This window comes from Erythrolamprus reginae, chromosome 2 (assembly GCF_031021105.1).
Source record: "Erythrolamprus reginae isolate rEryReg1 chromosome 2, rEryReg1.hap1, whole genome shotgun sequence".
NCBI classification, from domain to species: domain Eukaryota; kingdom Metazoa; phylum Chordata; class Lepidosauria; order Squamata; family Dipsadidae; genus Erythrolamprus; species Erythrolamprus reginae.
The window spans coordinates 158059493-158131581 of NC_091951.1; the positions used below are offsets into that span (position 1 = coordinate 158059493).

The 72089-nt window shown below is 40.5% G+C and overlaps 1 protein-coding gene across 1 annotated transcript; it reads left to right on the forward strand.

The window, feature by feature from the left end:
* The first annotated feature begins 33791 nt into the window (after positions 1 to 33791).
* On the forward strand, positions 33792 to 53345 carry ENPP7 (ectonucleotide pyrophosphatase/phosphodiesterase 7). The gene is made up of 5 exons (XM_070735967.1): positions 33792 to 34096; positions 41367 to 41512; positions 44469 to 45089; positions 47045 to 47270; positions 53152 to 53345. The coding sequence occupies exons 1-5, from the start codon at positions 33844 to 33846 to the stop codon at positions 53157 to 53159; spliced, it is 1254 nt and encodes a 417-aa protein (XP_070592068.1). The 5' UTR covers positions 33792 to 33843; the 3' UTR covers positions 53160 to 53345.
* Positions 53346 to 72089: the final 18744 nt, after the last annotated feature.

Genomic DNA, 72089 nt, shown 5'->3' on the forward strand with positions numbered 1-72089 from the left:
AGAAACCAGAACGCTACACTGTCCCACAATCCCTGGAGCTCTTGATTACCAGGGAGTCCTTGGAACCGTTGGTGCTGTGATTATCCTGAGCTTTATAGTCTCTTCCTCACTCAGGTGTGTTTCAAGTCCCAATCATGCAAACTCCAGCAATTTAGAAGAAAGTAAAATAGACCTTGATGGGATGGGGGTACTTTTAAGAAGGAGGGGGGGAAACCCCTTCCTTTCCCTCCCACTTGAATGTGGAGCTGAAGAGAGGTGGTCCTAACAAGGTAACGCCTTCACGGGAATAAAAAGATAAAGATTTCCCTATCAGTCATGTCCAGCTCTTGGGCGTGGTGCATCTTTCTATTTCTTGGCCGAAGGAGTCGGTGTCATCCAAAGACACTTCTGTGGACATATGGCCAGCATGATTTTATGCCAAAGGTACACAGAATGTAGTGACCTTTCCACTGAAGTGGCACCTAATAGCCTAGTTGCATTTGCATGGTTTTGAACTGTTGGATTTATTTATTTTATTTATCTATTTGATTTTTATGCCGCCCTTCTCCTTAGACTCAGGGCGGCTTAGAACATGTTAGCAATAGCACTTTTTAACAGACCCACAATCCGGGTCCTCATTTTTATTTATTATTTATTTATTTATTTATTCTTTGTCCAATATACAATACATATGAAAGGGAATAGACATTAAGTGATATATAAAAGATAGGAAGTGAAGAGGAAGAGAAGTAGGTGGGAAGGAAAGAATATACAGTGAACCCTCGAGTTTCGCGTCCTCGAGCATCGCGAAAGGGCTATTTCGCGAGTTTTCAACCCGGAAGTAAACTCCACCATCTGCGCATGCGTGCCTTTTTTCTATGGCCACGCATGCGTAGATGGTGGAGTTCCCCAGCTGGGAAGCTGGGCGGCTTCCCTGGGTCTTCCCCCTCTTGCCCCGGTAAGACCCCAGCGGCAGCGCGAGCAATGGCGTGGGCGGGCGGGCGGCACGCGCGGGGACATCCCAGATCCGCTCCCCAGCTGGGAAGCGGCCCCAGCAACGCGCGCGCGCTTGGGGAAACCCCAGCTCCGCTCCCCAGCTGGGAAGCGGCCCCAGCAACAGCGTGGGCGGGCGGGCGGTGCGCGCACGCTTGGGGACACCCCAGCTCTGCTCCCCAGCTGGGAAGCGGCCCCAGCAACGCGCGCGCGCTTGGGGACACCCCAGCTCCGCTCCCCAGCTGGGAAGCGGCCCCAGCAACGCGCGCGCGCTTGGGGAAACCCCAGCTCCGCTCCCCAGCTGGGAAGCGGCCCCAGCAACAGCGTGGGCGGGCGGGCGGCACGCGCGCGGGGAAACCCCAGGCGCGAGCAACGGGGCGGGCGAAGGGCGGGCGGCGGTGGAAGTAAAAACACCATCTGCGCATGCGCAGATGGTGTTTTTACTTCCGCACCGCTACTTCGCGAAAATCGATCATCGCTTGGGGTCCTGGAATGGAACCCTCGCGATGATCGAGGGACCACTGTATATGATAAAATGGAAAGGAAAGACAATTGGACAGGGGACAAAAGGCACATCAGTGCACTTATGTATGCCCCTTACTGGCCTCTTAGGAACCTGGAGAGGTCAATTGAGGAGAGTCTGAGGGAGAAATGTTGGGGGTTGAGGGTTGACACTATTGAGTCAGGTAATGAGTTCCACGCTTCAACGACTCGATTGTTAAAGTCATATTTTTTACAGTCAAGTTTGGAGCGATTTTACCCACCTCAGAAGGATGGAAGGATGAGTCAACCTTGAGCCGGTAATGAGATTTGAACTGCTGACCTGCAGATCTATAGTCAGCTTCAGTGGCTTGCAGTACAGCACTCTATCTGCTGCGGCACCCCGGATGGGCAGGAGTTGGGACAAGGAACGGAAACTCACCCTGTTGCATGGAAATCGGGTGTTCGAATCCAGGCTGTCGGCTCTCCGGTTGGCAAGCTCAACCTCTTTAACCGCGGAGCCATCATGCACCCTTTTCAAGGGAACAGCATGGATTAAGCACACTTGTGAGCTTGTTATGAGTTTATCTCCCGTTTGAAGATATCTGACACATTCAGTTGTGTCCCCTGTGTCCCCAGGGCCTGCAGAAGCTGCCCCTTAAAGCTTCCCCATCCTCTAATGAAAGTGGCGCCTGCATTAGCCTGCCAGAGGCTTTCTGATCTAGCAAAAGCTGGGACTTTAAGGAGGCTGGCATAGAGGAAATTCAAACAGGCACACTTTTCTAATTTCCATGACAACTGTAATAGGGTATTTGCTGGACTCGGGAGTGTGTGTGTGTGTGTGTGTGTGTGTGTGTGTGTGTAGGGGGATCTTTTCACACTGAGTGAGCTTGTCCTCATTTGCGAACTGAAGCAAGAGCTTCTGGAGAGCTATATTGGGAAAGAAATGGTATGTTTATTTGTAGATATTTTGGACTGGAGCATCAACTCATGCTAATAGGATGCCCTACATTGTTTAAAGATGCAGTTTGCATGTGATCTGCTTCTCTTTAGAATGGCATTGCTCTGCTCTGTATGCCTACACATATACACTTATGACTATACTATCGCTTACTGTATGGTAGACTGGAGAAATGGCACTGCAGGGGATCCATTGCTGCAAACATTCCCTTGACTTCCAACTCATCTGACTTATGAATAGCAAGCAATGTATAATATGAATAGCAATACATTCTGAGATCATCATAATGAAATTTAAGTACGTGGATCAAACTGATCACAAAACAGACAATAACTATGAATACAAAGGAGCAAGCTTCACGTGGTTTATAAAATAAAACCGATTCAGATCCAGAGGCAGCATATGGGGAATCCAGCTTCCTATTTATTGCTCTTTGCTTTAGGGGCCACTTAAGCCCAAGTAAATGATAGGGCCTGCTATAGTACTGGACTCACTGATGCTGTGGTAGGAACAAGGAAAGAAAGGAACTAACCCCCTGATGTATTCCATCACAATGTATGCTGACTGCACTCAGTTTGCAAGTAATGATCTAGGAACTAGGGAGTAATAGCTAGCTTCAATGTTATTATACTAATATTCTGGCCAAGTCAGATTCATTCATTCGGGTGGTCTCTGGAATGCATAATCCAGGCTATGATGGACTATCATCTAACACTTAAAAGATGGCTCAACCTCTCAGATAACTGAGTCATGGCTCAAACTGTGGAATTGAAAGGTGGGAAGTCATCAGCAAGCTAATTCAAAGGATAAATTACTCTAACCATCCCTATGAATATAAAATATCTATGCACGTAGTGTGAGTTTGATGTCATAGTCAAGGCACCAGGCTAGAGGCTGGGCGATTGTGAGTTCTACTCAGTGAAGGGCTACCAAAAATTTTACTACCACACTGTGGGCGTGGCTTATGCAGGACACCCTGCATTTTCTTTCAACATCTTTCAGTGCAAATTGGGTGCTCTGGGGTGGAACTCCATTTTCGCTACTCCACTGTGCCCCCCCCCCAGTCCAGGCAATAGCCCACCCCTGGTTCTACTTTTCTACAAAGCTAGCTGGGTGTCTTTGGGCCTGTCACCCTCTTCCAGTTGTAGAAAGGAACTGCAGGGATTTTCTTCAAGAAGTTTCTAGGAGTCAACACTGACTCAAATACACCCCCATAAAAACTTTTGGGCATACTGATCCCTCAGTAATGTAGCCAGCTTAGCATCTATGTTGCTTTGAGACTTATTCTTTTGTGTCTTTGTTTATTGGTTTTATTGTTGATACTGCAACTGATTGGTCTGTTAGAAGATCTGAGTGCAGTTTTTATTGATTGATTGATTGATTTGATTTGTATGCCACCCCTCTCCGTAGACTCGGGGCGGCTAACAACAGTAATAAAAACAGCATATAACAATCCAATATTAAAACAGTTAAAAACCCTTATTATAAAACCAAACATACATACAGCCATACCATGCATAAAATTGTAAAGGCCTAGGGGGAAAGGGTATCTTAGTTCCCCCATGCCTGGTGGCAGGGGTGGGTTTTAAGAAGCTTACGGAAGGCAAGGAGGGTGGGGAATCTAATCTCTGGGGGGAGTTGGTTCCAGCGGGCCGGGGCCGCCACAGAGAAGGCTCTTCCCCTGGGTCCCGCCAAGCGGCATTGTTTAGTTGAAGGGACCCAGAGAAGACCCACTCTGTGGGACCTAACTGGTCGCTGGGATTCGTGCAGCAGAAGGCGGTCCCTGAGATAATCTCTTCTATTTATAGAAAAGCAGGACAAAAAGCAGAGATTACTGATATACACCTTTAAAAAAGGAATAATACTTTGCATAAGTATTAATAACAGTTGACACCAGTTACTCATTTCCAATTAAAAGTCTGTTTTTGACATTTAACACTGAGAGACATTTAGTTCTGGACCTCTCTTAAGTAGGGTGCCACCAGGCTTGGTTGTCTCACACTTCTATATAACATAAAGCAACTGAGTGAAGTCATTTGTGACCTGAGGTAAGATATCACCAGTAAGTTGATGACACCCAGTTGTACATCTCCACCTCAGGCCAGCAAGTGAAGCTGTTCAGGTGCTTACGCAAAGCAAAATATCTGGATGGTGAAGAACCAGCTTCAATTCAATCCCTAAGAAGATGAAATGGCTCTGGGTTTTAGAGAAGGGGGGGGTTACATTTCTATATGGTACACTGGTTGTGCCTATTCCTGGATTGGCCAGTCACTTCCTGATTGAACTTCAGCAGTGCGCCATACACTGAAGACTAGCTGAAAGCTTCAGTTGGTCCAGAATGCAGCAGGCTGTTCAATTCTGGGTGCTCCAGATTTTGCCCATGTTACACTGTTGCTCTGTGAGTTGAAGACTCCCAGTTTCCTTCTTGATACAATTCAAGGTGTTAGTTATCACCCTCCCAGAGACCAATTAGAACACACAGAGTCGTCCTCCTCCAGGTCCCGTCAGCTAAACAATGAAGGTTGGTGGGACCGTGGGGGAGGGCCTTCTCTGTGGCTGCCCCGGCTTTATGGAATCAACTCCCCCCTGAGGTCTGTACGGTCCTCACCCTGCTAGTCTTTCATAAGGCCACAAAGACCTGACAACCACTAGCTTGTCCATGTGCATGAATCGTTATGGATGATTAGGATATTTTCAGCTCTCTTTCCCTCCCTCCCTCCCTCCCTCTCTCTCTCTCTCTTTATCTGCCCATTCCATTACATCGCATAGGATAAGCATGCTCTAGGTCTCCACTATTAAGCAATGTCATCTGGTGGGCCTGGAATATGGGCCTTCTTTGGAAAAATGCCTGCTCTATGGAGTACTTTCCCCTGAGATTTGGAGGTTCCTTATTCTTCAAGCCTCCTGGAAGGCTGTGAAGACCTGGCTGTTCCCCCCAGGTTATCACTGGCCAATATGGGAGCTGTGCACCACATTTGAGTATTTGTTACATGATATCTATGGCATCTTATCTGGAGTATTTGTTGTGGTTTTTAACCCCAGGGAAATCTGGATTTTATTTTTCACATCTTTATCCCAGTTTGAATGTTGTTATCCACCTGAACTTATATTCTTTTACATGAGCAGCCATATAAATCTTGGAAATGAATAAAATGTGTAATGCACTTTTTCCTATTGGTTTGGATTACACCTCCCTTGTAATTTTTGCCATTGTGGATTATGAAATTAATATAATTTATTTGAAGAATGCCAGTTTGGGATAAAATATCATAGACAATTTACAACTGCAATACAAAAAAAATAGTTTTTGTTCTACTGTATATTAGCCTTGCCTGAGTATTATACTGTTGCAGAGAGTGATATCTCTGGTGCTTCTCTAATCATGTATATGAGATGAGTGCAAAATAAAATACAGAGCTTTTTTAGCTCTCTGGTTATAGAATTTCTGCCAAGAACATATGCAACACTATCAATTTTTGAGAAATCATCATCATTACCATAATCATCAATCATCTTATGTTTTACAATGAGTTGGGTGCTTGTGATACATTATGGGTTTTGTTTTGCAATTGTTCTTACATTGTCCCATTTTGTTTGAGTTGATATATAATTATAAGTCATTCCATTTTCTAATATATATATATTCCCTGGTACAGAGCTGAAAGGATTGGATACTGTAGCCTAGAGGTTAATTCTCTGCCTTACAAGGCAAAGGTTGCAGGTTCAAGTCCCAGTGAGGGTATGGCTAGCTGATGAGGCTAAAATAAGGCTGAAATAGATCTATCCTAGTCTCCCTTAATTTTCAAATTCAGCAAAAACATGTGACATATATATATATGATACATTTGCATTTGATACATATATATATATATATATATGAGAGTTATATATATATAACTCTCCACACACCCCACAACTAGAATATCGGGTGATGTTTTTGGATCCTTTATCAGGCATAAGCAGGACCCTTCCTGATTCTTCATCAGACACAAGCACCACTCTTCCTTAGATTCATGAGCTGTGAAATAGGAAAACTGTTTTTTATTGTGTTCAAGTCCAACTACTCTTCTGTGTAGCCCAGCACTGATTGACTTGATTGAGGTCTTCTAAGGTAAAAGAGACTTCCTAGGCCTGCTGGAAAGAGATTTGTTTTAATGTAATCTCCTACAGTACTTTTCACAGTATCCTACTTTGTAACTAAACCTGTATGCACGTATAATTGAAACAATTGCATATTCATTCAGTATTAGCATTTTTTCCTTCATTAAAAGCAGGTACAGTGATCCCTCGATTAGCACGGTCTCGATTAGCGCGAAACGCTGCAACGCGGTTTTTCAAAAAATATTAATTAAAAAAATAAAATATTAAAATAAAATATTAAAAAATAAAAAATAAGTCCACGCTAGTTCTCTCTCTCTTTCTCTCCCTGTTGCCGGCGTGGTATATGAGAGAGAAAGAGAGAGGCAGAGGTCGGGCGCATTACCGGGAGGTGGAGGCGGCGTGGGGAAGCTGGGTGCCGGGGACACCGAGGAGGGGGTGGACGTCAACTGCGGGCGGGAGGAAAGCGAATGCCACGGTGCTGGGCTCGGCTCCCCCCTCGGCTCCCTCCCTTACCAGCCCCGCCGCGGAAGGCTCCATTCTGTTCCCTGAATGGAGACCGCCGGCCGCTCAATCGGGCCGGCAGGGAACAGAATGGAGCCTTCCGTGGCGGGGCTGGTAAGGGGGGGAGCCGAGGGGGGAGCCGAGCCCAGCCCCGTGGCATTCGCTTTCCTCCCGCCCTCAGCCGACTGATCGTGGGCTCCTTCGCAACCTCGGAGAGCTTCCTGGTTTTCGTGAGCTTTCATGCCCTGGAAGCTCTCCGAGGTTGCGAAGGAGCCCACGATCAGTCTCGGCTGCGGGTGGGAGGAAGGCGAATCCCCCGTGGGCTCCGTTACATCTTCCGCTGCCAGCCAGGCCATGCTGGCGGCAGCGGAACAATCACCTTCCTCCCGCCCGCAGCCGACTGACCGTGGGCTCCTTCCCGAGCTCCCTTCCTGAGCCTCCCGTTTTCTCTCCCCCCCCTCGCCCCTTCGCCTCCCTGTGTTCCTAGGAGAAGTGCTGGGGATTGAGGCAAGACAGACCTTCTGCTCCTCACCAGCACTTCTCCTAGGAACACAGGGGGGCGAAGGGGCGAGGGGGCGGAGAGAGAACGGGAAGCTCAGCATTCCGTCAGCCGCAGCGCTGGCTGTCAACTTTTCTTTTTAAAACTGGGCAGGAGCTGACTTGCCTCCCCAGTGCTAAAAAGAAAAGTTGACAGCCAGCGCTGCGACTGACGGAATGCTGAGCCTCCCGTTCTCCCCCCCCCACCTCGCCCCTTCCGGTTTCGGCGTTCGGCAACGGAGTCCGGCGCTGGGGCCATGCGGGGCCACTCATCCAGGGGGGCGTGGACTGGCAAGTCGCCCTCCTTTCTCTTTCTTTCTCTCTCTTATACCACACCGGTAACAGGGAGAGAAAGAGAGAGAGCGGAGGGCACCTTGCCGGTCCACGCCCCCCTAGATGAGCGGCTCCGCATGGCCCCAGCGCCGCCCAGGGGTTTCCCCTTTGCCTGGGCGGCGGGAAGACCAAGGGAAGGTTCCTTCAGCCGCCCAACACCTGATCCGCTCCGCAGCGCGGCAACGGGGAAACCCCATCTTCGGCTCCTCGCTGCTTCCGCGCTGCGGAGCAGATCAGCTGTTGGGCGGCTGAAGGAACCTTCCCTTGGTCTTCCCCGCCGCCCACACGCAAACTCCACCATCTGCGCATGTGCGGCCATGAAAAAATGGCGCACATGCGCAGATGGTGGTTTTTACTTCCGCATCCAGTATAACGCGGAAATCGGTTAGCGCGGGAGGTCTTGGAACGTAACCCCCGCGCTAATCGAGAGATCACTGTAATTCTTTTGCAGTTCCCAGAGCATTCCCAGAATACCTAGAGCGCGTGTGGAGTGTCCAGCCTTTTCTTCTTATTATTTTAATAAATATTTTTATTGATTTTATAATATAAAAAACATACACACAACATATAACAAGTGCTCAGTGATTGTGCCCACCACCAGACAAACATTCGTACCCCACCACCAATCGGGGGTGTTTCTTGTATAGACTATTTTAACACAAGAGCAAAATGTTTATTTACATATTATAAAGTGATTCCAACTTGTTTCTTATGGCTTGATCTTGGATCCTACTCGCCATATATCGTCTTACTTTGTCCCATCGTCCCATCAGTTGTCGCAAATCAGTTTCATTAATCAAATTCATCCTTTTATCCATAATCTCAAATTGAATGTGGTCCACCTTCTACCTATACCAATTTTGCATTTTGTCGCGTCCTTCCAACCCAAGACTATTACCGCCTGAGCGCTTACTATCGCTGCTTCTTTTATTTCTCTGAATTCTCCCATCTCATTACTTTTAACTAATACTGCCATTTCCTTAGTAATTATCCATCTTATATTTAATATCCTATTAAAATCCTCTTGCACTTTTTCTTAAAATTCTGCACTACTGGACATTCCCAAAACATATGCATAAACACTGCTTTATCTTGGCACCCATGCCAACAAATACATTTAACATTCTGCTGAAAGTATGCGAGTTGAACGGGTGTATAATACGAGTGTCCAGCCTTTTCAAATAACCTTTATTAGGTTGGAGTAGGGTTGTGGTATTTGAATTGGAATCCTGAAAATTCGAATGTTAAACTTTGAAATTTGTGCAAAAACACATGAGATATATCCTGGGAATTTTATATTGGACACATAGAAATCTACAGACTAAACAGGGTTTGTTCTGAACTTTACTTCAGCTGTGTGATGTCTAAATATCAGCATGGTCTAAATACTTCATCCATATTTGGACAGAATCAAAATCACAAGTAAGTGCCCAGACAGTGGGGAACATAGTGGGGTAGAAAGATGGTGCTCCACTCCAGAGCACCCAATTTGCACTGAAAGATGTTGAAAGAAAATGCAGGGCGTCCTACATAAGCCAAGTCCACAGTGTGGTAGTAAAAATTTGGTAGCCCTTCACTGTCGATATTGTATAGTTTTGGGACAAAAGAATATCTCATGTACATCTATTCTGTAAAATAACACTCATATACCTTTCAGGGTGTTCTTCTCGGGCTCTCTGGTACACTCCTCCCAAAAATTCACAGGTACAAATTTCAGACACCCACATTTGAAAATTCAAAACAATGTTCTTTATAATAAAAATTCACATAAACTAAGCCCTCTTTTGGTATAGCAAAGAGCACTGGTCTCCAAACAAACTGGTAATTTGTACAAGTCCCTTATCAGTTCTGTGATACTTAGCTTGCAGCTGTGAGGCAATTCACAGTCCTTCTTTTTCACAAAGTGAAACACACTTTGCTCTGGTTTAGTTTCAAAAGGTCAAAGTCAGTAAAGCAATCAGGAAACACAACGATCAGATAATCCTCCACAATGGCCAAACCCACAGGCTGCTCTTTATAGCAGCCTCACTAATTACCACAGCCCCACCCAACCACAGGTGGCCTCATTTTCTTTGATAATAATCTCTCAGTTGTTGTTGCCTATGCATCGCTCTCCGCATACGTGGCTGTATCATTAACTCTTGTTCTGAATCCAAGGAGGAGCTAGATAATTGATCTCCTTCTGAGCTGTCTGCCACACTCTCCTCCTCCCTGTCACTCCTGTCTTCTTGGTCAGAGGAGCCTTCATCAGCAGATTCCACTGGGGGCAAAACAGGCCTGCAGCATGTGGATGTCTCCCCCACATCCACTGTCCTTGGGGCAGGAGCTGGGCCAGAGCTAACCACAACACAGGGCACACATTTAAAGCCTGCAACACTGAAGATGACATTTCAATGTGTAGACAGTTTGAGGGTTTTGAGATCCTTCAGCAACATGAACAAATCCATTAACAGACAGATGCAACTGGTCCAGACACAAGAAGCCATGTGAATAGAATCATGGTATTTCTCTTCTGCCTTAGTTTGTAGAAAGTGGGCCTGCTTTTTGCAGTAAAACAAAAGTTTGGCATGTATTATCATGTTTTCAGACTTTTTACTTTTGATGTACCAGACATATAAAATCCTCAGAGTTAGTGCAACTGTCTAGCCCATGGCTCCTGCCAAAAAAATGGCAAAAAAAGAAGAAAAAAACAAGGATATGTGAAACATATCATGAGATGATAAAACTTCAATTCACTCCATAGCAGTAATCCTTGAATCACCTACACTAATACAACAATGAGCTTTTATTATGAGATAATTAACATAATAGGATAGTCATCCCATCAACCTTCAACCAAAAGCTGCTCTTATTGGTGTGTGAACTATTCTAGGAATTTGTGTGGCTTTTAATGGCAAGAAGCAGAATATTACCATCCTTCTTCCCCTGAAAAAAAATAACTGAACTTATTCTTTTTATTAATAGGAACTGGAACTGAAGGAGGATATGGATAGGTGCATGTAACAGCAGGCTGGGGGATTTAATTCCATGGAGAGAAACGACCATGAAATTATTTTTTTAAATCTATAAAAATCTCAAAAAAAATCAAAGCACTTCATCCATTGGACTATATCTGAACTCTCCTTTGCCAAGAATAAAAAGAACAATAAACAAGCATTAATTCATTTTGCCTATCTTTAAGACATAAATTACTGAGAAAAAGTGATGCATAGAAAGGAACTAGAATTTATGAGGAACCTAAACCTCAGCCCACTGCCTTCTGACTACCTTGTCATTAAGAAATATGATATTTGCAAGAGAGAGATCTGTTGGGGATGCTTGGCTGGCAATTAACCAGGATTCATTAGCTAATGGTTTTTTATCAATAATTTCAGGATCTACCAATCAGAATCATTTAAAAAATAATAATTTTCTAAAGCATGTGCAATGCTGGATCATTTTTCTTCTTTTTAAATTAGATATCTGCCCAATTACTAACATCTGAAATTATAAGTTTAGGAGACAAAAATCAGTTAGCTTTTGGAAGAGACTAATTCAATTAGCCACAGATCTTTTACCAATGACTACCCTGGCACAGAATAAGTGTACAGACTTTTCAGTTTATATCATTGTAGTTGATCTTAATTAAAATATTGTCCAATTGTGGTTTCTTACTATGTTTCTGATGAATTAACATTTGTGCCATTGTTTTTAATTTCCATAGAAGAAATGACCTTCTTTTCAACATCTAGATTTTTTTAGTCCTTGAAGTGACATTCTCTTACTTACAGAGCTTGTAAGAGAAACTGTGGTCTTCATGCATCCACTTTTTGGTCTCTTTGTTTGGAAGCTTCTTTCTGGCCCACTGCCCCCAATGGGCACAGCACAATACATTAATATCATTATACTACTTATGCCTACTTGGGGTGATCACAAACCCCCCACAACATTATAGTACACCATAATCGTCAGGCATGGGGGAATTGAGACTTTCCCTTCCCCCTAGCCTTATAAAATTTATGCATGGTATGTCTGTATGTATGATTGGTTTCTTAAATTGGGGTTTTTAAATTAACTTAAATATTAGATTTGTTTACATTGTATTATTGTTGTTGTTAGCCGCCCCGAGTCTATGGAGAGAGGCGGCATACAAATCTGATAAATAAGTAAGTAAGTAAGTAAGTAAGTAAGTAAGTAAGTAAGTAAGTAAGTAAGTAAGTAAGTAAGTAAGTAAGTAAGTAAGTAAATAAATAAATAAATAAATAAATAAATAAATAAATAAATAAATAATGCCAGGATCAGAGATGAATAGAAAGATACCTCGGTACATGATGCTGTGGGCTTATAAAATCTGAGCACCTGGAGAACTGGTAGTGGAAATTTTGAGTAGTTCAGAGAACCAGCAAATGCCACTTCTGACAGGCCCCAGAGTGGGGAGGGAAGGGGGATTTTGCAGTATTCTTCCTCTGCCATGCTCACCAAGCCACACCCACCAAGCCATACCCACAGAACCAGTAGTAAAAATGCTTACCGGTAATTATTCAGACAGAGTTATTATTTGTGAATGAGCCCAACTTTGAATAAATAACAGAATTATTATCAGGATTAAAACTGTGGGAGAGAAAATGTGACAAAAGGTAATGTGGCCATGACCTACTTGGGTAAGAATATGATAACTGAATAATGATTAGAGACCTGATCTACCAGTGAAAGTGATATTGTGCAAGGAAAAATCATACGGGATAACTATCCTGAGGAAACAGACTCAACATAATAATTTCGCACTTAGAAAAAGCTCCGACAGTATAGGCCTATAGTACTCCTAAAGCTGCTTGTGAACAAAACATCATGTAGACATTTTTGACAAGAGTCTTTAAATTTCCCCCTTTGTTTTTCATGTTTTCTTGTCAAGGTTTAAAGATTTCTTCACATCCAGGACAAGCTACTTCCCAATTCAAAGCTCTCCTTGGCTGTTAAAAAATATTCAACAGGTGGCAGGTTCTTGGCCTATTGCCCCTGTTGGACTGTGGATACAGGAATACTGTATTCATATCAATTGGGAACATTAAGTCAATAGGAATGGTACTACATGCCTGTTAGCCTTTTCTGAAATCTGAAAAAGTACAAACGTGATGGAGGGACACTGTGCAAGATCTACTAATGGACACAGGAAATGTAATCTCCATCTCTGTCTCCAGAAGCTCACCTTGGTGGGGAGGGTAGCTTTCAATTACATAAATTATGCAATGTGATCCCTGCAGCCTCATCTAGAAGGCTTTAGATTGCAGAGGCGAATCTAGTCCCAGACGTTTCAGCACCATGGACAGAGGCAACAGTCTCTGTCATTAAGATTGTGAAATTCATTGAGCAAGCAGCGGGAGCAGGAGGGAAAGTACGGTAGGCTAGAAAATTGCACAGAAAACACCCAAAGTTTTTTTTTAAAAAAATACTGGTTGGAATTGCATTTCCTGCCTGGTGAGAGCATCATGGGCAGCAGTAGTCTGCAAAGTTGGGGATGGCTGAATCATCTAATCCAAAAGACTGCAGATAGTTTCCCCACTCACAAGTACATTTTCCAGGTCTATAGGGGAGATGCCACACTTGTTCCTAACCTAAATCCCTGCCTACTCTTTGTCCCCAAAGTTGCTTTCACGACTGCCTTATACAATATGCAGCTTGGCCTATTTTAGTTTGTATCGGCATTATCCCATTTAATCTCTTACATTATCCTACACAATGCAGGAATTCTGTAAGTTTTCATTCCAATATATATTAAGAAAATGAGGCTAAAGGACATTAATATAATCTGAGCTTTTAAAAGGAAAGAAGACTGGTTCAAATGAGGACAATAATTGACAATAAGCAACATGGCACCCTTCAGATGATTTGAACTACAGTTTCAACAATCTTGCATCATTAGCCTTGTGGCTCAAACTGAGAGTAGCTGAAATGCAAAAAAAATTATAATAATTGAGGTGGCTATCTGCCTATTAATAGGGGCTTTTTTTTCTTTTTCTGGAAATATCTAAACATTGGGATTTTCCATAATCCATGCAGCAATTCAAGTCCACTAAATTTCCAATCCAGTATTCATATGGTAAAAATATGACTTTGTTAGAAGAAAGATCCAACTGGGTTCAGTTCCAACTGAGAAGTCAGACACTGGAAACATGAAGGCTGCTTGGAAAGGATGGTTTAATGGTGAAGCAGAACCACGAAGCAGGTGAGATCCCAGTAGAAGAACACACAGAGTGGAGAGTGAGATATACCCTCTCCTGGGCCTTGCACAAAATTTATCCTATTGATTGCAGTCAGACTCCCATGGAGCTATGCATTCATATCTGAGGTTGTCTGTGTCCCAGGCATGGTTGAACCTTGCTGGGTGGTGATGTAATGAAGATGTTTGTGTTCTCAAAGAGTGTTGGGCAATTCCTATTATGGCTTAATGGTTTTGTCCTGGTTTGGATCTTGAATGAGGGCTAATCCTATCACCCTGGAGCTGAAGACCTTCTGTCTTGTAGATAGGATGGACCAGTCTTTCTGGGGCTATTAATAAAAGTAGGGGCTGCTTTCCAAGAATATGTTTGTCTTTTTTCTCATTCAGGGAGGTATAATATTCTGCCTTTTTAATATTTCCTAGAATATTTCATTCTTCTAGGAGAGGAGTGGGTGCTAACCTCCTACACCTTCTCCCTGTGTTGGCACTGCCAGAAATGTAACTTACCATCGAAAAGAGCTGTCAGCATTGTAGAAAAAACAGCCAGGAGAAGACTGTGAGAGGAGTGGGCAGAAAATAGACAAATAAGAAGTTAAGTTTCAGTGCTACAATCTAAATAGGGCAAGTATTGTCAAAATAGTTGGTTGATATTTTGCAATCTTTGCTACATACGAAAACACCAAGATGTCTTGTGGCCCCCTAGGAACTATAATGCAAGTTTTCATTAATCTACAGTTCCTTTTCTCTGTTGCCATAATAAACTTATTTTCTGGTGATAATAAAAGTCTTTGCTGGGTTTGGGTGTGTTATGCATGGGTTTCTGAATCTTATGCCATAGAAATACAGTATTCTGGTTGAAAATAAGAAGGAATTAAATTGTACAGGGAGTTAACTGCCAAATTATAAACAGGATAGCACTGCTAGGTTTTGAACTAGCTCGGGGATGCATTTTACCCCCTTCTGTTATGGTGCCTAGACTAGTGCTGGGCTAGAAGATCAGAAATCTGAATTCAACTTTCCCTGCCATCAGCTGCATGCTGGCTGATACAAGCTGCCTTGCAGGCCCATTATGAGCTGAACATGTTTGCCTGATCTCCTTCAAGAAAGGGCAGAATACAAGAATTATAAACAGTATAAATAGCTCAGAAGTGATCAAAAATATCCTTTTGAGCTGCAGGGCAACTGGCAGGGAGCTAAAGCAGAACAGCTGCTGAGTCAGGGCCTTCCTATTTGCTATGGCATAACCTTGAGTGAGAGATACCCTCAACCAGCTAACCACAGAGCCTATGGTACCAATATCTGAGCTGAGATCCAGTATCTGGATGTGCAATCACGTATGAAATAAAAATCTGAGAATTAGATCTATGAATAAGGCAAGTGTTTTGTGTTAATATATAGGTCAGTTTCAAGGCCAGTTCTCCTGTAGTACATTGGTTGAAATAAGGATTCAGAAATGCAAATACTGAATCAACTACACATGGCTAATAGTTCTACAGATAAAATCCATTGCATCATAAGGACCTTCCCTTCTAACAGCTTCTATGTGAAAGCAAATAGAAATGGGAAATGAAAGATCCATGGACAAAGACCAAGGCACGTTCAGATATAGTATCCATTCATGAGGCCAGTTTGGTTCTCATAACATTCAATCTAAAGGCTCTTGAACCAATAGGGAGATAGTTATAGTTGTCCATTCTACTCAGGGTTAGGTAATAAAAGATGTATCATGATGTAACAAAATGAAATTCAGTGTAGATAAAAATAAGGTTCTACATTTAGGTACTAAAGACCAACCTGTACATGTATAGATTATGTAACCCTTGGCTTAATGCCAGTAACTGTGAGAAGGATCCTGGAGTCCTAGTGGACAATCACATAAACATGAGCCAACAGTGGGCCGGAGCAGCCAAAAAAGCCGACACAGTCGTGGGCTGCATTAATAGAGGGATAGAATCAGGATGACATGAAGTTCTAGTAGTGCTTTACAAAGCCTTCATAAGATCACACTTGGAATATTGCATCCAGTTCTCATTACCACAAAAAAGACTCTCAGAAGAGTGCAGAATAGAACAACAAAAATGATTAGGGGACTGGAAGCTAAAATATACAAAAAATGGTTATATGAACTTTATGTCTGGCCAGCTGATTTTTAGCTTGCTCAGATGCTCTGGGAGGGCCTTTTTGACCTCTAGGGGGCTTCTGGGGGGCATTTTTGGTCTCCCCAGGCTCCAAGATAGCCTCTGAAGCCTGGGGAGGGTAAAAAACGGGCCCACCGGAAGTTGGGAAATGGGCTGTTTCTGGTGTCCAGAGGGCCTCCAGGGTTGTGGGGGGCATGCGCATAGACTTTCAACACCCGAGGGAAAAAAGGTTCACCATCACTGATATAGTGTCTCCTGCTTAAGCAAAGGGTTGGGCTAGAAGACCTCCAAGGTCCCTTCCAACTCTATTATTCTGTGTTCCATAAAAACATGAAAGTGCCAGCCAGGTGAGTCTGCCAGGATTCACTTTGCAAATCAATAGATTCTAAGTCGCTGAACTGGACCCAACAACAGTGTAGTGTAAAGTTCTCTCTTGGCTCCCTTTTGCCCTAGTCTGCTTCTAAGTCCTAGGAGTTCTGCTTCTAAGTCCTAACAGTTCTTCTAGGATGCCAGAATCACAGTGATATCTTTCAGTTAAGACATGTAAATTCCATCTTCATCCAGAACACTTTTTCAAATAGCTCCATTTAATATTGAGCCACTTTCATAGCCTCCTGCAGACTACCTAAAATATTCGTCGATGTTGATAATTTAAAGATTGATAAAATGTGTTAAAATTATGTGGTCCCTCCATAAAACTGGACAGAAAAGATGTGTTCTATGAGCAGGCCTTTCCGTTCATCAGAGGTATTGCTGCAATTGTTATGTCCTTCAGCGATGGCTTTAGTTTCAGGACAATAATAATACAGAGTGTATGACCAGAGAGACACAAAAGCTAAAGGTGATCGCTTCTCCAATATAAAGTTACCTAGTGCCACCCGATGGTTAGATTTCAGTATAGCACCATAATCAAGCCTAGAACAAACCTTGAACTTCGGAAGATCATTCTTTTTTTGCTATTATTGTCACAAGGTAGGAATGACTATTAATGATCTCATCCAGAGGAAATATTTCCTGCCTCTACTCACTAATGAGTCAGGATATACCAGTGCACAGTTCAGACTTATTCTTTGGCCAGGCCAGTTATTCTGATTAAAAAGCCATTGTATCTATAATATAATGTTTACAGGCTATGGACCAGGAGTCCTCGGAGAGGGGCGGCATAAAAATCTAATAAATTATTATTATTATTATTGTTGTTGTTGTTGTTGTTGTTGTTGTTATTGATGATGAAGAGGATGATGATGTTGTTGTTGTTGGTTGTTGTTGTTGTTATTGTTATTGTTGTTGTTGTTGTTGTTGTTGTTGTTGTTATTATTATTATTATTATTATTATTATTTCAATGCCATTTGCCAGGTTTGCATCTCTTAAAACAGGTGATACAAATAGCCAGGGACAAGTGGATTCACTGCATAATTGGTGACCACATGCACCTGCCTCTTAGCACAGCTGAAGGCACCTGGTGGCAATTCTCTCAGCTGCTAATGGCTCCCGATCATCTGGCCACCTTTACATTCAAGCTTTAAATAGAAATGGAATGGGGTGGGGTGGGGTGGGGTGGGGTGGGGTGGGATGGGATGGAATGGAATGGAATGGAATGGAATGGAATGGAATAGAGTAGAACAGAACAGAACAGAACAGAACTGAATATAATTCTTTGTGTGATTGGACACAAGGAATTTGTCCTTGGTGCCTATGCTCTGAGATTAAGCACGTAGATTCCACTTAGAAGCAATTTTCTCACCTTGCTTTGAGTGAAAGGGGAGAAAAAGTCTGGAGAATATCATATCCTATTCTAGTGTATGCATGGTATACAGGTAGTCCTCAACGTAGGACCACAATTGAACGCAAAATGTATGTTGCTAAGGGAAAATTTGTTAAGTGAGTTTTGTCCGCTTTTCTGACCTTTTCTTGTTAAGGGAATCACTGCAGTTGTTGAATTAGTAACACGGTTACTAATGTGAATCTGGCTTCCCCATTGACTTTCCTTCTCAGAAAATCCCAAAAGGAGATCACATGATCCCAGGACACTGCAGCAGTCATAAATGAAATGTAAATTTAAATGCAGTTGTCAAAGCACCTGAATGTAAATCACATGATTGTGGGTAATGCTGCAACGTAAGTCATAACAGTGGAAAAAACTATCATAAGTCACTTTTCCAGTGACATAACTTCGAACGGTCACTAAGTGAACTGTTGTAAGTAAAGGACTGTCTGTATACAACGGCAAAAAATAAGATCGACCATTAGACGGCAGCAAATTTATATTAAAAACTAAGTCCTTGCCACCCTCTAGTGCAGAGGTGTGAAACATGCCATGTCACATGACTTTTCGCGATGTTATTTCCCCTTGCAGAGCTGGGGTGGGCGTGGCCTGTGTGTGACGCATAGGGCCCGCGGGGCGCCCGTTTGACACCCCTGCTCTAATCTTTCCTCTAGGTTTCCATAGTCCCAGTATACTATCCCTACCTTAGAAGAAGGTTCTGGGTTTAATTTTTAAGACTACTCCAGGTTAACATAGCATAGATGGCGAATCTATGGCACAGGTGCTGTAGACCAGCTCCAATGCACCAGCTGAGTTTCCACTGGCCATGCCCCTTTCCCCTCTCAGGAGTCTCCAGCAGCCTGTTTTGAGGTAAGTAAAGGGCTTGTGTGGAGGCTCTGGGAGGTTGTTCCTGGCCTCCAGAGGGCCTCTGGTGGGGGAGGCTATTTTCGCCCTCCCTGGCCTCCAGGAAAGCTGCTGGGGAGGGTGAAAACCGGACCTTCCAGATCCACTGCAAGTTTGGAAATGGACCATTTACGACTTATTATTCACTTATTCGACTTCTATGCCACCCAATCCCGAAGGACTCAGGGCGGCTTACAATATAAAAACAACACAAAAAGATACAGCAATAAAAAAAGAAGTCGAATATAAGCTCTAAAGAACAAACCCCAATAAAACACATTTATATAAAAACCAATCAAATCTTATGCATGCACACCATTCATAAAATAAAATTTGGCCATGAAAGATGGACAATACATGGTTCCCAAGCCTGCCGGCGAAGGCAGGACTTTGTGGCCTTGCGGAAGGCCAGTAGGGTGGGAGCAGTACGGACATTGGGGGGTAGTTGGTTCAATAGAACCGGGGCAGCCACAGAGAAGGCCCTTCCCCCATAGTCCCACTAACCTACATTGCTTAGTCCAGTGTTTCCCAACCTTGGCAACTTAAAGATATCTGGACTTCAACTTCCAGAATTCCCCAGCCAGCATTTGCTGGCTGGGGAATTCTGGGAGTTGAAGTCCAAATATCTTCAAGTTGCCAAGGTTGGGAAACACTGTCTTAGTCGACCGGACCTGGAGGAGGCCAACTCTGTGAGCTCTTATTAGTCTCTGGGAGGTAAGCGGCAGGAGACGGTCCCGTAAATAGTCTGGCCCTGAGCCATGTACGGCTTTATAGGTAATAACCAACACCTTGAATTGTGCCCGGAGACTAATAGGAAGCCAGTGCTGCTTGCGGAAGGCCTCCAGGGGGATGGGGGAAGCCATTTTCAGCCTCCCCAGACTCCAAGAAAGCCTCTGGAGCCTGAGGAGGGGGGGAAAACGGGCCCACTGTGCCATCACGTGCGTAAAGCAGGGGAGTGCGGCAGGAGCAGATTCTTATTACTGCCAGTACTGGTGCGCTGCGTGCGCAGATTCAGTTAGCTTGTGTGTGCATGTGTGTGCCCAGCATGTTTTTGCTTCTGTGCATATGCAGGAAGCAAAATCTTGTAAAGGGTTGCGCACATGTGAGAGATTTTGGTGATTTTTTTTTTTGCTTTCGTGTATGCACAGAAGCAAAAATATGCTGGGATGCGCACATGTGCACACAAGCTTACTGAAGCTGCACCCACAGTGTGCAGCGTCCTTCACCATATGGTGTGTGTGTGTGTCACAACATGCATGCATGCATTGAATTAGGAGTGTGTGTGTGCATGCACACACGACCCTCCCCACACATGACCCCCCTCTTTGGGCACTCAACAGCCAAAAGGTTAGCCATCACTGGCATATAACATGTAGTTCTGGCGAAATTTCTGGCCTCATCTTCACAAACCACATGCTTGTGAGTCTAACCATCTCCATATCACAGACAGTGGTCCATCTATAATAATTGGCTGCTTGGTTTTTTCATGCATTTTCGGAATGCAAACTGGAAAATGTATAATGCTAGACATAGTTGCACAGAGGCCTAAACTGAAGGAAATAATAATAATAATAATAATAATAATAATAATAATAATAATAATAATAACAAAAAATAATAATAATAATAATAATAATAATAATAATAATAATAATAATAATAATAATAATAATAATAATAATAATAATAATAATAATAATAATAATAACAAAAAACAATAATAATAATAATAATAATAATAATAATAATAATAATAATAATAATAATAATAATTTATTAGATTTGTATGCCGCCCCTCTCCGAGAACTCAGAAAGACCTAAACAGAAAGTTTTCGGCCAATTTTCCATCTACACCTACATCCAGCCCTTTAAACTTTCTTGGTTCTATTCCATAGTCCAATCTCTATGCATGGGCCTTTGAACCTTTGTTTGTGTAAGATAGGCTAAAGATTAGATCCCTTGATACTTTATTGCTAATAAGCACACCAAAAAAAACCATTATCAGTTGTTTTTTTAATCCAGCAAGATCAACATTCTCCTGCTAAAGGACATGATTATTATACATTAACAGGATTTCATTCCTTCAGTATAAAACAGAATTAAAACTCAAAAACATCTTTGGGTTGAGAGATTATAGGTGACTATAGAAAAAAGATGGCTGATGATAATTGCTGCATATCATGCCAGATTGAAATTTCACTGGCTTGTCATCCCTTGTTATAATGACTAAGAGATTAACAGGATTAGGGCTACTAGATCTGGAATGCACAAATCTGGATGGCCTTCGGAGGGCAGTAAGGAGTTACTGCATGTATCTCGTTCAGTGGTGAAATCCATTTTTTTGCTACCAGTTCTATGGGCATGGCTAGGTGAACATGGCATGGCTTGGTGGGCGTGTCAGGGGAAGAATACTGTAAAATCTCCATTCCCATCCCACTCCAGGGGAAGGATATTGCAAAATCCACATTCCCAACCCACTCTGGGATCAGCCAGAGGTACTATTTGCCGGTTCTCTTAACTACTCAAAATTTCTGCTACCGGTTCTCCAGAAACTGCTAGATTTCACCACTGATCTCGTTGCTTCCATCTCTGGTTATCTGGTTAACTAAAACTCAATTTTCTGAACTTATTTTCATGGCTCTTCTATGCTCCCCCAGCTTTTTCTATATTTACCAGAAATTAAATCTAATTCTTCTGCTCAGTAATGCAACCTTGACTCCCCACCTTGAAAGATTGCCTTTGTTGTTACATGCAAAAGTTATTTAATTGTCTTTCAACTTTGTAGCAGATGGTTGAGCTCATAGATGAAGGCTGGTCTCAAATCTCTCCCAGGTTCCCTCTGAGTCTTCATACAATAGTCCCTTCTCCTATTTTGGTACTTCCTTCTGTTACTATCTATTTTCAGGGGACACCGCACCTGAGATTATCTCCTAGTCTAAATGTATGAGAGGTATAATCTCACAGTTTGTACTACTTTTACAAGGACTTTTAAAAAGTAAAAATACAAAACAATTGAAACAATTGCACATCCTAGCGAAACAGCCTAGAAGCACCTTACTAGACAACTCAGCTCTTCTTCGCGAATGCAAAACCAATATTTCAAGAAATGAATAAAAGCAAAAGTTATTTTTTTAAAAGAGAAAACAGAAAATCCTGTGTTGTTTAAATTTAAAATGCATCTTGTAGTTTTCCACCACACAACAACTCATGAAAGCTTAAATTCGAACTAGCTCAGGGCAATTGCTGACTAAATGTTTTACCTGTTTTTACAGAAATAGCCATTTTTCAAGCACACATTCCTGCTTCAATTTCCCGAACACTCATACTTCTTGCAGGTTGCAAACTTCAATTAAGAACATTTAGATAGATAATAATCCCAACTTAATCCAGTAACTTCTGCCCTACTTTTAAAAGGATTAATTTTTTAAAAAATCACCGACTCGGATATGGCTGGGGTGTGTGTGCATCTGACTGTTTATCTGACAAAGAATATTGCTCCTTTGTGTAGATGTAGACTACTTACCAGTTAGTCTGAAGATGACATGCTACCTTAACAGATTTGCACAAAGATATTGGCCTGGCACTCTTGGCCTCTGCACTGGCCATGCAATATCTTCCACTGCACAGAAGGAGAACAGGTTGTCTGGCACACACCTTTCCATTCATTAATCTTTTTAAAATTCCATTAAATCCCAGAACCATATGACACAGAACCTACTGCATGTGGAATTAGAGCTTTTGCTCTAATGTTAAACAAATTCATTGGAAACAAACACTGTTTTGTTGTAGAAACAGGTAATATATAATGGTACCTCTACCTACAAATGCCTCTACTTACAAACATTTCTAGATAAGAACCGAGTGTTCAAGATTTTTTTGCCTCTTCTCAAGAACCATTTTTTACTTAAGAACCCAAGCCTCAGAAACTGTAACTGGAAAAGGCAGGGAGAAGCCTCTGTGGAGCCTCTCTAGGAATCTCCTGGGAGGAAACAGGGCCGAAAAAGGTGAGGCGAAGCCTCCGGGGGGCCTCTCTAGGAATCTCCTGGGAGGAAACAGGGCCAGAAAAGGTGGGGATAAACCTCTGTGGGGCCTCTCTAGGAATCTCCTGGGAGGAAACAGGGCTGGAAAAGGGGGGAGAAGCTTCTGTGGGGCCTCTCCAGGAATTTCCTGGGAGGAAACAGGGCCTCCACCCTCCCTGTAGTTTTCCCAATCGGATGCATTATTTGCTTTTCCTTTAGGAAAAATTGCTTCTTGTTACAAACTTTTCTACTTAAGGACCTGGTCATGGAACAAATTAAGTTCGTAAGTAGAGGTACCACTGTATATATAAATACAGTGGTACCCCTTCCCCCTAGGCTTATAAAATTTATGCATGGTATGTCTGTATGTATGATTGGTTTCTTAAATTGGGGTTTTTTACACTACTTTTAATATTAGATTTGTTCATATTGTCTTTTTACTGTTGCTAGCCGCCCCGAGTCTATGGAGAGGGGCGGCATACAAATCTAATTAATAAATAAATAAATAATAAAATAAATTATCTAGTGCAGTGAGTATACATCACAAACCTGTCTAATCTTCTTGCGTCAGACTGAAACCATTTAAACAATTAAAATAATGTTGTTTTTAAAAATATGTCATATTATCTTCAGAGGACCCTGCCCTGGCATATCCAGATCCTGCTTTGGGGCCTGTTTGCCATTATCCCACCATCAGTCATTGATTGCATAATCATTTGTTCTCTGAACCCTGTGATAGCCGGCACTTTGAATTTATCCATTCTTGACTGCGCTACTGGACCTGTGAACTGCCTGGGCAAAGATGGCCCTCCAGATATCAGGATCATAAAGTGTCATGGGGGGAAATTGGAAAGGGGAAGGAAAGAGGAACCATGCATGCTTCTCCAGTTGTGCATTAGCAGCTGTGCTGCCTGGGGAAAAGAATGAGCTTAAGTCAAGCACCTGAAAAGCTCCAGGTTTGAATGGCTGAAATAATGGATCAAGGATTAAGAGATGGATACCTTTCCAATAAAGACTCAGGGATGCTATTCAACCCAGATTGACATCTGCACCAGGGGTGGGCTGCTGCCTGGACGGGGAGGGGGGGATGCAGTGAGGTAGCGAAAATGGAGCTCCACCCCAGAACACCCAATTTGCACTGAAAGATGTTGAAAGAAAATGCAGGGTGTCCTGCATAAGCCCCGCCCACAGTGTGGTAGTAAAAACTTTGGTAGGCCTTCACTGCTCTGCACTAAATATCATCTGGAGAAAAAAGACTCACGTTCCTGTTCTCTTCTTGTGTAGAATATTAGAAACATAGAAACATGAAAGATTGACGGCAGAAAAAGACCTCATGGTCCATCTAGTCTGCCCTTAGACTATTTCCTGTATTTTATCTTAGGATGGATATATGTTTATCCCAGGCATGTTTAAATTCAGTTACTGTGGATTTACCAACCACATCTGCTGGAAGTTTGTTCCAAGGATCTACTACTCTTTCAGTAAAATAATATTTTCTCATGTTGCTTCTGATCTTTCCCCCAACTAATCTCAGAAATGTGCCCCCTTGTTCTTGTGTTCATTTTCCTATTAAAAACACTTCCCTCCTGAACCTTATTTAACCCTTTAACATATTTAAATGTTTCGATCATGTCCCCCTTTTCCCTTCTGTCCTCCAGACTATACAGATGGAGTTCATGAAGTCTTTCCTGATACGTTTTATGCTTAAGACCTTCCACCATTCTTGTACCCTGTCTTTGGACCCGTTCAATTTTGTCAATATCTTTTTGTAGGTGAGGTCTCCAGAACTGAACACAGTATTCCAATTGTGGTCTCACCAGCACTCTATATAGCGGGATCACAATCTCACCCTTCCTGCTTGCTATACCTCTAGCTATGCAGCCAAGCATCCTACTTGCTTTTCTTACCGCCTATTCAAACCTATGTGGACTCTGCTACAAGAGGCAAATACGGTGCAATACTATCAGAAAAGAATGGTCTTATTATGTCACCACAAGTTGATAAAGAAGGTAGATAGCTATTTAGGTAACTAACCAGGTACCAGAAATGGGATTGTTAGGTATCATTGAGTTCAGAGGTGTTCGCATTGTGAGATTCTGCGCACTCCAGCTTGCTCCGTTCATATGCGCATCCCTTTGTGCACATATTCCTTCTGCACATGCTCAGAAGCTAGAATCAGCCTGAAGCACAGCTGAGGAGTTGATCAGCTGTGCTTTGGGTGAAGGAATAAAGGTAAGTTTAAACCTGGGAGCAGATGGGAGGGCCTTTTTTTCAAGCGGCAGAAAAGGAAATAATGTCCAAATAGTAAAAAAATTCAGAGAAAAATTCCAAAACAAATATGGCGGCGCCCATGGTCCAGCACCAACCGAACTGGATCCATGACATCGTCATGACGTCACCTGCAGGTTGGTACTGGTTCAGGCGATCCGGTCCAAACTGGGAGGAACCCACCTCTGATTGACTGTTGGGAGCTGTGGCAAACAAATACCTTCCATCATGACTTGTCTCCAGTGCCAATTTGCAGCTTTTCAGGGATATTTCAGTGAAATCCACTTTATTCATTGTCTTCCCCTCCTTCTCCTTCTCTCCTTCCTGCCAAACATAGTCGTTTTAACAGTAGCTACAATAAAGAATGACTGGATCCTGGAGAGATGGGGGAAAACAAGCTGCTTGGTGACTTTATTGAAAGGCAACCTGCTGAATGCTGAGAAGAGCATTAAAAGCGGGAAGGATATCAGATGTCTGATTTGATAAAACACTCAATAATCTCCTTGTGTGATCAGGAACAATCAAAGTATGTCGGCAGCAACAGCATATGTTCTGTGACATAGCTGAGCACCATCCAGATGAACTGTAAAAGGCAAAAAAAAAAAGTGTTCGTGGGGATTAAAAAAAACGAGTTTGAGTTAGGAACTTAATCATCTTTGAAAAGAAGGAAAAAAGATGTAAATATTGACAGTATGGCCTGGTCCTTCTAAAAGCTTCCCAGGGAAAAGGCATACAAAATATCCAATTAAGCTGATATCATTTGCTTTCCTTCTCACAAGGAAAGCAGATAAGGGATGTAATATATTACTTGCTCCTCTCTCTCTAATCTTTGCTGCAATATATTATATGTTTATAGGTCTTATTTTTTGTTTACTGCTTATTTTGTGTTTTCTTTTTGGTTTTAATGAATATAATTAATAAAGAATATTTTTTTAAAAAACAAGGAAAGCAGGCAAGTCTCCTTGCAGCTTAATAAACTTCACACGAGTGTATACACACACACAGGCAGGCAGGCACACAAACACACACAGAGAGAAGCAAAGAGCAAAGGGCAGAAGTAAAGCACCAAGGTCGATAGCATGAAGTCTCTGGGGAGCAACATGACATAAGTCCTTTAAAATATTAATTCCCATTTTCATTGGAAGATGAGTCAGCAGCAGTGATAAAACCCCAGAGAAGTCATAAAAAGCCAGAGCAATTGATAAAGTGGAGAGTCGACATAATAAAATCCCGCCACATTGAAGGTCAGGTCATGCCTGTCTGAGGCAGGGCTATAAGCCAACAGATGGATGAGTGGCCTGCTTCACAGGCCTCCGGGCCAGGGAAATGACACCTCTGAGAAGGTTGAGCATCTCAACAAAACTGCAGTGATGGGGATTTTCATCCTCCAAGATGCCACCAATATTTGCTTGCTTCCCCACAAATACAGTGGTACCTCTACTTACGAACTTAATTCGTTCCGTGACCAGATTCTTAAGTAGAAAAGTTTGTAAGAAGAAGCAATTTTTCCCATAGGAATCAGTGTAAAAGCAAATGATGCGTGCGATTGGGGAAACCACAGGGAGGGTGGAGGCCCTATTTACTCCCAGGAGATTCCTAGAGAGGCTCCACGGAGGCTTCTCTTCACCTTTTCCAGCCCTGTTTCCTCCCCGGAGATTCCTAGAGAGGCCCCACAGAGGCTTCTCCTCACCTTTTTTGGCCCTATTTCCTCCCAGGAGATTCCTAGAGAGGCCCCACAGAGGCTTCTCCTCACCTTTTTTGGCCCTATTTCCTCCCAAGAGATTCCTAGAGAGGCCCCACGGAGGCTTCTTCATGCCTTTTCTAGCCTTGTTTCCTCCCAGGAGATTCCTAGAGAGGCCCCACAGAGGCTTCTCCTCACCTTTTTTGGCCCTGTTTCCTCCCAAGAGATTCCTAGAGAGGCTCCACGGAGGCTTCTCTTCACCTTTTTCGGCCCTGTTTCCTCCCAGGAGATTCTTAGAGAGGCCCCATGGAGGCTTCTCCCTGCCTTTTCCGGTTACAGTTTCAGAGGCTCTGATTTGTAAGTGGAAAATGGTTCTTGAGAAGAGGCAAAAAAACTTAAACACCTGGTTCTTATCTAGAAATATTCATAAGTAGAGGCGTTTGTGGGTAGAGGTACCACCGTATGGCCATGCTCTTCAATTTTCTGAAAATTAAACCCCTCCAGTGGTAGTTGTGTTCATCGATGCAGATTGAGGGAAACTCGTCTTCTGAGTGAATCTTCCACAGTAGATTAAAAATTGCATCTGTCCAGCTTGATAATATACATGTAAATCAATTGGTTCTATGCTTGATCACTCCGTACAGGAATGTATAATCTGGTTTCATTGAAAAATACTGTGAAATGCTCCCGGTTTGCTCATGCCTGTCCATCATCAGACAGCCGGTCGCGAAAGCAGCGTGAGGCTCCGCCCACCCACCCACCTGGATGCCGCCATTTGAGTTGTTTTACCCTCTGCGCATGAGCCAAGCATTGGTGCATGCGCAAAGGGGAAAATAACCTAAAGGTTTGTGTCCGGGTGTGTGGCCGAAGCCCAGGGTTGGGCTGCTGCCCACATTGGGGGGGGGGTACACAGTGGGGTAACAAAAATGTAGCTCCACCCCAGAGCACCCAATTTGCACTGAAAGATGTTGAAAGAAAATGCAGGGCATCCTGCATAAGCCACACCCACAGTGTGGTAGTAAAAATTTTGGTAGCCCTTCACTGCCGGAGCCTCGTGATGCCTTCGCGATCAGCTCTCCGACGACCGACAGGCATGAGAGAACTGGGAGCATTTCACCCCTGGTTTAAAATCATGTGCAAGGTTGCAAAATATCTAAATATAGCATGGGATCTATAAAGCTGCATCCCACAAACCTTTGGGCACCAGGACCGGTTCCATGGAGAGAGGTTCTTCCATGGACCAGAGTGGACGTGGTTTCACATGCTGTCTGCATCCTTCAAATGGGGCTTTGCTTGTCTGTGTGCCCCAGTCAGGGTGGGATTTAGCCAGTTAGGACCGGTTCGGGTGACCGGTAGTTTTGGCCATTGACCCACCTGCCGCAGCACTATCCCGTCTTATGCAATCACCATGTTTTTAATGTATCCCACTCATATTTTCAATTCTGGGCGAACCAGTTATTAAATTATGTGAAGCCCACGTCTGGTCCCCAGTTGCTGGTATGCTGCAGACCTGTGCCAGCCCACAGATCAGAGGTTGGGGATCCCAGCTGTAAAATATCATTCACATATACAACCATCTCTTTGGTCCCAGGTCTGGAGCTGTTTCATCAATGGCCTAGTTTTGTTTCTTTGATTTTACTGTCTTTTACATTATATTAGTTTGGTTTCTACTTCATTTTTAAAAAAAATGAAGCTGTTTTTACGTTCTTACTAGTTTTGTACATTACCCCGAGTCCGCTGGTGTTGGGTGGCCAATAAATCTAAATCAATAAATAAACCATAACCCGAGTTTGTAACTATTGATCTATCTAAATCTAAATCTCTATTGAGTCAACCGGGGGTGCTGCCGTTTGAGAATCCCGATGTTCTGTCCTCTTGGTGATGACTAGTATTGATTTGGAGACTCTGCGTGTAATTGTGTTTTTACAGGATCTTGCATGCAGCGCTATTATGTTTAACAGAGGGAAAGTGTCGTGTATTAAATCAAGCCATGGATTCCTCTGACCCAACACCGTTAATTCTAACCAGAGATTCAGATGGGAGTTTCTTAGGCCTAACCAGAGGTGTCCAGATTGAATCTAAAATTTCCTATGTGCCAAACCTGTGCTCCCTCACCGCATTGACTCAGGAGCCGTGATGGCGCAGTGGTTAGAAAGATATATTGCAGGCTACCTCTGCTTTCCACTGCCGGCAGTTAGATCCTCAGTGGCTCAAGATTGACTCAAACTTCCATCCCTCCAAGGTCAATAAAATGAGGACTCAAATTGTTGGGGGCAATATGCTGACTCTGTAAACGGCTTAGAGAGGCTGTAAAGCACTGTGAAGCCGTATATAAGTCTAAATGCTATTGCTATTTAAAACCTTCATAAAAAGTGTTCTGTCGGGCTCTCTGGTAGAATCCCCCCAAAAATTCACATGTACAAATTTCAGACACACACACGTTTGAAAATTCAAAACAATGTTCTTTATAATGAAAATTCACTTAAACCAAGTCCTCTTTTGGTATAGCAAAGAGCACTCGTCTCCAAACAAACTGGTAATTTGTACAAGTCCCTTATCAGTTCTGTGATACTTAGCTTGCAGCTGTGAGGCAATTCACAGTCCTTCTTCTTTCACAAAGTGAAACACACTTTGCTCTGGTTTAGTTTCAAAGCGGGGAAAAATCAGCACACAAAAGGTCAAAGTCAGTAAAGCAGTCACGAAACACAACGATCAGATAATCCTCCACAATGGCCAAACCCACAGGCTGCTATTTATAGCAGCCTCACTAATTACCACAGCCCCACCCAACCACAGGTGGCCTCATTTTCTTTGATAATAATCTCTCAGTTGTTGTTGCCTATGCATCGCTCTCCGCATGCGTGGCTGTATCATTAACTCTTGTTCTGAATCCAAGGAGGAGCTAAATAATTGATCTCCTTCTGAGCTGTCTGCCCCACTCTCCTCCTCCCTGTCACTCATGTCTTCTTAGTCGGAGGAGCCTTCATCATCAGATTCCACCGGGGGCAAAACAGGCCTGCAGCATGTGGATGTCTCCCCCACATCCACAGTTCTTGGGGCAGGAGCTGGGCCAGAACTAACCACAACAAAAAGGGAGGAGTGGATGCGTGGACAAGCCCATGTGCCCTGTACATAATTTAATTCTTATATACAGACACATATTAGAGTGTGCGGAACTGGATAAATTAACATATGAAATAAATATGAAATAATAAAGAAGATACAGAATTCTACGAAAGTTGGAATATGTTTTATAACTGGGTAGAGAAAAAAAATTAAAAAAAAGAAATCAGAGGGAATAGAGGAAGGAATGTAAAGTGTGTATAGTTATAGATATAAAAAAGAATAAATGGGGCAGGATAAATAAAGAGAGTATAAATGAAGATATAGTAAAATTAGAGTTATTGTATATAATGAAATGTGATATTAATGGTGGAATAGACTGAAAACTGTAGAAGAAATACAGTTTAACTTACTAGAATCGATATGGAAATATAACATCAACACAGTTTACTGTAAAAGAAAGTGTTGGAAGGTTTTGGTTTTTGTCCTTTTTTGTTTGTTTGTATATTTTAATGTTATGTTTGTATAGATTTGTTTGAAGCTTATGGTTTAATGCCTTGAATGTACTTTTTAACGTTTATATTTAGTAACAATTATTTTGGGGGTAAAAACTGTATGCATGAATGTATGAATGAATGAATGTACGTATGTCCATTAAGATGAGAAGAGAATAAAAGGAAGACATAGCAGTAGAGTGAATCGTGGAATGGGAGAATATGACAGCCGACAGTCTGGACTGAAAACTATGCAAATTGCTGCTAAAGAATCTCAGTTCAAACAAATGGGGTTTTTTTTAATGCCTTTCATTTAAACTACCATGAGCACAGAACAGGCGGAATTTAATGGTGCAATGGGTGGGGGTGGGGGTGTTGTCTTTAGAAATCCTCATGTTATCAAGCTGGAAACCAAAATACATAATGGATTGTTTTTTCCTCTGTGTGTGTGTGTGTTTAGTTTTAGTAAGTATGGTTTGTTCGCATGGAAAGTATTATGGATAGCTGATCCTGCAAGCATTTTAGGTTTCTCTTATTTTAGTGCATTTCAACATTTCCCTTTCAACCAGATAGGACTGCTCCATTATCAACATTTCTGATGACTTCTCCAGCAAGTCAATCTTGACAGCTCCCATCGGTGACCTCTCAGCCACACTTTCTGAGCCCTTCACTCCACCACTCGAAACAGAATACCCTATGAAAGTAGACTAACAATCCTGGGTCTAGAAAGCTTAGAATTACGACACCTTAAACATGATCTAAGTATTGCCCACAAGATCATATGCTGCAACATCCTGCCTGTCAACAACTACTTCAGCTTCAACTGCAATAACACAAGAGCACGCAACAGGTTCAAACTTAATATCAACGGCTCCAAACTTGACTGTAAAAAATATGACTTTAGCAATCGAGTTGTTGAAGCGTGGAACTCATTACCAGACTCCGTGGTGTCAATCCCCAACCCCCAACATTTTTCCCTTAGACTTTCCACGGTTGACTTCTCCAGATTCCTTAGAGGTCAGTAAGGGGCGTGCATAAGTGCACTAGTGTGCCTTCCGTCCCCTGTCCAATTGTCTCTCCTATATTTTATATGTCTTTTCTTCCATCCATATATCCTTCCTCTACTCTTCATTGATGTATTCTATTCTAATATCTTCTTCTATCCCTTCCCTGATATTTACTACTACATGTTTTTATTCTCCTTAACTTTCAATTTGTATTGGACAAAATAAATAAATAAATAAATAAAATTGACAATTATATGTACAATATAATCTGTATTAAAATATTGACCCTAAAAGACATGGTTTGATTTCTGTGTGCGAAGCTTCTTTTTAGGGGATCAAACTCTACCTTCTAAGATTTGTAACACAATCTTTAGCAAATTCTCTAGACTATGTGTAAATATGATTATAAGTGCATTATATTATGTATAGTTTTTCCATGGAGTCCATAAGTTTTTTATATTAATTTTTTACATGTTTTTGAGACCCTGCTGACAGCTAAACTGCCACCCACTTCAGCTACTAAATTATGTAGTACAGACCATATTTTTGTTTTAATCTGAAATGTAAGTAACACAATATTAATATTTTAAAATATTTCCTCCCTATATAAAAAGCTTCTTGCACTTGATAAACTTGCATAGTAAGTGGGGTTTAGCACAGTTCCCTTACTGATATTCTAGCTTACTGTTTGAAGGGGTGTTTTATTTGGGGGAGAACTAAAGAATATGAATTCAGTGGAACAGTCCAAATTTTATCACTTCACTGATTGCATATAGTGCAAAATGTAATTTTTGGTCATCTCTCATGCACTGCTGTCCTTGTCACTTATTTATTGAATTAATGCACTAAGAAATAATTCAATATTCCTCTATTCATCTTGGAGTCCTCTATTCATTGTGAATTTAGTGATACAGTAAGAAAATTATATACTGTTATAAGTAAGATTTTCTTTTAATGTCTGGCTATCTTTATTTACTGATCCCTCACATCATGGACACAAATTGTTTCAACTCCTACCCTCAAAACGTCACTACAGAACACTACACACCAAAACAACTAGACACAAGAACAGTTTTCCCCCGAATGTCATCACTCTACTAAACAAATAATTTCCTCAACACTGTCAACTTTTTTACTAAGTCTGCACTTCTATTTCTACTAGTTTTTTCTCATCATTCCTATCATTCTTTTCCTCCCCTTAGGACTGTATGACTGTAACTTGTTGCTTGTATCCTTAAGATTTTTATTAATATTGATTGTTTCTTCATTGCTTATTTGACCCCTATGACAATCATTAAGTGTTGTACCACATGATCCTTGACAAATGTATCCTTTTCTTTTATGTACATTGAGAGCATCTGTTTATTTTTATTTATTTATTTATTTATTCATTTGTCCAATACACAAATACATAGGAAGAAAAATAGACATGTAGTAATATATATAAGGGTAAAGCGAACTTAGAGGAGAGGATATATGAAAGAAAGAAAATATATATGATAAGTGAGAGAAAGGAAAGACAATTGGACAGGGGACGAAAGGCACACCAGTGCACTTATGTACGCCCCTTACTGGCCTCTTAGGAACCTGGAGAGGTCAATCGTGGAGAGTCTAAGGGAGAAATGTTGCGGGTTAGGGGTTGACACAATTGAGTCCGGTAATGAGTTCCACGCTTTGATCACTCGATTGTTGAAATCATATTTTTTAAAGTCAAGTTTGGAACGGTTCGTATTAAGTTTGAATCTCTTGCGTGCTCTTGTGTTGTTGAGGTTGAAGCTGAAGTAGTCATTGACCGGTAGGACATTGCAGCATATGATCTTATGGGCAATACTCAAATCGTGTTTTAGGCGCTGTAGTTCTAGGCTTTCTAGGCTCAGGATTGTTAGTCTATTTTCATAGGATATTCTGTTTCGAGTAGAGGAGTGAAGGGCTCTTCTGGTGAAATATCTTTGGACATTTTCAAGGGTGTTGATGTCTGCACCAAAGACAAATTCCTTGTGTGTCCAATCACACTTGGCCAATAAAGAATTCTATTCTATTCTATTCTATCATACGGTACCTGATTCCACTCCATTTTCTATTTTTTTTTTATGGTTTAAGCATACAACCAGCAACAGCTTCAGTGCTCAGCACAAATCTGTTATACTTGATCATAGAGGTTACGTTAGTACCATAGGTGAGTAAACAGGATTAGATAACAATGAACTTGAAGAAGGGAAATAATTTAGTGCTGAGTCCCAGTCCCTCACCCACAGAGAAATAAAATGTACAGGATGAACCCTTTAAACCCCAGCAGGAAGTTGTCCTAAAGCCAAGAGCAGGGAGTGGATCAGATAGGATTTTGAACTTGAGACCCTACCGTGTACTTATTATGCAAGTTTCTGAGACATTCGTTTCTTTCCCCCTCTTGCTTTCTCAGAAAGATGTTTGTGTTCCTGGCTTGCCTGAGTACCTTCCTTTCCTTTGTAGTCTGTGCCCCATTGCAAGGGGCACCCCCAAAGACAAGAAGCCACAGCAAGCTTCTACTTGTTTCTTTTGATGGCTTTCGGTGGAATTATGATCAGGACGTGGACACCCCCAATCTCGAAGCCATGGCCAGAGATGGGGTGAAGGCACGCTACATCACCCCACCCTTTGTCACCCAGACAAGCCCCAGCCACTTCACTTTGCTCACAGGTGAGTGTTCCACTCTGGAAGGGAAGGGATGGGATGGAAAGGTAAGGGAGGGGGGGAAATGAGAGTTTGAAATGGATGTATCACTGGGGAGGAATAACACTGTTTGTTTATGATACCTTTCTTTAGTTTATGGTGCTAACGGTAGGAATGGGAGCATTTGTCATTATCTTTAACCCCAAGCCTCCAAAATAACATTGCTCACATTTCATCAGTAAGAAAATAGAAGCAAGTTTCATCTATTTCTAGTAGGTTTTTTCCTCATAATTCCTACCATCCTTTTCCTCCCACTTTGGACTGTATGACTGTAAGATGTTGCTTGTATCCTAAGATTTTTATTAATATTGATTATTTGCTTATTTGACCCCCTTGACAATCATTGTGTTGTACCACATGATTCTTGACAAATGTATCTTTTTCTTTTATGCACACTGAAAGCATATGCACCAAGACAAATTCCTTGTGTGTCCAATCACACTTGGCCAATAAAGAATTCTATTCTATTCTATCCTGTGAACATTCATCATATTTGTCTTGAAGCCTTGGCAATGCAACCCTTGGAGGTTAATTTTGATAGTGGCTTGATCTCTCAGCACATCTCCATCCCCCAAACTCACAGCTAGTTGACAGAAATTTTATCGTCAGCTCTCGCCATTTACAAAAACACTGAGGAAAAAATTAAATTATTTCGACCTTCAAATAGTGATAATAAAGTAGTAGCTTTGTATAATGCAAGTTATTAATCCTTGCTATAGGAATTCTTTCACCCATTATTTTCACACTGAGGAAATGTGCCATGATCATACTAATAATAAAAATACAATGACTCTGCTGTAAATTAATACTTTAAGGCACTGCATAAATTGCTCTTAAGCGCAGTGGTACAGTTAGCACCTCATTTGTTTCGTGCTTCCAAACTTTAACCTTTCTAGATCTATCTACAGGTCAGTTTTGGGGGGAGCTACACTTTTTGTAGGAAATATCATATAATTATTAAGCCTTCTGGCAATTGTCTGAAGATTCTCAGTTGTCCCAAAAGTGCTTTTGCTGGAGGCTACTGGACTTCTTCTTCTTTTTTAAGACATTCCACTTCTCATTCAAGAGACTTCTTCAGCTCCCACAGGATAGTGGGAAATGGAAGGATTTATATTCCTTGCAAACAGCTGGTCATCTGCATCCTTTTAGAGCAGAGGTCCCCAAACGTGGCAACTTTAAGACTTGTGGACTTCAACTCCCAGAATTCTCCAGCCATGCTATGCTGGCTGGAGAATTCTGGGAGTTGAAGTCCACAAGTCTTGAAGTTGCCAAGTTTGGGGACCTCTGTTTTGGAGGATAATTGAAGCACTTGGAGGTTTATCTGTGTCCTCAGAATCACCTGAGTAGTGTTCCTGGTTCTGCGGTCTACTTTTCCCCCCCTGGAAATCCATTCCTACTCCCACACCATTCAAAGGGTGTTAATCTCAAATTGTATAGCAAAAAAATCTGTAGAGATTCATCCAGGTCAGGGTTGTCCCAAAGGCACTTTTTCAGGAGGCAACTGAAATGCTCGACTACTGCAATGCTCTCTACGTGGGGCTACCTCTGAAGTGTGTTCGGAAACTTCAGATTGTCCAAAATGCAGCCGCGCGAGCGGTGTTTGGCCTTCCAAGACATGCCCATATCTCATCATCACTCCGCGGACTTCATTGGCTGCCAATCTGTTTCTGGACACAATTCAAAGTGTTGGTTATGACCTACAAAACCCTACATGGCATAGGACCAAACTATCTCCAAGACCGCCTTCTGCCGCACGAATCCCAACGACCGGTGAGGTCCCACAGAGTGGGTCTCCTCAGAGTCCCGTTGACCAAACAATTTTGGCTGGCGGGACCTGGGAAACAGCCTTCTCTGTGGGGGGCCCGGCCCTCTGGAATCAGCTCCCTCCGGAGATTCGCACTGCCCCCACCCTCCTTGCCTTCCGAAAGAGCCTAAAAACTCGTCTTTGTTGCCAGGCCTGGAGTTACTAGATTTTCCCCCTGACCAACTAGTGTTTTTAGTATGATTGTTGAATGAATGGTAATGGAAGTTTTTAAAATATATTTTTAAGGATTGTTTTTATGTATTAATTGGATTGATTTTACTATTGTGTCTTTATATATGATGTGAGCTGCCACGAGTCCTTGGAGAGGGACAGCATACAAATCCAATTAAAGAAAGAAAGAAAGAAGGAAGGAAGGAAGGAAGGAAGGAAGGAAGGAAGGAAGGAAGGAAGGAAGGAAGGAAGGAAGAACTGGACTTTCTTTTTTCTTTTAAAGACGTTTCCCTTCTCATCCAAGCAGTTTCCATTGTCCTGTCAGTGTTGAAGAAGCTTCTTGGATGAAAAGCAAAACATCTTCAAAAGAAAAAACCCCAAGAAAGTACAGTTGCCTTCTGAAAAAAAACACCTTTGGGATTCTGGCAATTGTAGCTGATGGGCAAAACAGATCCTTCCTTTAAATGTTTTCCACCCAAGCAAAGGCATGATTAGCATTCTTAAAGTAATGGTGGTATACAACTAGCTGAGCTTGGTTAACCAGAGATAGGCAGAGTTGACCCAAATTGAACCAGAGTTAAGATCATCAGGAGGATTGTGGAGTGGCTGTCTAGACTGGGAAGTCATAGATTTTCTTAGAAGAAAGCCATGGCAAGCCATTTCTGAATAGCTGCCAAGAAAAGTACATGAATAGGTATTATTCAAAGGGAAGGAAGGAAGCACATGCCATCTTGAAAGGCAGTATATTAAACAAATCAATAAATCAAGTCACTTGAAATCAAACTTGACTTAAGGGAGTCTTTACTTTTTATAATTAAAAGAGACTATTTTAGATCAGTGACTGTATTTGAAGAAAGCTGAAGCATCAATGACATTATAAGCAAGACACAATTTCTCTGGCTTGCTTGACCTATTATCTAGCAATACTTTCATGGTCCATCCCCTGAATGTTTTGTCATGCTAAAGAATTACAGGCGTGGAGTTCTCAGGGATCAATAGACAAAAAATGGGAAGGTTAAGCGAATGGATGTAAGAAGGAGGAAGTGGAAACCCTGGGCTGTGTGTTTCCAGAGAACCAGAAAGAAGGCTTGGGGGCATTTTTCTGGATTTGTAAAAGACTATTTGAGTATACAAGACATTTCTGTATGGGAGTACAAGGGTGACAACATCACTACAGATTGTCTGACATCTATCTCTAAAAAGAGGTCATTGTCATAGCTGAACAGGTAAAGGAGAGAGAGATGCCAGGCACTAACAGAAGTCAAAGGGAACCTTCAGTAGGAGAAACAGAGCGAGCTAGAAAGGGCTGAAATGAAGAGGGCTAGTAGTTCCACTAGGTCTACATTATCAGGTACAGTTCTAGGATCCTACTGTATAAAAGGCAACTCCCCTCTCTTTTTTGTTACGTATGGACAGACATAAGAATATTTGCATACTGGCTGTGGATTGGCTAATCTAGCAGCAGGAATTTTAAACCCTGTCAGTGGCTAGCAGGCTTCAGGGCAGCCCTTAAAAGTGGCTTCCCTGCAGCCTGTCGGCAGTCCGCAATAACTTCACCTTACAGTTAATAAAGGTGCTGAACTATTGCTGTGACTTGCCTCATCATTTTACCTGCAAACCTAACATTTTTGTTTTGTCTTTTTGCCCTGCTCTTTCTTCATTTCCCCACAAAGCCCTTTAATGGGTGAAAAGAAAGAGCAATAGAATAAAATGTTTCAGAAAGGAAAATGGCAATGGAGATTCCCAGAAATATGGTGGAGGTTCATAAGACATCTTGCCCAAAACTCTCTCCATCCTGGCAGTATCAAAGAACTAATTTCATGGTGGCAAAGGGGCATTGGAAGAATAGCCTGGGGGAGAGAAGAATAGCCTGTGACAAAATAGGGCATGTCCAATTTTTCAACTTTCAATTTGCAAACGTTAGGGTTGCTCAAAAATTGTGACATGTCTTGGGGATGCTAAAGATATTTTGGTTTCTTTAAGATAATTTAGATGTGCTTGGCAAATAATTATATACATAGTGTAACTTTTTAACATTTTGTTTTCTAACCTGATCAAGGAAGTTCTATTTAGGTCCTTTGGCCAGTCAGAAAAGCAAGGCACCACCACTGAATCTCCTTGCAACAAACTAGGGAAATGCTGGGTTTCTTAGACAGTGGTGATTTCATGGCTGAGGAGGTCTCGAGTAACCATTGCCTAATGCTGCCCTCAGGAAGAGGAAGGGAATTAGGCTGGTGGCCTGTCTGTGATAGCCTTCACCCATCAAGGCCAAGTACTATTATAATTATTATAATTATTATCATTATTATCATTATTATCATTATTATCATTATTATCATTATTATCATTATTATCATTATTATCATTATTATCATCATTATCATCATTATCATCATTATCATCATTATCATCATTATCATCATTATTATTATATCAATACAACACAGCAAACGAGATCACTATGCTGGATTTCGTATTTCATCACCAGTCGGGTGCTTCTCAAGCACCTAGGACTGCGTGATGTAGCGGCGAATTATGTTTGCCGATCCCAGTAAAGCAGCCTTTTGCAATTGACAGGTGGAGATTTTGTCAATTCCGATGGTTTTCAAATGTCCGCTGAGATCCTTTGGCACTGAGCCCAGCGTGCCAAGTACCACTGGAACCACTTTCTTTTTTTTTCAATTTTTTTATTAATTTTCATAAAATAAACAGACACACGTACAAACATTAAACATAAAGTGGGGGTGTATTTCCCCCGCTTCTTTTGAAAGTATACATTCAAGTACAGAAAAAGAATACATAGTTGAATATATGTTAAATGTTATAAGGTTTAGTAAATTTGAGTTAAGGTTTTATAAATCTTGAATACAATGTAAATATTAGGTGAAATTAGTATAACATAGTCATCAAAAAATACCTTAATTACTATAGTAAGATGCCATATTCATCAAACAAAACATTTAAACTAATTTCAACTATTATACATATATAGACCAAAATTCTTAATATGTTACTTATACATAAACTACTATGTCATAATCATCAAAAAATGCATTTAAACTAGTATTACTATTGTTATCACCTAGGTAAAAACAAATACAAAAAATTAACTAAAAATAAATGTGCATATCTTATTTTTTCTTATCTATCCATTTATAAACATTGTTCCATGTTTCATAGAATTTAGTATCTTCTTGATCATTTAATCTTCTTGTCATCATGTCCATTTCAGCGCAGTCTAATATTTTAGCTATAACTTCTTCTTCCTTGGGGATTTCCTCCCCCTTCCAATTTTGCGCATATATTATTCTAGCCGCAGTTAATATGTGTATGATTAAGTAAAGAATTTCTTTCTTGTAAGTCTGATTGGTAACTCCTAATAAGTAAAATTCCGGGGTATTATCTATATCTTGCTTTATTATTTCTTTTAATATTTTCTCAATCATCTTCCAATATATTTTAGCTTTACCACATGTCCACCATTGATGGTAATAGGTTCCTATATCCTTCTTACATTTCCAGCATAATGGGGATGTTTTGGGAAACATTTTTGCTATCCTATTTGGTGGGAGATGCCATCTGTAGAACATTTTGATTTGATTTTCTTTTAATGAAACTGATTTGGTCATTTTCCAGTTATTAATCCAAACTTTCTCCCATGTATCTATGTCTATTTCCTTGCCAATATTTCTACACCATCTTATCATAGTATCTTTTAAAGTCAACTCTATATTTTTATGAGCGATGAGAAATTTATATATTTTCCCTATCATTTTTATTGGATTGGTAGTAATTAGATTGCTTAAAAGATTCTTATTTTTATTAAAAATATGAAGAGTTTTATCCTTCTGGTATCTAGATCGAATCTGGGCATAATGCCACCAGTCTATTATTATCCCTTCTTCTTGTAATTTAATCCTAGATTTTAGCTTCATCTGGTCATTTAGTAATTCTTTATATCTATAAGTTATTTTCTTGTCCTTTATGGACTTTGGGTGCGTTATTGCTTCTAGGGGAGCTAGCCATTCTGGGATATTTAAAAAGTGATTTTTCTTTATGTCTTTCCAGACTTCTAGTAGATACTTCCTTAATGTATGCCTTTTAAAATATGAATGATTTTTTTCCTTATCATACCATACAAATGCGTGCCATCCAAGCATTAGATCATGTCCTTCTAAGTTTAGTATTCTTTTGTTCTCTAGAGTTATCCACTCTCTAAGCCATGTTAATGCAGCAGCCTGATAGTATAATTTCCAATTTGGAAGGCCGAATCCTCCTCTTTCTTTGATATCTTCTAAGCAATTCATTTTTATCCTTGCTTTTTTCCCTTGCCATATGAATTTTTTAACTAGGTTTGTTAAAGTTTTAAAAAAGATTCCCCCTGGATTTATTGGAATTACCTGGAAGAGAAATAAAACTTTGGGTAAAATATTCATCTTAATTGTTGCAATTCTTCCTAAAAAAGATATTTTCAGATTATTCCACATTGCTAAATCTTTTTTAATTTCTGTTAGTAATTTTGTATAATTATCATTTTTTAATGTTATTGTTTTCGCTGTTAAATTTATTCCTAAGTATTTTGCTTTTTTTACAGTCTTTATTACCACTGGAACCACTTTCACTGGCTTATGCCAGCGTCGTTGCAGCTGATGGGTACACCTTGTCCCCACTGATCCCCCCCTTGTCCCCCCCTTGTCCCCCCTTGTCGTGGTAGTGGGGCTTGTGTGCTTCAATGAAGCTGAGAGCTGTGCCGGTGGTAGTGTAAACTACTGGTAGGTCTAACCTTGCCAGTAGTGGTCAAAGCAGAGGAGCCAGATTAAACGTACCTAACCCATTTAAACTAATGGAGAGACAAAACAAAAAAAAGTCCATACTAGCTCGGTCGTTGCCCAGGCCAAAATGGACCGCGGTGGCTGCTGTGGAACCTGGGCAGCCATCGACAAATGAGCTACAGGAACAAAACAAACAAAGCTTACAAATTAAAAAGCGGCAGAAATTCTCAGTGTCAGAGAATCGCACAATCATGAAGTGTTATTACAACTCGGAGCCTGAAAAACGTGGATATCAAAGACGGATGTACCAATTATTATTGTTGTTGTTGTTTGTTTGTTTGTTTAGTTAGTTAGTTAGTTAGTTAGTTAGTTAGTTAGTTAGTTAGTTAGTTAGTAGATTTGTATGCCACCCTTCTCCGAAGACTTGTATCCAGGGGTTCACGCAACATACAGATTAAAATTAATTTCGAGCTTCTCTCTCTTCTGGTAGGAAGGTATATTGAAAACCATGGAGTGATTCACAACATGTGGTTCAACACTAGCACTGGACAAAAAGTGCCTTATTACCATACCCAGCGGAAGTCTGACTGGTGGGACAATGGAAGCCTCCCTATCTGGATCACAGCGCAGAGACAGGCAAGTCCAAAATCATAACAAGAAGCTTCTCATTCAGTGTGTTACTTACACACACAAAAGTGCATTTGGCAACCAATCTTAAGCATCCTGCAGTAGCTAAAACACAAACACAAACAAGAATAAAATTAGATACACTGTTATAAACACTGGGGAATTGCCTCCTCCCTGTCAATAGAGTGGGTTCTAATTGTCAGTTGAAGTTAATTAATTTAGAATCAGTTCTTCAAAACAGATCCTGAGAAGATGGGCAATGAAAAGATGAGATGTCTGTGGAGGTTCAGAGAAAAATCTATTAGTTTCTTAAAAAAAAAAAAAAGGGTGGGGAGAAAAGCTAAATTAAACTAAACTAAAATTGAAAGTGGAAAAGCAATTGTGTGAGAGAGGGGATGAATGGATGGATGGAAGATAGATGGATAGATAGAGAGAGAGAGAAAGAAAGAGAGAGAGAGAGAGAGATTAGACTGACAGACAGACAGATATTGGAAGGCAGGTTTAGGAAGGGCCAAAGTCATGTTCTATTATTTATCTTTTTATTAATTACCGTATTTTTCAGAGTATAAGACACAAGGAGGGTGGGGGCTATTCTGATATCTGGGGGGAGCTTGTTCCAGAGGGCCGGGGCCGCCACAGAAAAGGCTCTTCCCCTGGAAAGGACCCCCTCCTCAAAGAAGCGTTGACAATCTCCTGGACCCAGCTCCGTGTCACCTCCCTGTTGGCCGAAACCAGCCAGGAGGGACATGGATCCAGTAAGCAGGTGGTGGAACTCACAGCTCCAATGGCATTGTCCACTTCATCAGGTGTCACCAGATCAAACTCTTCCCAGACAGATGGACAAGTACGGGCCCCAGTCACCTCAACTGACTCATTGTCAGTCGACTCTATTATCAAATTGGAGTCGAGGTCCGCCCGGATCTGAGCGATTTTATCAGTGAAAAATGTGTTAAAATCCTCAGCACTTCTCTGCAAGGGCTCCCCAACTCCCCCCTGGTTAAGGAGGGAGCAGGTCACCCTAAACAGAGAAGCCGGGCGGGATTCCGCTGATGCAATCAAGGTGGCATGATACGTGTATTTTGCCGCCTTGAGTGCCACTTTGTAAGTCTTAATATGAGCTCTTACAAGTGTTCGATCGGATTCGGATATACTCTTCCACCATCGCTTCTCTAGACGTCTCTTCTGGCGTTTCAACTCCCGGAGCAGCCAGATTTTCACCCTATTTTTAAGGGGGGAAAAGATACATTTTATACTCCGAAAAATACGGTATATTTATCCATTAAAGAAAACATGCACACAAATGTTTATCCAAAGGAGGATCGCAAGACTCCTTCAGATAAACATCTTTTAAACCATTGGGATTATATAAAATCAGTTCTCGTTTCTATGTCACTGAATTTGGATTCTTTAGCATTCTGCAGCGTTGGTTTTCAATGCTATGTATATGTTGTCCTCCAAAGAAAAACTCTGCCGTGGCAAACAGTTGCTCCCTTCCGTTCTTGTGCTGACTTTTGAGGTGTAAGCACTGACCATACGTTCAAGGCGCAGCTAAGACTCCAGCCTGCATTTGAACTTGAGGCAGTAGTGGCTTGTACCCAGTGCAGCTGGGATCGGGGTTCCAGTAGCAGAAATTGAGATGTGCACACACCTCTGCACTCCCAATGTGTGCGCCCGTGCACCCACGTGAGATTTGGCTTCTGCGCATGGGCAGCAAGTGAAATCTCATGCAAAGATGCTTGTGCGTGTCAGATTTCACTGATATTTGGCATGCGCATGTGTAGAAGCAAAAAAATAACTGAAAATTGGCAAAATCTCACGTGCGAGAGCATCATTGTGTGAGATTTATCTTGCTGTGCATGTGCAGAAGCCAAATCTAATGCCAATGCACGATGCACACACACTAGCAACGGTCCCAGAGAGCGTACCAGTAGCTCAGTGATGGGCTACCAAAATTTTCCCTATCGCACTGTGGGCATGGCTTATGCATTTTGTTTCAACACCTTTCAGTGCAAATTGAGTGTTCTGGAGCTCCATTTTTGCTACACCACTGTCCAGGCAGTAGCCCACCCTTGATTATCTACTATGTTTCTATGTTTCTAATAATTCATCACGAGCATGATTTTTGAAAATACCACTCTTAGTTCCGAAGAGTTTGTTGAGACTGATTGGGGCTTCCCAGAGAAGTGTGTCCAGTTCTGAAGACCTCACCTACAAAAAGATATTGATAAAATTGAACGTGTCCAAAAATGGGGTACAAAATGGTGGAAGGTCTTAAGCATAAAACCTATCAGGAAAGACTTCATGAACTCAACCTGTATAGTCTGGAGGACAGAAGGGAAAGGGGGGGCATGATCGAAACATTTAAATAGGTTAAAGGGTTAAATAAAGTTCAGGAGGGAAGTGTTTTTAATAGGAAAGTGAACACAACAAGAGGGCACAATCTGAGGTTAGTTGGGGGAAAGATCAGAAGCAATGTGAGAAAATATTATTTTACTGGAAGAATAGATGCTTGGAACAAACTTCCAGAAGACGTGGTTGGTAAATCCACAGAAACTGAATTTAAACATGCCTGGCATAAACATATATCCATTGTAAGATAAAATACAGGAAATAGTATAAGGGCAGACTAGATGGACCATGAGATCTTTTTCTGCCGTCAGTCTTCTATGTTTCTATGTTTCTATTATATAAAGTGTATGTACACACACGCATGCACAGCTCTTCTAAAATTATAGTACATTCATCTCATTTACTGCGATAGGAAAAAGATACCGAGAGCCCAGGGGGGAAAAGGGGGGGGGAATCAAAATTTTGCTACCGGTACTGTGTACCTGACTGTACCCGTAGGAGCCCATCATTGCAGTAGCGGCTGGTAAGTGCAACCTTCACCTGGTCTTGGACACATAAACATGTAGCCCAGTGGATTGTGTTGCCAACTCATAAGTTTACGATCTTCTCATTCTAGGGTTTGAAAACTGCCTCCCTGTTTTTCCCAGGAGGGAATGCCACCTACCAAGGAGAAGAAGTGAGAGTCAAGAAGGTGGAGAAACTCCTCCACAAGTATGACAACGAAACCGAGTGGAGACAGAATGTGGACACCGTCATGAAGTGGTTCCTTGAGGACGACCTTGACTTTGTGAGCCTCTACTTTGGAGAACCCGACTCTACCGGACACAAATATGGCCCAGAATCTCAGCAGAGGAAAGACATGGTCCGCCAGGTTGATCGGACGGTGGGCTATTTGAGACAGCGCATCGCAGAGCATGGCATGGACTCGGTCCTTAATTTAGTCATCACCTCTGACCACGGCATGGAAACCGTCATCAAAAAGAATGAAATCCACCTCCTCAAAGTGGCCAACTTCTCATTCAAGGACATTCAGTTTGAGCTGGTTGATTATGGGCCCCATGGCCTCCTGCTGCCCAAACCTGGGAAATTAGAGCAGGTTTATGAAGCCTTGAAAAACGCTCACCCCAAACTCCACGTTTTTAAGAAGGAGGAATTTCCCAAAAGATTCCATTACGCCAACCATGTCCGTGTCACTCCTCTTGTGTTGTACAGTGACCCTGGCTACGTGATCCATGGGGTACAGTGTTCTTTCTACCTTGTTAATGCCAGGCTTTTTTTCTCCCTTTACCTATGTGGCTTTCCATTTCATGCTTGGTAAACATAAAGAAGCTTCTTTAGAAGGACAAAGGGGAAGAGTCACCTAAAGTATCTCTTCCAAGACATTTTGCTTTGAATTATCCCATGTGGGTTCCTTTTATTTTGCAGCCTTTTTTTTTGTACAGTAATCTCTGCCATTTTTGACGGTGTTAGCCAAAGCATGCCGCTTCGCTGTGTGATATAACACAGACAACCTTGTGCATATTTGTCACACTCTATGACAGCCTTCCCAAACCATCTATCATTCAAATGTTTTGGAACGTGCCAGAATTCCCAATGGCCAAGGCTATTTAAGAATTCTGTGCATTACACCATAACGCCAATAGATTTGGAAAGCATCTATTGGGAAATGCATTTTATGGAGGAAGCGACTTTGGGAAACATTTTGCCTCTATATTCCTAGTTGCAACAATTTTTCTCCTTATTTCAGCACATCCCACTAACCCATATTGAATGGATTTCTGAAAAAAATATACTTAGGATTGTCTTACTGATCACTGTTGCAGCAGGCATATTATTATTTATTAGATTTGTATGCCGCTCCTCTCCGAAGAATCTGAAGATTCTGTTCCATCTCATAAACATCTCATTAGGTTTGTTCCATCTGGCAGGAAAAACCTTTGGTAGAAATTTTCTGCTGGTCAAGCTATTTTTGAGAAAGAAAGCAAGTCACTAGCCTGCTTGGCCACATTGTAGGAATTCATCATTTCAAAATAGCAGCGCTCGGAAGGAAACTATGAATTGTGAGACCGAGGATCCCTGAACTTGTGATGTCTGGAATCGTGCCACATGGAACAAACCTAATGAAATGTTTATGAGATGGAACAGAATCTTCGAAGTCTTCGGAGAGGGGCGGCATACAAATCTAATTAATAATAATAATAAATAATAAAAAGAATCAGTTCTAGATCTATTGAATCCAGAACTATACAGAATATGTCAATTAAACCAGATTCAATCTGTCAATTAAATCAGTGGCTAAGTTGCTGAACTTATTGATCAAAAGGTTGGCAATTCAGCAATTCTGAGACTCTCTCCGAGTCTTCGGAGAGGGGCAGCATACAAATCTAATAAATTATTATTATTAATTCTGATCCATAGTGCTGCATAATGGAGTGAGCTCCCGTTACTTGTCCCAGCTTTTGCCAACCTATCAGTTAGAAAGCACATAAAAATGCAAGTAGAAAAATCGGGATCATTTTGGTGGGAGGGTAACAGTGCTCTATGTGCCTTTGGCATTTAGTCATGCTGGCCACATGATCACTGTGATGTCTTCGGACAGCGCTGGCGGAGATGAGCTCCGCCCCCTAGAGTAGGGAACAACTAGCACATATGTGCAAGGGTAACCTTTACCTTCTCAATGCTGGCATAGCTAATTTCAATCCACTTGCTCTTTTGCTTTCCAATAAGTTCAAAACCCCAGCAACACCAGCTCTCCAGTTCTGCGCTAATGTAAACAACAATATAGTTGCCAACTTTGTCTCTCTTTTATCTGCCACGCAAGTGGGTTGTGCAAGTTAAGAAACTGAAAGTATCAACAGTTCCTAGTTAGCGTGAATTATCTATTTAGCTGCAAATATATTCCCCTTTTTTAAAAAAATATATCATCGCAATCACTCTGTGTGCAGGTGTGTTTAAGAAATAAGACTATCAAAAATAGGAAACGCCTGCTTAAATCGATTACAGAGATAAGCCACGCTCTTTTTATTTATTCATTTACTGTTTCTATCTGCATTTTTCATCGAATTGTTGTTTTTGGGAAGGTTTTATTAATGACAGATAAAAGCTGGGAAATCACTAAGGGAGGGGAAACCCTCTTCTTTTAGCGAAAGGCAAATCGCACATGCTGAGCTGTGGCCTTGCCTTCTTTTTCAGAGAGTGAAAGTCCAGTTCAATAAAGGGGAACATGGCTTTGACAACGAGGCTATGAATATGAAGACCATCTTTCGAGCTGTGGGACCAGCTTTCAAGCAAGGCCTGGAGGTGGAGCCTTTTGAAAGCGTGAATATTTATGCCCTCCTTTGCAAACTCCTGAATATCACACCTGAACCACACGATGGATCCTTGGATGTCACCCGGCACATGCTTGTCAAAGACTCAGGTCTGTTTGGGGGGGGGGGGCTGGTTTTTTTCCGCTGCAATCCACCAATTATTCCATGAACCAATTCAGTCCAAAAAAGATTAATTACATATCCGTCAGAGAGACAGGCTTATAAATTGTCAATGATGTGCCTTAATAGTCCCTTATGGAGGCTGAGGATCCCTAAAGAGTTTGCTCTTTTCTGATCAGGGATAAACCCTCTTACTTAAGTAGCAGCCGTCTCCACAATCTTTATAAATTGTGCACTGATGATATCAAACCCCAAAGGAATTCTTTAACTTATCCAACAAGACCTTCTAAGGTAAAAAGAGAGTAGCTTTCAAACATGCACTGCTCAAAAAAATAAAGGGAACACTCAAAGGACACATCCTAGATCTGAATGAATGAAATATTCTCATTGAATACGTTGTTCTGTACAAAGTTGAATGTGCACAACAGCAGGTGAAATTGATTGTCCATCAGTGTTGCCTCCTAAGTAGACAGCTTGATTTCACAGAAGTTGAATTTACTTGGAGTTATATTGTGTTGTTTGAGTGTTCCCTTTATTTTTTTTGAGCAGTGTATTCCTCCCCAATTTCATTGGCTTGCCTAGCCTACCTATAACCCCTTTCAGTTTATTCTGGCATCAGTGAAGCCAAGAGTGGGAAGGAAAGGGATATAAAGTAAATCTTTGCCTATTTAAAAAAAAGTAACACTAGGAGAGACCAGGGGAATGTCTCTGATTTATTCAGTATTTTATTGTTACGATTAGTGTTGGGCGAACCCAACGAAGTTCGGGTTCCGGTTCAGCAGCCGAATTTAAAAAAAAGGTTTTGCCGAACTTTCGAGTTTGGTGTTCAGGAAAGCGCCAAGAAGCGCCGCCGCCCAGCTGTCACCTTCCAGAACAGCCGTGGGGCTTCCCGGTGCTTTCCCAAACCCCAACCCGAACTTTTGCCGAACTTTCTAGTTCGGTGCTCGGGAGACCGCTGAGAAGTGCCCTGGCTGTTTCAGAAGGTGACAGCTGGGCAGTGGTGCTTCCGCAAACAGCCGGGGAGCTGTCGGACAGTCAGGAGGTGCAAAAGGAGGTGGGGAGTCCCACAAGGGGATTCCAGGGGCAGAGCTTTGACGTCACTGAGACATCCTTCCTGGAATCCCTGTTTCAGCCGGCCAGGAACAAACCTCTGGTGATGCCACGGAGCCAGTTCTGTTGGTGCTGCTCCATGAAAACCACAATTTTTTTAATTTTTATTTTGCTGATTTTTTTCTTCTGATGTACTGTGCATGTGCCGTCATCTTGTTTTTGGCTTTCTTTGGGGGGGGGCGCTTGCAAATTTTCAACACTGTGCATGCACGCATGCCAAAGGCCACATATGCCTGTGCGTTACAGCACACCAGCAGCAAGGTAAGTTAGAATCCACCCCTGGCATGCCATAGGTTCACCAACACAGTAATATAATGTACAAAACATATAGGAATTTCTAAGAAAGTCAGTTGGGTCAAATTCATGTGTTCACATTCTCCTCCCATCTTGTCACTACTTTGTATATGTTCTAGGACAGTGATGGTGAAACTATGGCGCATGTGGCACGCAGAGCCGTATCTGCTGGCATGTGAGTCGTTGCCCCAGCTCAGCTCCAACATGCATGTGTGTGCCAGCTAACTGATTTTTGGCTCACACAGAGGCTCTGGTAGGGTGTTTTGGGCTTCCAGAGAACCTCCAGGTGGATAGGGAAGAGTGTTTTTACCCTCCACTGGCTCCAGGGAACCCTTTGGAGCCTGGGGAAGGCAAAACAAAAGCCTACTGGGACCACCTGAAGTTGGCAAACAGGCCATTTTCGGCCTCCAGAGGGCCTCCAGGGGATGAGGGATGTTGTTTTGTGGGTACTCACACATGTGCGATAGTGTACATGCACACTCTTTCGGCACCCAAAGAAAAAAAGGTTCGCCATCACTGTTCTAGGATGAAGGACAAAAGAGTGACAGGTTTTTCTAATGCAATAAATATATGCAGTCCTATCTCAATTTCTACGTTTGGGAAGGCAAGTCCTGTTTACAATCATCGTAATTCTTGCATAATTTCAGATAGGCTGGCTATGTTTTCAAATCATGCTTTAAACTAGCCGGAGTCCCAATCTCCCCATGAGGAGCACGAAGGAGCAAGACACTGGGGCATAGCAGTATACCTTATAACCGTAGGAAGAAACTATCATTCCAATTATGGATTTTTGTTTTCCAAATTATTATCGTGTATGCTAAGCGAATGTATGCGAAGCTAAGTTTGGAGTTCACAACTAATGAGCTCCTCTGCTCGCTGCCAACAAAGTGCACCTTTGATCTGAAACCAATGTCTCATATTTTATTCAAGCCATCACTTACCCTTTCGCTTGTAGGTGATCTCTTACACAAATACCAGTAAAAATTTGACAGCTTCTTACCTTTTGTTATATCTCCCCAAATCTACCTCCCCACTTTCCTGGAGCAGGTCAATCTTTTCCTGTGGGGCTATCAGATTCATCACAATTGCTCTCCATTGAGAGATGTTTGACCAGGAAGATAGAGAAACAAATTTCATGACCTGTCAGGGAGGGAAAAAAATTATAGGGGTGGGTGGGAAGAGAGAGCGAGCGAGCAAAGGTGTTATATGCTCCAGCGGTAGTAGGGAGCCCCCTGCTGGCCAAATATTGACACCCAACCTAGGTGTCGTCCAATTAGAATACGATGCTTGTCAGAGTGAAGGCAGAGCTGCATAATTGGGTCTGGAAAGGAAGCACATATTTGAGAGTTCCCCTATCAATATTAATTAATTAATTACTGTTCAATGTGTAGCTAATGTTGGGAAAAAAGGAGTTAACCACCTTGGACAGAAACATCTTTTATTTCCTTGTGTTTAAAGCCATCAATAAATCCATTCAGTGAATGGATTCAGATTTACAGATTTATCCTGTTTCCACAGCCCGCTGACCACGGTTTTTCAGCCAGGAAGGGCAATGGAGGGAAAGCAAGAAGCAGCTTTCTTCTTGCCGGCCGACTAGAGAATTTTTCTGCATTGTTGTTTGTTTATGTATTTATTTATTTATTTATTTATTGGATTTGTATGCCACCCCTCTCCGAAGACTCGGGGCGGCTCACACCACATCAAACAGTGTACAATATAAATTACTAAAATCCATTTAATATGATTAACTATTCTATAACCCATTCTAAAAACCCTGGAGAATTAAAAAATCATTCATTCACGTTCGAACCGCAAGCATGCCTCATACTCGTAGGCCAGAGCCTAGGGCAGAGGTAGGCAAACTTGGCTCTTCTGTGACAGGTGGACTTCAACTCCCAGAATTCCTCAGCTTGCATGATTGGCTCAGGAATTCTGGGAGGTGAAGTCCACCTGTCACAGAAGAGCCCACTTTGCCTACCCCTGGCCTAGGGTCTAATGACCCCAAGTCTGGCGGCATAGATAGGTTTTCAGGTTCTTACATAAGGTGGGGAGGGTGGGGACAGTAAGAATCTCTGGGGGGAGCTGATTCCAGAGGGCCGGAGCCCCCACAGAGAAAGCTCTTCCCCTAGCCCCTGCCAAGCGACATAGTCTAGTTGATGGGACATGGAGAAGGCCGACTCTGTGAGGCCTAACTGGCCGCTGGGACTCACGCAGCAGGAGGAGGGTTCCACAAGTAATCTTCTAGTTCAATGCCATGTCGGGCTTTATGTTGCCAAACTCCTTGAGAGCCACACTCGTGCTAGCCCACATGAGCATGGAGCCAGCCAGTGGCGAGCTGGACAGGCCAGAGGCAATGACAATGGCAGAGTCTGGCACTCAGAAAGGGCAAAGTTAGCAAGCTCCAAGCCACATCCTGTGCTACCTCTGCCGACTCACAGCAGCAGACTCAGTTGCAGCCCAGATGAGCCGAGGAACTGTGTGTGTGTGTGTGTGTGTGTGAGAGAGAGAGAGAGAGAGAGAGAGAGAGAGAGAGGATACTAGTAGATACATATATATATATGCACACACACACACACAAACACACACACACACACACACATACATACATACATACAGCTACATTCGGCTATGCTTAGACACACAATAATTTGCTGCAGATCAGATATAGATACATACACACTGCTCAAAAAAATAAAGGGAACACTTAAACAACACAATATAACTCCAAGTAAATCAAACTTCTGTGAAATCAAACTGTCCACTTAGGAAGCAACACTGATTGACAATCAATTTCACATGCTGTTGTGCAAATGGAATAGTTGTGCAAATGAAATATTCAATGAGATTATTTCATTCATTCAGATCCAGGATTAATTATTATTATTATTATTATTATTATTATTATTATTATTATTATTATTATTTTTTAATTAGATTTGTATGCCGCCCCTCTCCGAAGACTCGGAGCGGATGTGTTATTTGAGTACTGTATTCCCTTTATTTTTTTGAGCAGTATATAAAGTTCCCCTTATTTTTTGAGCAGTATATCTATTATATGGTCTCTAGGAAGCAATTTCAATTATCTCAACACTGAAAAATGTGTCATTGTTCTCCTGGAAGTTATGGGCAACAATTGAGGTCTCATCTGTATCCACCAAGTCATGGATTAAACTCTCTATATGAATGTCTCCCAGGGACTGTCGGATTGAGCTACACTGTACAGGCAAATGATACTTGTCCTTTAACATACGGAATGACAGAAACTCATTATTTCCATTCCTAATGAATCGCTGAAGTAAAATACAGCATCCAACTTAATCTTCAATACAGCCATTTTCTAAAATTAAATTGACCCTGCAACTTCAATTTAGAAAAAGGATCAAAATACACTTTTCAAGAAATAGCACACTGCGTTCATATTTGACTTGGTGCAGTGGTGAAAATAGTTAGATCTACTCTTACATTTCAAACTCCCAATGGAGCAATTAAGCAAAGATACAATGTTTGAACATTCCATCAGAGCCCAGGAAGGAGAATTTACATTGAGTGAAGCCATCCTAATGTTAGAGCGATTCAGAAGGTTTGCTTATTGGTATCGTTTAAGATTTGGGAAAACCAACCCCATCCCCCTCACCTGGTAGCTGATTTATTCTTTTTCAGTGATAGCCTTTTGCTATGGATGCAAAAGATGGAGAAGAAAGAACATATTTAGTTTAAAAACACACACACACAACGATTTTGGGATTCCAGTTTACAAAGGAAGAGAAACAGAGAAAAATACAAGAAAGATCTTTTATAAGAGTTTTGAATTGGGGGGGGGGGACAGGGAATTGTAGGACTCTCCTCCCCCCTTTTCCCTGTTTGAGCAGCCATTTTTAGCCAGTCTGAAGAATCCAGAGTTTCTGAGGAATAGATTTGTGCAGAGTGAGTTAATATGGGTAATGAGAAAATATAGGAAGAGGAGGAATATCAACCTAGCGGGCTTTCTCTATAGACCCTGAAGCAGTTAGGCAGCTGAAAAAGAAAAGATGGCTTCCAAACCTGACAGGGTCTATGGAGAAAGCATCTATTTTTGAGAGGGAGGGAGGGAGGGAGGGAGGGAGGGAGGGAGGGAGGGAGGAAGGAAGGAAGGAAGGAAGGAAGGAAGGAAGGGGAAGGGAAGAATCAGGGTAACAGCTAATTAAACAGAGTCTAAGACCACATTATAGAAGAGAGAGGCAACCTGTGCATGTCGTGAATATTATGTTCAAGATGTCTGCATTTATTTTCCTGAAAGAAAGAAATTAGTGGTGGTGGGAAGGCCCACTCTTGGATAATAACAAATATGTCCAAGACTAGGAGGATTTCCTTCCCAGTAGCATTTTTCTGCTTTATTCAGCTATGGCAAATTGGAAATGTTCAGTAATTTAAGCATGGACTTGTTCCATCTCCACTAGGATATTCACTATTGCTCTTTCTCATTCCCAGATTCCTAATCCCAGAAATTATCCCCTCACAAAAGAAGGGAACCTGCTGCTTTTTTTCCACCAGGGGGATTTGAAGTTCATCTGGATGGCAACTGGAGAAGAACGTGCATGTTCCGGGTTCTTACGAATTGTTATTGCAGAGACAAAAGAACGCTAATGTATAGGAACCGTAGAAATTCACTAAATAAAATAAGATTTTTTTTCCCTCCAAATTGTCAAAATAAACTTTGTTTGATTAGACAAAAAATGGCCAACAGTCTTCTCTCATTTAGCAATAGCATTTAGACCTATATACCGCTTCACATACAGCCCTCTCTAAGCAGTTCACAGAATCAGCCTATTGCCCCCAATAATCTGGGTCCTCATTTTACCCACCTTGGAAGGATGGAAGGCTGAGTCAACCTGGAGCCAGTGGTGAGATTTGAACTGCTGAACTACAGCTAGCAGTTAGCTGATGCAGCTTGCAGTGTTGCATTCTAACCATTGTGCCCAGCCCGGCTCTTTAGGGGTGATGGGCAAAGTTATGGGAAAGGGAAAGAAAAAGAATATTTGGGAGCCTTGTGAGAAAATTGCGGGCGGTGTAAGAGGACTGAGTTCTGGAAGAGGGTGCTGGGTGTTGTAAGCCAGTATAGAAGAAGGTAGGGGAGAAACAATCCTGTGCACTGGTCTCAGCATGATTGCAGTTATGAGCTGGGAGAATTTCCCCTGGGTTAGAACAAGGGAGGGGAGAGTCCCTATTTATAAACAATTCTTTGATATGCAAAATTAGTATGGCATGTTGCAGCTCAGGTCTCTGTGCCTGCAAGTTTTCATTTGGAAAATATTCCACACTTGGCCAATAAAATTCAATTCATTCTATTCATTCAACCAATCTGATTTGCCTACCAATATCTATTGATACATTTCTACCTACTGTCCCTCTTAACACAACTTCGTATTGCACTCAAATAGCAAAGCCGTAGTTTAATATGGCATGTCCAATATGCAAATTCAAATTTCTGCTAGATGGGCAGCCCACTTTTGGGAGGAAGCAATGCAGTGCTTAGGAAAGTTGGATCTTAGATTGCAAATCCTTCCCCAGTCCATATTTCAGCTCGGAATGTGACAGAAACCCCAAGCCTCGTACCCCCCCCCCCCCAGAATCCTATTGAAGTGACACTGCAGTTAATTCCAACAACAATATGATTTCCTACAGGCAGCTAAGAGCACAGTTCATTTCTTTTTGCAGGTTTTTTTCTAACATCTTGTAAGAGTAGAATGAATTTCTTCGGCTCTCAAGTACATCCAAGATACAACATTCTGTCGTAGTCATTGCACAAACACCATCTGTGGCTCCAAGTCTCTATCTAAACTAATGTATTCTTTTTTTATTATTATGAAAACATTTCTTTATTTACACCAACAGACATTTAAAAACATTGGGCACTTAGTGACCATCCTGTTTTGTCATTCCATTCAATGATATTTCCATAACAATAGATACCATTATTATTCAAAATAGAATATTAGGTAGAAACATAGAAATGAAACCAGAACTGTACTTACTAGGAATTACAAGAGAAATGAAAAAGGACAGATTTGTCTCATTTTACATGTAATCACTGCAGCAAGATTGATATATGTGGAAAACTAGAAAAATGAAAATACTCCAATAGAAGAAGAATTAATAGAAAAAATGTTGACATGTGCAGAAATGAAAGGATTAACAGTGGAAATGAAGGATAAGGATGAGACAGACTACTATGTAATATGGGATAAATTCTATCAATGGATAGAAAAGAAAAACAGTCAAAGAATTGGAAAATAAAGGGAAAAATTAAAAAAGAAGGTTTGGATTAAAAATGAATAGTAATGAGGGACGATTACGTAAGATCAAAAAGAAATGTAAACTAACGTATTCTGAAAATCTATATGCCCGGTGTTAGCATTTCTGTATTTCTGATTGCTTTTCAACAGTCCCATGTGATACTTATTCTAAATAGGGGGCACCAAATTTATGATATTGCAGACAGAGTTCCTGACATAAAATCCCATGCCATTTGGGTAGACCTTAGAGGCAACCTACTGATCTTTACTTTACATTTGAAAGCCACAAGCAAAACCTGGACCGACTTTAGAAATTATTTACAAAATCCATATTTAGCTCCATTAACAACATACGCTGTCTAGTGATTTTATCAAAAGCATCAAACAATAGAATGTGTGGCTTGGCCTTTTTTTGCCTTTATTCAAATCAATTAAATCTGCTGCCAATAAAATATTATATGATCCATATCTAGTTTTGATCAATCCAACTCAATCATTCTTGATTAAAAAAATATCACTTGCTGAGCTTTATTGGCTAAGATAGCAGTTAATATATTAATTGACATCAGTCAAGAAAATACTGTATAGTTTCTAAACTAATATAGTTTAGAATGTAAAATACAATCTTTACCAGGTTTTGTTACACACATCAATTATTGAAGAAGACATATCAATTTCAAAGTCCTACTAGTCTGTAAACTTAATTCATGAAGTTTAGGAACAAGTAAGCAAATACTTTATACTATTCTACGGGGGTGGAATCAAGCTCTGGTGGTTTATCATTACTCATATTCAGAATCACTAATTTATCCATATTCAAAAGATTGACAAATAATAAGGAATCAGATTGTAAAAGATCAATTTTTAACTTTAAAATCATCTCCATGTTCATTAGACCAATTCTGATGTTTATTGTATATGTCAAGGTAACATTTTAAAAATTGAAAATGTTTACCTTCAAGAAAATCTATTTGTCTTATCTATGTATCTTATGCCTATTTTTTAAATTCTACGGCAATTTATTCATCTCCTTTAGGCTTTAAGTTACTATCCAACCAGATTTTTCACCATTTCCCCATTGTTTTAAAAAAAACCATATTATTTCCAATATGATATTTCATAACTATATGCAGATTAAGTGAAAAAAGATGTCCATGCTAATTAAGAAAAGAGACAAAGGTGATAAATGAGACAAAAAAAGGAGAATAAAAAGAAAATAAGGAAAAAGAGCATATCCCTTTTTAGCTGACATGGTTTTGTATCTTTGTCGCTGGAACTGGAACAAATTCATGTAAAAGCCACATTCAACATGCATCTTTATTTAAACAGGGTAGGTGTGTTGCTGAGCCATTGGTCATGCAATCCACCAGTGGTGAAATAGCTTCTCATATCCTCCAGAATCCTCTCCGCCTTTTCATCTGATCCCTCTGGTTACAGAATAATAAATACACACCACAAACCCATAAACGTTTTTGTGAGCAAACCTTCCTTTCCAGCAGCCAGGATCACAGGCTGATTATCCATGTATTCATTCTAATGAGGATGTGTAGCAAGTGAGCCAACCCTTGTTTCTCCCATCTTGGGTCAAAGATCAACATCAAACAGATAGGATATAGGGGGAGAACAAGGCACTTGCAAATTCACCGTCAATATGCGCACGAGTCTTAAACGTGCCATGCTTGATTCTTTGATGTGTTTCATTTTTTCAAATGAAAAGTACATAGGAACTGGACATATTTACCTCATTAAATCATATATGGTATAATAGGTTTATAGGTTTACATGCTGTCTCAGATACAAGGCAGGCAAGAAGGTAACATTTTCTTTTAAATGGTGACATCTAGTGGCCACATCTATGTATGGCTGGTTACAATTACCATCTCAAAAAAAAAGCAGTTTGACGTCTTGAAATTGAAATACAGTATCTAGGCGGCTCATTTCCCTCCCCGCAAGCAAACTTCATTATTCTTTTTCTGTGCAGTGCATGCAAATTGTCTGGGATTCACCTTTGTTAGCCTAAAAAAGGATTTCCTTAAGCAGAAGTACAACACCTCTCTTCCCTACCTTTCGTAGCTAAGGTATTTGCTGAAATATAGTCCAGATTCCCAAGGAGGGAGGGGCTGCATTCCAGATGAACAAGAGTCAGTAAATATTGGATAGTTTGTGTGAGAAGCAGAGAATTAAGATGTTATTTGTTTATTTTATTTTTTATTTTTTATTTTTTATTAATTTATTATTAATTTTTTATTAATTTTTTGTTTTTTATTTTTTAATTTTTAATTTTTAATTTTATTTTTTTATTATTTTTTATTTTTATTATTATTATTATTATTATTATTATTATTATTTATTTATTTATTTAGATTTTTAGGCCGCCCTTTCTCTGGAGACTCAGGCTGTTTTATAAAGATAAAACAGTAGAAATCGAAGATTAAAACTAAACCAATTTAAAACTAAAATCCAGTAAACATGCTAAAATCGAATTTAACAAACCTAAAAACCCATGTCATTAAAACCATTCAATCACATCCATCCCTGTCTCTGTCATAGTGTCTATATTCAACAGCCCCAAGCCTGCAGACCAGTCTTCAACATCTTCCGAAAGGCCAGGAGAGTGGAAGCAGTGTGAATCTCTGGGGGAAGTTGATTCCAAAGGGTCCAGAGCTGCTACAAAGAAGGCTCTTCCTCTAGGGCCCAGCAGCCAGCATTGCTTGGCTGACGGGACCTGGAGAAGGCCAACTCTGTGAGCCCTGACCAGCTGCTGGGATACATGAGGCAAGATAAGAGTTATCAAAGTATGTGTTTAATGGCACAGGTAGTCAGCTTTAGTTTAGCAAGCATTCTGTCTGTGTTGACAACCCCTCAGAGACATTTAGTAATGAAACAGTTAACAAATGTGTGCCTTATTAGATCCTCCTATTATGATGTAATATCCTGCCAATCTCACTCAACTTCCTCCTTTTTCACTCCTCCATTCTTTCTCTTCTTCTCCTGAATCTCCATGATGTAAGACGTGTACATTATGTTGTCCCTCGAGACAATCTTTTATTTGTTTATTTCTGTGTTTTAAAATAAATATCTTGTTTGAACAAATGACTAAGGCTTTTATCCACCGACCTCCGTGGTGTTAAGGTCCTAACAGATCTTAATTTTCTTTACAAACCGCGACAGTCTGTAGGTGAGGAACCATAAGCAAGGTTATCCATCCCTGTCAACTTTAAAACTTAAGTACTCCCAGAATTCCCCAGCCTGCATGTTCCTGGCATAGAGAAATCTCAATGTGTCTTTCTTGGTTTTTGAAGATTGACAAGTCTTAAATCAAGGAAAATATTGCAGTGTGGTATAACATTCCTGCGCAAATGGCATTTGTGCTTCTATACATTGTCCTCACAACCAGCTTTTGGGCTTCCTGAAGGCAGAACTGGCCAATCAGCAACAGAAGCAGACTGCTTCACTAAATGGATCTAAATCACACACCACTAAAATGGTTCTTTCTCTATTTTTAAGGAATGAGGAAAAAATCATGCCATGTATACATTATTGTATACTGAGCACATGAGGAATACATTTTTAAATGTCTAAAATCCCCAATCAAATGCTTGGCAGGGAAGCCAATTTAGAGATCTTGTAGAGATAGAAAAGATTAAAAAAGACATTTGGACAGGAACGGTAGGCACAAAGGTGCACTTATGCACGCCCCTTACAGACCTCTTAGAAAAGGGGAGAGGTCTATTGTAGATAATATAAGGTTGAAGATTGGGGGATTGGGGGAAGAAACAACAGGGTCCAGTAGTGAATTCCTGGCGTTGACCACTCTATTGTTGAAATTGTATTTTCTGCAGTCTATTTTGAAGCGATTTACATTTAATTTGTATCTATTGCATGCTCTTGTGTTGTTGTTGTTGTTAAAGGTGAAGTAGTTGCTAACAGGGAGTACATTGTGATGTATGATTTTATGAATAACAGTTAAATCAGTTCGGAGGCGGCATAGCTGTAAATTTTCTAAACGTAGTAATTGAAGTCTGGAAGAGTAACGTAATTTGTTGCATGAGGAGGAGTAGAGGACTCTTCTTGTGAAGTATTTCTGGACTCCTTCAATTGTATTAATGTTATGCAGTGTGGATTCCATACAGGTGAGCTGTATTCAAGAATTGGTCTGACAAATGTTTTGTATGCTCTGGTTAGTAGATTGGTGCTTCTAGAGAAGAAGCTGCATAGAATTAAGTTTGTGACTCTTAGTGCTTTTTTTGCAATGCTGTTGCAGTGGGCTCTGGCACTTAGGTCATTGGAAATGAGTACTCCAAGGTCTTTGACTGAGTGAGGGTCTTCTGCGAGTTCAGTTTGCCCAAGTGTGTATTTAGTATTCCGATTCTTTTTACCAATGTGTAGGACAGAGCATTTGTTGGATGAGATTTGCAGTTGCCAGTTGTGAGACCATTCAGCTACATGGTCAAGGTCCTTTTGAAGGGTAGAAGTATTATCGGAGGTATTAAATAGCTTAAATCTCTGATCAGCAAAGAGAACACAATTGCTTGTAATATTGTCACAGAGATCGTTTATGTAGAGTATAAAGAGACTAGGTCCTAGGACACTGCCTAGGACACTAGCCCCTTAGTCTCTTTTTTGTCATCTTTCCAGTTGTTAAACATTGCCAGGTCTTATTGTCTGCTTTGCCTGCTTAATTTTTATGTATTGGCCATGTGGTAGTTTACCTAGTAATGTCTCTTTTCTATTCTTAATTTGGCCTTTCTTATACGGCTGCTTGATCTCTTTGGTATTCAGTAAACCTTCCTAGTATCCTACCTTCATCTTAATTGTCTTTCAGCTGTTCTTCCAATGCCCTTTTTTCTTCTCCAACTGAATGGTGTAATTAGAACATTCTGCATCCACCTATGCTTTTTGGTAAGAAGAGTCTGTCAATGTCTCTGTGTGGATTGAAGGCCATGATTCATGGTTATTATTTTTCTGATTTTCGTAGCCAGAGTTTTTAGTTCTGCTTGAGTCCAGTCCATTATTCAGCTCCCCAGGAAGAAAACAAGTGGTGATGGTGAGGGAAAGGGAGAAGAACAAGCTCTTGGGAGCGGGGAGGCCTATATACCACCAGGCCTAACCAGCCCACAGTGAGGGGAAGTTGCAGCACTTCTGTAGTTGTAATGGCGGCCATACTGAAAATGTGGTCTAATTTTGATCATGCCTAAGTGGCAATTTTCTCTCTTTATTTTTTCAGTGTTGTTTCCAGTATCACAATTTAGGCAGACAGATTCTTTGAATTCTTCCAAGATTCTTTAGAATCTCCTTGATTCTTTCCCATATCTAAGTCAATCTTCTCCCATTGAATATAACCCTTTATGCTGGCAGACATTTTTCTAAGTAAAAATAAACATGGGTACTTTTTGTTAATATTCTCATACCTGAATTCTGCAACATATGATTTCTTATTGCTTCAGATGACTTTCTCTAACCTGGAGCCATTAGGTTCTCTTTATTTCCAGCTAGAGAAGCTAAAATAACTGAATGCTATTATCAAGAAAAAAACCCCTAGCTTTATAGCTGATACAACAAGTAGTTCGAATAGTGCAAATTGGCAACCGATGAAACTTCTCCAATAATAGTACATGTAGTTCTCAACTTGCAACCATTTGTTTAATGACCATTTAAACTTTCAACAGCACTGAAGAAAAGTAGCTTATGAATGTTTTTCACACATAGTGATCATTGCAGCATCCCCATCGTCTCTGATCAAAATTCAGATGCTTAACAACTGACTTGGGTTTATGACGGTTGCAGTGTCCCAGAGTCGTGGGGTCACCTTTTATGACCAACTGACAAGCAAAGTCAATGGGGAAGTCAGGTCCCCTCAACAACCATGTTATTAACTTAACAACTGCAGGGATTTACTTAACTACTATAGCCAGAAATGTTGTAAAGTGATGCATAACTCACTTAACCACTATCTTGCTTGGCAAGTGATAGTGGTTAGTTGGCTCAATTGTGGTCATAAATCAAGGATTACCATGATTAAAATGGGTTTCATCCCTATTTCTGACAGGCTGTCCCATTTTGCATTAACAGAAGCCTCCAAGTGGTTTTGAGGGGCAATCCCCTGTAAGAGAAATTACAGGGTTAGAATAAAATAGGTGAATAGGTTTTGCACCCATCATCTCAAAGAAAAGTCATGTCAGAGGTAGGCTCGGACTTGGCAATAGGAACAAAAAACCGCATGCCAACTAATAGATGAATTGTGAGCTCTTAATCCTAATATTGAAGGCATTGCCCCTTAGCTAGGTTTTTTATGTATGGTTTGTTAGGTTGTGTGTTTGTTTTTTATAATAAGGGTTTTTTATTGTTCTTTTAACATTAAATTTGTACATTATGTATTGTTGTTGTGAGCTGCTCCGAGTCCTCAGAGAGGGGCGGCATACAAATCTAATAAATTATTATAATTATAATTATTATTGTTGTTGTTGCTGTTGTTACTGTTACTGTTACTATTGTTACTATTGTTATTATTGTTACTATTGTTACTAGTACTGTTACTAGTACTATTATTATTATTGATTAACCCAGTTACCATAACAGTTAGAGTTAGTTCAGCTATGACTCTGGATTTCTGCTGATGGTATTCACCGTTGGTATTTCAACCCCAACTGTTCTGCCCATTCTGGTTATATATTAAACTGTCTTGTCACCTGAAGAGAGATAATTTTTCAAAAGATATGACCAGTCTTCAGGAAGCAGAAGAAGATAAAAACAGAGCTACAGAAAATCAAGTAATATATAGCAAGGAAGAGGCGGCTTTTAACCACTTCCCTTCTTTATGATATAAGGAAAATGTCAAAGAAGATGAAGAAAGTTCATTGCTATCATAAGGGTTCTTCTGAAATAATTTATCCTTAAATGCTGACAGACAGAAATCAATGCAAGTTTTCCCTTAATACACATCTAATTGTCCATATTACAGGAAAATGTGACTAGTTCAATTCCCATCTTTTATTCAGCTTTTCGAGTTCTGTTTTAAAACAATTTCTGAATTCTATGTAACAGTTATCATCTATAATGAAAAATTAAACATTTTGAATTGAAATTCGAAATGTCATTGAATTATTGACGTCGTTGACTGAGATGAGTGGTTATAGTGAGTGAGTGAGTGAGTGAGTGAATGGATGGATGGATGAATCAATGAATCAATGAATCAATGAATCAATGAATCAATGAATCAATGAATCAATGAATCAATGAATCAATGAATCAATGAATCAATGAATCAATGAATCAATGAAATGCAGTTTCCCTATTAGTGAAATATGTGGTTGGAACCCATCAGAAATTTTATTCTGGACGTTATGAATGACCCTTTGTCAATCCAGTCGCATATGTTTCTTCACCTGTCTTATTTTTGACTGGACATGGAGAGAGACCCAGAACTGAATATGGCAGCAATACATTCAAATAGTACTCTCTTGTAGCTTTCTTTGGTCTTTCCTTCTTCCCAACCAGGTTTGCATCCCCAATCACCATCACCACCACCTTCGTCGTGGGAAAAGGTTTTTCCCTTCCAGGGCTGCAGAATTTGGGCCACTGCTCATGACAAATTATGCCACAGGCCCCTCTGCTCTACATAGGCCACCTGCTTCCATAGAGGAATGGGGATGCTGGGGCCTGAGGGCTGGGCGCCTGTCCCTCACCCTTCAAGTGCCACAGCAGCCTCTCCGGTGGCAGCGTTTGCCCACCTTCCTCTTTGTGTGTGTGTGTGTGTGTGTGTGTGTGTGTGTGTGTGTGTGTGTGAACTCTCCCCCCCACCCCACTCTCCAATGTTTCTCCCTCCAGCCTAGGACCTCATATCTCGGTAGCTCAATAAACAGAGGTTGCCATAGCAACCAGTTCCGGCTGTGCGGACTCTCTCACTAATGAGATGAAACAAGAGACGGCAGGAAGGAAGCGCTTTGCTCGGGAACCTGTTGCGAGGGGGTGGGGGGTGTTTGAGGGCACCCAGGCAGCCAAGTCTTTTAAAAAAAAACGATGACACTAGAACTGTCAACAAGGGTCATTTTAAAAAACTAGCATTTATTATTACTGTTATAAAGCACAGTCCATAATGCAGAAAGCAAGTCCCTTCAATCTGCCTGCTGTGGTCGGGTGGTTGCTTCTACTGGAGTGAAGTGCCAGCAATGAAAATGCTCAAATTGCTATTTCTTCCAGAGCAGGCTAAGACCTGAAATAGGTAGTACTTCAATTTGCTTTAAGTCATTCTGGCTCTATTCTATTGAGGGTTTTTTCAAGGATTGGTCTAGAGATTTTTTTTTTTCTTAAAGAAAGGAATGCAGGTGCCCAAACTTATATGTTATCAAAATAAAAATAAAAATAAAAATAAAAATAAAAATAAAAATAAAAATAAAAATAAAAATAAAAATAAAAATAAAAATAAAAATAAAAATAAAAATAAAAATAAAAATAAAAATAAATAAATAAAAATAATAAAAATAAACATAAAAATAAACATAAAATAAACATAAACATAAACATAAACATAAACATAAACATAAACATAAACATAAACATAAACATAAACATAAACATAAACATAAACATAAACATAAACATAAACATAAACATAAACATAAACATAAACATAAACATAAACATAAACATAAACATAAACATAAACATAAACATAAACATAAACATAAACATAAACATAAACATAAACATAAACATAAACATAAACATAAACATAAACATAAACATAAACATAAACATAAACATAAACATTAAAAAAAAAACCATCAAGAACAATGACCAGAACAGTCCAGATTTAACAGAGCAGAAGAGAAGAGAAAATAAAAAATATATAAAGAGCTTCAAATAGAAGCAGAATAACTATGGCAAAAAAAAAGCACAGATAGAGTAAGAGGCACTTTGGGTGCAATTCTAAAGCATGGTAAGGACCATGGTAAACACCTTGGTAAGGACTAAATAGGTGGACAAAAATGCCAAATCCAATCAAAATCTGCTAAGTGCATTACCATAGTTTATTCATTATTACCTAGCTTGATTTTGGGTAATTCATAACTAACAGATTATAATAAAATCGTTTAAAGATAAAGCACAATGAAGTGAAGGGTCTCACTCTTCTTTGCTGAAAGTCTGGATGAAGAGTTTTGGACCACCTCACTTCTCCTTACGAGTCAATATGTATTATTTCAATCTGAGATAAGGCTGTCCTGTTTTCATTTGAAAGGATGGCACTGCTTGGCTCTCCTCTTTCCCATTGTCCATTCCCATATCTTCATTTAATCACCAATACATTAAAAAAGGCAAAGAATGGGAATATTGAACATAGAAACATAGAAGATTGACAGCAGAAAAAGACCTCATGATCCATCTAGTCTGCCCTTATACTATTTCCTGTATTTTATCTTAGGATGGATATATGTTTATCCCAGGCATGTTTAAATTCAGTTACCATGAATTTACCAACCACATCTGCTGGGAGTTTGTTCCCTTTCCTTTTTAAAAAAAATTATATAATAAATAGAAACATATAAATTGTTGTGATTCAGTCTGAGGCTCCTCAGGGAACGGCTGGAACTCTGCCGGCTCCATGCTCAGAGGGGGAGGACGAGGAACAGGAGGAGGACCAGACAGACGGGGAAGAGGAATGTCAGGACGAGGAGGAGGGGGAACAGCCTGAGACCCCCGGGGGGGAGCTCTCCCCAGCGAGTAGCCTGGAGTCATTAGATGAGAACACACAAGCCATCATAGATATGAGGCAGAGAAGGGCAGCACAACGAAGGGGACAATTAGCCAGGTATTTCCATCCCTAATAGGCAACAGCTGGGTTTGGGTGTTGTTCTCCTCAGAAAGGTTGAAAAGGCAGGCCCGCCCTTCCTGTATTGTGGAGAGTTATCTTTTGGGAGTCCTGTGACCTTGCTTCGATCCTTGGCGTCTCTGATTCTGGCTTGTGGCCTCGAAGGCTGAAAACTTGGGGGAGGCGTGGGTTTTATTATCTACAGTGGTGTGTGTGCCAGCAAGAAGCCTGTTGTATTGTCTGGCCATCGTGACTCTTCTGTGAAGCTTTATAGCATTCCAGTTTGTAAGAACAGTTTTTGTTATCTGTGTTTGTTTTCAACAATATAAAATGACTTTGCTTTTTACCAGCGTGTCTGGATACTCTTTTTAGTTGGTGTTGACGTCTGGGGGAACCCAGACAGAACAGAAATATAGAAGACTGATGGCAAAAAAAGACCTCATGATCCATCTAGTCTGCCCTTATACTGTTTTTTGTATTTTATCTTAGGATGGATATATGTTTATCCCAGGCATGTTTAAATTCAGTTACTACTCTTTCAGTAAAATAATATTTTCTCATGTTGCTTCTGATCTTTTCCCCCAACTCACCTCAGATTGTGCCCCCTTGTTCTTGTGTTCACTTTCCTATTAAAAACACTTCCCTCCTGAACCTTATTTAACCCTTTAACATATTTAAATGTTTCGATCATGTCCCCCCCCCTTTCCTTCTGTCCCCCAGACTATACAGATTGAGTTCATTTCAAACATTTCCATATTGTCCTTCGCATGCACAGAGGGTGAAAAAATGAAAATGGCAGTGGGTGGGCCCTCGCGCTGATGCTGCTACTAGTTCTCTGAACCACCAGTGGTACACCCAAACCAGGCCAAACCGGTAGCATTTCACCCCTTTGCCCAATCTATCTTCATCTAAAGTGCAATAAAATGCCAACAGAGGCAACCATAATCATTTGATTGATTGATTGATTTTTGCATGAGCCAGAAACCATCACTCCCTTTAGTATTGAAAAATCTCAGGTTTCACATAATAATTTCATGAGCAAGGCACATTCCATTCTGTGAAATATGTACAAGCTGTAGGTCAAACTTGTCTAGCACAAGCTATCAATAACAGGGCCCGTGAAAATCCAGACTGGAATGAAAGTGGGGGGTCTGAACTGGTATTTTGGAAACCGGAATGGATTTAGATACTGTCTGCAATATGACCAGGGTGCTATCTGACAAAAGCTAGGAGTGCTCCCATGAATCACTTGACCACTGGACTGAAAACACTGATCAATGCAATTAATCAATGGGTTTCTCACAGCTCAAGAAGTATTGCCTAGCGGATGGATTTTGTTCATACCTGCCCTGTACAAAAGGTTCGTAATGCCCCTGAAACAAGCTCTTATATAGTTGCCTTCTTTCTTTTTTTAATGGTTTTTAAAAAACCATTTTTTTACTGTGGTAGATAAATCCACAGTAACTGAATTTAAACATGCCTGGGATAAACATATATCCATCCTAAGATAAAATACAAAAAATAGTATAAGGGCAGACTAGATGGACCATGAGGTCTTTTTCTGCCATCAGTCTTCTATGTTTCTATGTTTCTATTTATTATATAAAGTTTTTTAAAAAGGAGAGGGAAACAAACATAACACATAACACTTAACAAAACATTGAATGAACATTTCCGTAATGTGAACTATATTTGGTACACATCATAAAGGTGCAAACTTAGTATTGTGACGATAAGAAGTGATTTTTATAAATACATCAAATGTATATATAGTAACTTATCACTAAATACATATTGTATATATAAGTATGGGTTAACATAATTTACATTTTCATTTTTATTTTCCTTATATAGTCTTATATAGTCAGATTTAAACTCCATAGGTTTATGATGATGCCGTCCAAACTTCTTTATTACCTATTTGTCAACTATATTGTTGACCGCTAATTTGCAGCTTTAAAGATTTGGTTCAAATTATTTCAAATCGTTTTGATTTTAATCATAATTAGTAGATTTTGGATAGTCATCTATCGGTAGGTATGTAATTACTCTCATATATAATATTCAGATTTGTCTTTTTTGGAATATTTCTAAGAAAGGTAAAAGAGGGGAAGTAAAATTCCCAGTTTTAATTAATTGTTATTTGGAGTATTTGTAATGCCTTCTAATTCCAGCAATATATACTGTTCAAAAAAATAAAGGGAACACTCAAATAACACAACCTAGATCTGAATGAATGAAATATTCTCATTGAATACTTTGTTCTGTACAAAGTTGAATGTGCTGACAACATGTGAAATTGATTGTCAGTCAGTGTTGCTTCTTAAGTGGACAGTTTGATTTCACCGAAGTTTGATTTACTTGGAGTTACATTCTGTTGTTTAAGTGTTCCCTTTATTTTTTTTGAGCAGTATATATAATCCCATCCTCTAGAAAGATCAAAAAGGTTCTTGCCCTTCTCACCTTTAGGACAGCTACAGAACATTGTCTGTTATAAGGGGAGATGTTTAAAAGCATTTTGGGGGGGGGGGAGATGAGATGTTAATTTAAATATCAACGTATCTATTCTTTGAACAGAAGAAACCTTGCCCTGTTTCTGAGAACTGCAAACATTTCCTCCTTGCATTGCCTCATAATGAAAATGACTTCTTTGACTGTACTTGGAGCAGGAGAGCCCAACACAGCCATTCACATGCTCTGCAATACCAATTGCAAGCAGATGATGTCTCCCAAGCTGTGCTACTATTAAAATAAGCATAATGCATTTTTAACCCCCTGGGCATAGGCTTTTGCAGCTGCAGGGTCAAAACAGGCCAGGGAAGAAATGAGCTCCATCAGCATATATTTTTTTTCAAATGCCGAGTAGCTTTGACTTGGCACTGTTATCACATAAGGTCAACATAACAATTTCCTTTCTTGGTATTGAGATACCACTGTTGGTCTCATCCAAGTTAGTGCTACATTTCTACTGCCGACATCCCTATCCAAGAGGTTGCCGGGGAGTTTACACATTTGGCATTACGCAGAGTGGAGGGGCTATACTAAAAAGGGCTAACCTAATTCACCTAGATTAATACTCCTCTTCCCCAAGCCCAGGCAAGCAATTATTATTACAGGCTGAAGATCGCAGCTACAGGAATACGTCCAGTACAGAAGTTTCCTAACTGACAGCCTAAACAACATTGAGGGTTAAAGCAATGGCTTGTCTGTATGCCTCCCTCTGTGCTTTGACCTTTTTCAAAGCAATTGCAACAGCAATATGTGTGAAGCAGAATAATTTGGGCCTTGAGTGAGAACTCTGGATTGATTTATTTGATTAACCATTTGTTTGTTTTGTTTGTTTTCCTTGGCTTCCACAGTATTCTCAGGAGTCTTCTCCAACAATAAAATTCAAAAGCGTCAATACTGTGCTGATCCTGCTCCTTCAAAGGCTAACTTTCACTTCCATGGATTATTACAGGAACTACTGTTTGTGCTGTTCTGACCTTTGTAAATTTAGGTACATCAAAGCATCTCCATGTCTTCTCCAAAGCCTTCATGGCTGTTCTACCAAAATACAGCGTAGCCTGCAGCAAATTTCTTGACTGCTTTTTCCTTTATTATTGATGGTTGATGCTCAAAGGCAGAAGCTATCCACCATTTCAATCTCTTCATTGTTCATTCTAAGTCTGAGTCTTTCACCCAGAAGGTCATTATTTTGACCTTCTTTATTTTTAATTTAAGTCCCCAACCCCACTGCTTTTTTCCCCCACTGTACCGCTTGACTTTTATTACTGGACTTTGCATTTTAAGCTATCAGACTAGTGTTATCAGTATAATGCAGGTTATTGGTGTTTTTGTCCTTCAGTTTTAAACATAATCTTTCATTCTAGCATTTTTTAATATATTGCTCAAAAAAATAAAGGGAACACTTAAAGAACACATCCTACATCTGAATGAATGGAATATTCTCATTGAATACTTTGTTCTGTACAAAGTTAAATGTGTACAACGGCATGTGAAATTGATTGTCAATCAGTGTTGCTTCCTAAGTGGGCAGTTTGATTTCACAGATGTTTGATTTACTTGGAGTTATATTGTGTTGTTTAAGTGTTCCCTTTATTTTTTTGAGCAGTGTATATATTCAGCATTGGATTTATGTGAAATTGAATATTTACAATAGTTTACACATTCAGTTAAGTTTCTCTTTTTTTGGTATTGGAATGTAAATTGTCCTCTTCCAATCTGTTGGCCACTGTATTGCTCTCCAGATTTGCTAACATAATTTGCTGATTCTTCTTCTGTTGCCGGCTATATTTCTGTGGACATTCCATCAGTTCCTGTAGCCTTCAGATTTGGTAAGATTTGAAGTGCTGATCTTTCATTTACTATTACCAGTAGAGCTTCTTATAAGTAGGGAATACCTTATTTAGCATGTTGTCATGTCTGCCTTTCATTATTCCGCATATTCCTTCCAGCCTTGTCAGATCTCCTTTGAATTGGTCACTACCTCTCTATTGGCAACCATTAGCATACTAAATAAAGATTGGAACCCTTTTCTGAATTTAGAGATACAGTATTTTGAAAACTTTCCTTGTTTTTCCATGTCTGATTCTATCTTCAGATGTTTTCAAATAAGCAAGCACATTCAGTTTTCAGTTTTCAGTTTTGGTGATGTTATAGTATTCCTTATTTGTCCCCTCTAAGTGCTGTCTGAAATTATTTGTTAAATTCTCTCTTCTTCTCTCCTCTCTTATCCTTCTCCACAATTTCCACAATTTAATGTTGCTTTTTTCCTTTCTGCTTCTTCATCTCTGGCAATCTCTTTTCACAATCATTCTTTACATCCTCTTTAAATTCATTCCATAGTGCAAGACTTTAAAACTAGTGCGTTCCTTGAAAATAGTGGGCATATTCAAGATCATAAGCATGCAAAGTGGTTGGCCTTCTTCTTCCTTAACTTAGCTCGGAATTGCATAGTTTGTGATGAGTTAATGCATTTGCCACTATCACTAAAGCGATCCTATGCCTCCAGCATCTTCCCATACTGCTGCTACCACCCAATTTAAATGCCTGCTTGCTTTAGCTGAGCAGCTGGGACGACTTCACACCTTGGATGACCCTGCTGTGAATAGATATTCTTGGCATACACCTCTCACATTCTTCCTTCATTCTTCCCAGAAACTTACCCCCACCATAATGAGATAGCACAGCAGGACTTGAGGGAATAACCTGACACTATGTTAATGGATCGAGACCATTACTAGTCTAAAATCAGTCTACCAACAATCACTGAATTGACTAGCTATGTATTGACTAACTAGGTCTAAATAGAATATTCTTAAATACATAATATATTCTGCCAATATATACTTTTTGATTTCTTGATGACTGCAACATTATAGGATGGCTTATGTATTTATGAATATTCCACTTAGACCTGGCATTTCAAACTGACCTTTGATGTCATTGATGTTAAGCAAGTCTCATATCTATGGACATTCTCAATAATCCAGGTCATGGTTGTCCCAAAGGTACTTTTCAAAAGACAACTGGACTTTCTTGTGTGGTGGAGTTAGGGTTGGGGTTGGCGTTAGAGTTCCTTGAAGACATTTCACTTTTCATTCAGGAAGATTCTTCACTTCTAACTGGAGCAGATCTTAGTGAATCAGAACCTCAACATCCATATAATGTGCCTTGAGTTCCATAGAAAATGTGTGTCCGTATTAATGGATGGGTGTATTTATTAATTAATGACCAACTTGAGGTGTGTATTGCTTTCTTCCATGTACGTGTTTTATGGAATAAAAACATGAAATAAAAATGAATTTGGGCTGAATTTTTTTTAAAAAAATATTCTGAATAAACAAAACAATATGCAATTTTGTAATTCCATGAAATGGTTCACATGTGGGCCACTGGTTATCTTTTGGGTACTTCTGCATCACAAGGCTGTTGAAAGTGTGACATGAAAAGAATTTAAATAATTCCTTACAGAAATGCTTGTATATCAAATTATTAAAATAGAATAGAATAGAATTTTTTTTTTATTGGCCAAGTGTGATTGGACACACAAGGAATTTGTCTTGGTGCATATGCTCTCAATGTACATAACATAAAATATACATTTGTCAAGAATCATGTGGTACAACACTTAATGATTGTCATAGGGGTCAAATAAGCAATGAAGAAGCAATATTAATAAAAATCTTAGGATACACGCAACAAGTTATAGTCATACAGTCAACATGGGAGGAAATGGGTGATAGGAATGATGAGAAAAACTAGTAGAATAGAAGTGCAGATTTAGTAGAAAGTCTGACAGTGTTGAGGGAATTATTTGTTTAGGAGAGTAATGGCGTATATAATAAATATAAAAAATAAATATAAAAAATAATATAGTAGAGTAATGGCGTAATATAATAAAAACATACCATAGTCTCATAAAGCTTTGCTAATGAGAATTATCATTGTAAGTGGGATTTTGTTTCCTTTAGATAACAGCCTGGTGCTTATGTTGTTGTTTTTTCAGTTTAATTGGCTTCCATTCTTTCTCCTTAGATTTTAGTGAAAAATATCGAAACATTTCCTGTAAACTTATAAAGATATGAATGATCTAAAATTGCAATTGTTTCAAATTGAGCAGTGTTACACTAAGATTGTGGAGCCAATGTTTGAAACTCATCAGATGTGTATTTGTTGTTTAAAGATTCTCTGTAATTTCCACTGCAACCGTCTTTTGTTTACTCCTCTGGAAAAAGTTCAGTTCTGTTGTATTATAAGTCATCAGGATCATTTATATAGGATTATGTTGATCAGTCAAGACTGTATGAACTCTGTTGTTAATTTGTTTCAGAAGAAAAAAACCACTCTTTTTTAGGGTGACAGTGGTGGATAATCTTCCTTCCCTGTTGAAAAGAAGGGATGAGGGGAGGAAGAGGAAGGAGGGAGGGAAAGAGAGAGGAAGGAAGGAAAAAAGAGAGAAAGAAGAGAAAGAGAAAGAAAGAAAGAAAGAAAGAAAGAAAGTATACAGGCATCCTGACTTTCAAGGAATCTGGTCAGGAAATTTATTTCTTCTCCTGTGGAGACAGCAGTAGGGATATCTGGCTACCAAGCTAATCGGCCCCTTCTTTGAAAAGTCAATCAGCTCTTTTTCTCTCAGTGCTGGATGCCATAATGAGGAGAGGAACCTGAGCGTATTGTACAAGTACAGGTGACCCTCAATTTGCAACAGTTCGTTTAGTGACCATTCAAAGTTACAATGGCCCATCCCCATGATCAAAATCCAGATGCTTTGCAGCTGGTTCACATCTATGACGGTTGCAGTGTCATGTGATCCCCTTTTG

Excerpts from the sequence above, each read along its gene's own strand:
- ENPP7 (XM_070735967.1), top strand. The coding sequence starts at position 33,844 with ATGTTTGTGTTCCTGGCTTGCCTGAGTACCTTCCTTTCCTTTGTAGTC. Across the intron at positions 34,097-41,366 it reads CCACTTCACTTTGCTCACAG|GAAGGTATATTGAAAACCAT; the intron begins GTGAGTGTTCCA and ends CTCTTCTGGTAG. Across the intron at positions 45,090-47,044 it reads CTGGCTACGTGATCCATGGG|AGAGTGAAAGTCCAGTTCAA; the intron begins GTACAGTGTTCT and ends CTTCTTTTTCAG.